This window comes from Nerophis lumbriciformis, linkage group LG17 (assembly GCF_033978685.3).
Source record: "Nerophis lumbriciformis linkage group LG17, RoL_Nlum_v2.1, whole genome shotgun sequence".
NCBI classification, from domain to species: domain Eukaryota; kingdom Metazoa; phylum Chordata; class Actinopteri; order Syngnathiformes; family Syngnathidae; genus Nerophis; species Nerophis lumbriciformis.
This window is the reverse complement of record NC_084564.2, coordinates 3,972,541-4,044,629: the sequence shown is the minus strand read 5'-3', so window position 1 is coordinate 4,044,629 and position 72,089 is coordinate 3,972,541. Positions and strand designations below refer to the sequence as shown.

General features: G+C 41.9%; 2 protein-coding genes across 3 annotated transcripts in view; one reads left to right on the top strand and one right to left on the bottom strand.

Moving 5' to 3' along the window:
• Nucleotides 1-13,372, top strand: part of LOC133614372 (uncharacterized) — a 60,157-nt gene extending 46,785 nt beyond the window's left edge. The window contains exons 2-4 of the mRNA XM_061972273.1: nucleotides 5,291-6,756; nucleotides 9,884-10,357; nucleotides 12,425-13,372. Of these exons, the coding sequence (XP_061828257.1) occupies nucleotides 5,481-6,756; nucleotides 9,884-10,357; nucleotides 12,425-12,447 (1,773 nt within the window). The 5' untranslated portion in view covers nucleotides 5,291-5,480 and the 3' untranslated portion in view covers nucleotides 12,448-13,372. The remainder of the gene's footprint in view (nucleotides 1-5,290; nucleotides 6,757-9,883; nucleotides 10,358-12,424) is intronic.
• Nucleotides 13,373-18,076: 4,704 nt separating this feature from the next.
• On the bottom strand, nucleotides 18,077-67,446 carry LOC133614371 (transmembrane protein 87A). 2 transcript variants are annotated; one of them, XM_061972271.1, is made up of 21 exons: nucleotides 67,197-67,445; nucleotides 66,999-67,071; nucleotides 55,114-55,202; nucleotides 54,892-55,041; nucleotides 51,261-51,308; nucleotides 49,347-49,406; nucleotides 49,208-49,270; nucleotides 49,003-49,144; nucleotides 48,865-48,926; nucleotides 43,829-44,012; nucleotides 43,658-43,757; nucleotides 43,499-43,592; nucleotides 35,213-35,290; nucleotides 34,725-34,833; nucleotides 34,593-34,651; nucleotides 25,883-25,986; nucleotides 25,720-25,802; nucleotides 25,569-25,630; nucleotides 25,237-25,289; nucleotides 25,139-25,169; nucleotides 18,077-18,457 (listed from the first exon to the last, which is right to left on the bottom strand). In XM_061972271.1, the coding sequence occupies exons 1-21, from the start codon at nucleotides 67,329-67,331 to the stop codon at nucleotides 18,416-18,418; spliced, it is 1,821 nt and encodes a 606-aa protein (XP_061828255.1). In that variant the 5' UTR covers nucleotides 67,332-67,445; the 3' UTR covers nucleotides 18,077-18,415. The 2 variants fall into 2 exon arrangements, with proteins under 2 accessions (XP_061828255.1, XP_061828256.1); XM_061972272.1 differs by lacking the exons at nucleotides 34,593-34,651; nucleotides 34,725-34,833; nucleotides 35,213-35,290 and having other exon boundaries at nucleotides 67,197-67,446.
• Between the last annotated feature and the right edge of the window lie 4,643 nt (nucleotides 67,447-72,089).

Below are 72,089 nucleotides of genomic sequence, written 5' to 3'. Positions count from 1 at the left end.
ATATTTATCTGCGATTAATCGAGATTAATTTTGAGTTAACTATGAACAAACTGCAATTAATCGCGATCAAATATTTTAAATGTCTGACAGCCTCAGTAACATTGTTTACTTTCAAGTGGCGCCTGATCGGGTGGATCGGCACTTCCTGTTTGCATCGTCATTGTGATATTTGTGAAGCACAAACAAAATATGTTGATGGTTGTGTGACTTTAAAGTGTGTTTAGATCATACTTGCCAACCTTGAGACCTCCGATTTTGGGAGGTGGGGGGAAATAGGACAGAGGGGGGGCGTGGTTAAGAGGGGAGGAGTATATTGACAGCTAGAATTCACCAAGTCAAGTATTTCATACATACATATATATATATATATATATATATATATATATATATATATATATATATATATATACATATATATATATATATATATATATACAGTATATATATATAAATAAGAGAAATACTTGGATTTCAGTGTTCATTTATTTACACATATACACACACATAACACTCATCTACTCATTGTTGAGTTAAGGGTTGAATTGTCCATCCTTGTTCTATTCTCTGGAGTATATTGACAGCTAGAATTCACCAAGTCAAGTATTTCATACATATATATATATATATATATATATATATATATATATATATATATATATATATATATATATATATATATACACATTTTATATATATATATATATATATATATATATATATATATATATATATCCTGAAAATATGCAAACAAAACTGTGTTTAGATAATTGATACTTCAAACTTGCATAAATAAATATTAAGGAATATAACATAACTTGGCTTCTGAGAGCTTCAAAATGTAATGAATAAAATGCCAAAGTTGTTGATAAACAAGCAATTATTTTAATAATTAAATATGGTCATTTTAAATGAATTATTATGATAATTTAAAATGAATTATTTCAAATATGTTTATTTTAATTCTATGGCTGGATGTAATAAGGAGTCAGAAAAAATACAAATAAAAATACAATTAAATTTTGATGTTTTTAGCAAAATATAGTAAAAATGTATTTAGTTTTTTTGTTTTTTTTTTAAATTAATAAACATATTTATTTTTAGGTAAGATAAACATAATAATACAATTTGTCTCTAGTATGGATGATTTAGTTCTTGTCACCTCCCGTTGTGAAAAAAGGCTGTCCTCACTCAGGTCCGCATGGAACTGGAGGGGGCGTGGCCTCCAGCGCTGGCTGAAAATCGGGATATTTTCGGGAGAATATTTGTCCCGGGAGGTTTTCGGGAGAGGCGCTGAATTTAGGGAGTCTCCCGGAAAATTCGGGAGGGTTGGCAAGTATGGTTTAGATAGACGGGACTCGAACAGGAATCTCTTGCTGCAGACCACCCCGTGCATTGGTTGGATGGTGTGTGTGTGTGTGTGTGTGTGTGTGTGTGAGAGTGAGAGTGTAGAAATGTTCTGCAGTGGCCACAAGTCATCATCCATGTTTGATTTGAAAGAATGTTCAAATATATGTGACTCACTGATGTGTGGGTCCAAAACGCTGGTTCTGGTCCATTCAACCGTCTCAGTCGCGTGTCTGCTGAGTTTTGAGGAGGCGCGTGTATTATCTGGAACGTTAGAACCTTCTTGCCCCAGTGGAGACGCTCTCTTGCAGGCCTGGTCCATTTAACTCGAGTCATAGCTTTTATGAGCGGACGCCGCCGCCGCTCAGTCTTCGATATTCCACACCTCACCTAGAAGGGAACTTGTACAAACATCACAGCCTATCGTAGCAATCCGCAGTGCTACTCAAGGGTTCGTTTGACATGTGTTGCTTCTCTTGTTCTCCAGCGAGCTGCAAAGATGATTGACACGTTAAAATGACGAGACAACGACAAAGCACATTATTTCAAAGTGAGGCTCGCGTGTGGACAAGTGTGGACTTCTGGCGGATAAATTATTCAACTCAAACACTTCATGTCTGCTTTCACTTGGCGAGCACAACATAACCAAAACACTAGAGTAGTACCTCAGTTTTCATTAGTACTCTAAAGAAGGAATTGTACGACAATACAAAACACCATTTTATGGAGAATAATTATAGTTTGACATGCAAAAAACAAAGTGAAGTACGAGGGCTGAAAACCTTCCTCTAATTATAAACCCCTCAGCTTTCAAGCAGAAAGGAAATGTCAGCACAGCCATGGAAAACACTCCATTCTGAAAAATTTAACACTTAATAACCTCTTAAAATTCCATCCATCCATCCATCTTCTTCCGCTTATCCGAGGTCGGGTCGCGGGGGCAGCAGTCTAAGCAGGGAAGCCCAGACTTCCCTCTCCCCAGCCACTTCGTCCAGCTCCTCCCGGGGGATCCCGAGGCGTTCCCAGGCCAGCCGGGAGAGATAGTCTTCCCAGCGTGTCCTGGGTCTTCCCCGTGGCCTCCTACCGGTCGGACGTGCCCGAAACACCTCCCTAGGGAGGCGTTCGGGTGGCATCCTGACCAGATGCCCGAACCACCTCATCTGGCTCCTCTCGATGTGGAGGAGCAGCGGTTTTACTTTGAGCCCCCCCCGAATGACAGAGCTTCTCACCCTATCTCTAAGGGAGAGCACCGCCACTCGGCGGAGGAAACTCATTTCGGCCGCTTGTACCCGTGATCTTGTCCTTTCGGTCATAACCCAAAGCTCATGACCATAGGTGAGGATGGGAACGTAGATCGACCGGTAAATTGAGAGCTTTGCCTTCCGGCTCAGCTCCTTCTTCACCACAACGGATCGATACAGCGTCCGCATTACTGAAGACGCCGCACCGATCCGCCTGTCGATCTCACGATCCACTCTTCCCCCACTCGTGAACAAGACTCCGAGGTACTTGAACTCCTCCACTTGGGGCAAAATCTCCTCCCCAACCCGGAGATGGCACTCCACCCTTTTCCGGGCGAGAACCATGGACTCGGACTTGGAGGTGCTGATTCTCATCCCAGTCGCTTCACACTCGTCTGCGAACCGATCCAGTGAGAGCTGAAGATCCTGGCCAGATGAAGCCATCAGGACCACATCATCTGCAAAAAGCAGAGACCTAATCCTGCAGCCACCAAACCAGATCCCCTCAACGCCTTGACTGCGCCTAGAAATTCTGTCCATAAAAGTTATGAACAGAATCGGTTGCAAAGGGCAGCCTTGGCGGAGTCCAACCCTCACTGGAAACTTAATTGTTTGATGCGAGCATACATATACTGTACAGTACTGTAAACAAAAAAACATAATAAATAAATAAATAAAAACCTGTAAATGAAAAAACATGCACAGTAAATGAAAAAACAGTGTAAACAAAAAATATATATAACTAACAAAAAATTGACTTCTACTCCATGGATTTCACTTAGAGCGGATATTTTTTGGAACGTAACCCCAGCGTTAAACGAGGGAACACTGTATATTGATGTCGTTTTATTGCCCGGCCCTAAGAAATACATTTAAATGAATGAAATGTATCTATTTCACCTTTTTTTTTTTTATATATACTCTTGATGGCCAAGATGGCGATGAGCGGAGAGGGAGAGGCAAAGCTGTGTAGTAACATGTTCTTCTAGATAGCAGAAGTAACACACAGCAGAATGTCAATTGTATTTTATTGGCCGTGGCTCAATAAAAGGTCAGTAAACACTGGTTTAGAGTTCACTGGCTTTTTGTCACAGACATCTGACATTTCGTTACTTTAGTCCACTTTAATTGGGGTATTTTTGCACAAAACTGCCGGAGACATGCTTGTCAACAACCATATTTTTTAGAGGAATAACAAAAATGGACTGTGGAGCAGCTCTACACTCTCGGCAGGGTCCTTGAGGGTGCATGGGAGTTTGCCCAACCAGTCTACATGTGTTTTGTGGACTTGGAGAAGGCATTCGACCGTGTCCCTCGTGAAGTCCTGTGGGGAGTGCTCGGAGAGTACGGGGTATCGGACTGTCTGATTGTGGCAGTCCGCTCCCTGTATGATCAGTGCCAGAGCTTGGTCCGCATTGCCGGCAGTAAGTCGGACACGTTTCCGGTGAGGGTTGGACTCCGCCAAGGCTGCCCTTTGTCACCCATTCTGTTCATAACTTTTATGGACAGAATTTCTAGGCGCAGTCAAGGCGTTGAGGGGATCTGGTTTGGTGGCTGCAGGAATAGGTCTCTGCTTTTTGCAGATGATGTGGTCCTGATGGCTTCATCTGGCCAGGATCTTCAGCTCTCACTGGATCGGTTCGCAGCCGAGTGTGAAGCGACTGGGATGAGAATCAGCACCTCCAAGTCCGAGTCCATGGTTCTCGCCCGGAAAAGGGTGGAGTGCCATCTCCGGGTTGGGGAGGAGATCTTGCCCCAAGTGGAGGAGTTCAAGTACCTCGGAGTCTTGTTCACGAGTGAGGGAAGAGTGGATGGTGAGATCGACAGGCGGATCGGTGCGGCGTCTTCAGTAATGCGGACGCTGTATCGATCCGTTGTGGTGAAGAAGGAGCTGAGCCGGAAGGCAAAGCTCTCAATTTACCGGTCGATCTACGTTCCCATCCTCACCTATGGTCATGAGCTTTGGGTTATGACCGAAAGGACAAGATCACGGGTACAAGCGGCCGAAATGAGTTTCCTCCGCCGGGTGGCGGGGCTCTCCCTTAGAGATAGGGTGAGAAGCTCTGCCATCCGGGAGGAGCTCAAAGTAAAGCCGCTGCTCCTCCACATCGAGAGGAGCCAGATGAGGTGGTTCGGGCATCTGGTCAGGATGCCACCCGAACGACTCCCTAGGGAGGCGTTTAGGGCACGTCCGACCGGTAGGAGGCCGCGGGGAAGACCAAGACACGTTGGGAAGACTATGTCTCCCGGCTGGCCTGGGAACGCCTCGGGGTCCCACAGGAAGAGCTGGACGAAGTGGCTGGGGAGAGGGAAGTCTGGGCTTCCCTGCTTAGGCTGCTGCCCCCGCGACCCGACCTCGGATAAGCGGAGGAAGATGGATGGCTGGATGGATAACAAAAATGTATTAAAAAGACAATATGTGATGTGCATATTCAAAATGGCAGGCGGTTCCCCATCACATCATGTTAGTCTTCACGCCTCTCTCTCTGTCCTTCCTCGCTCGCCCACCTGATGCTGTCTCCGCCAGAGTCCCTCAGAGAGCGTCTGAACGTGCGCTTGGTGACTCACCTTCATTGACGCGCTGACTCATTCATGAAGTGTGTGCACGTTTGTGTGACACACCTGGATAAAAATCACACAAACGAGCTTGTCTCCCCCCGTGAATGCCTTGCTAACCATTTTCCACCTTCTCTGTCACTCCACAGGAGTCGGGAGGATTAGTAGGATGCTGAGTAGCCTCCCTCCACGCCAGTCTTCTCCACGCTGCTTTCCATGAGCTGAGAGCGCCACCTAGCGGGAGGAACCAATCAGCAGAAAGAGAATAAGGAGGGCAGAAGGCCAGGGAAGGATAGAAGGAACAAACTTTTTTGTTGCGGGTTCTTTCTTCTTTCGGGAATGGCGGCGACGGAAGCCGACGCGGCGCCCGCGGTCCAAGAAGACGGGAAGACTGTGGAGAGCAAGCAGCCGGAGGCGGAGCAAGCGACCAATAAGGCGAACTCAGAGAGCGCCAACAGCGAAGTGCCAGATAAAGACGGCGTAGCAGTCAACAGTGAGGTTGTCCCTAACAAAGACACTGTCAATAACGACACCGCGGCAGAGGCAGTGACGGAGGCCGGTGGCGGCGGCGGCGGCGAGGAGGCCGGAGAATCCAGCGGCGAGGCGCCAGCCCCTCAGAGCTCGGAGAACGCAGAGCACAAGACTTCCTTCCTGGACTCCTTCTTGAACAAGAGCGGGCTGGGCAAGGTGATGGCATCCAGAAAAAAGAAGGAGCCCAGCGCTCCCGCAGGCGGTGGGGAGGAGAGTGCCGCAGAGGGGGCGGAGAAAGAGGGAGAGGAGGGGACGGCGGCTGAGGGAGGAGCAGAAGCAGGCTCCGAGGGGGAGGCGGTGGCCAACGGAGAGAAAGAAGAGGAGAAAAAGGAGGAGGAGAAGAAGGAGGATGAGAAGAAAGGCAAAGTGTCTTCAGTAGGGGAGATGATCCGGAGGCCCGTGGCCAAGATCTTCTCTCACCGCAGCACCGCCACTCCAGAACCTCCTAAACGCGCCAAGTCTTTGGATCGCCTGGAGGATCCCCAAGCACTCAACGCCTCCACAGAGGAGGGAGCAGTTGCAGGAGCGGCGGAAGGTGAGGCAGAACAAAAAGCCTCCTCGTCGGCTGGCTCCTCCAAGCACATGAAGCGCTGGCACTCCTTCAAGAAGCTGATGGCCCACAAAACACACAAGAGGAGCAGCGCTGAGGAGGCGGGGGAAGGAGCAGAAGGAGGCGGCGACTCCTCCACGTTGGACTCCAAGGAGTCCGGCCAAAAGAGGTGGAAGCTCAAACGCTCCTGGACCTTCCAGGGAATCAAGAGGGACACCTCCATGGTCGGCATCAGCGCCAAGACCAGGGGCTCCGACAAGCCGGATGATACGGATGAGGAGCCCAAGGCAGACGAGCCCGAGGTGGCGGCCGAGGTGGCAGCCGAGGGGGCGGCCGAGGAGGCCAAAGTCGATGGCGGCGAAGAAAAGGTGGAGGGAAGCGAGGAGGAGAAGGCGGTGGGAGGAGCGACGGTGACGCACCACGCCAACGAGATTTGGACCTCCTTCAAGAAGCGTGTCATCCCCAAGTCCAAGCGTGCCAACACAGAGTGCCCCCCCAGCGGGGAAGACGACGCTACCGCTGCCGTCGCCTCAGGTAAGCTCCTCCCATTTTGTTAACCTGTTCTACAGTAGTCAATCCCGTTTCAGCGGCCATTTTATTCCTTGTAGAAAACGTCTATGTAAAAAGGTCTCTAAGCAGCTTCTTGACTGGTTTGGAGGTCTTTGGTGGCACCTTATCTCTTTAGTCAGAGATAAGGGTCTGACTCCGTCTCCAACCAAATGTCAGAGACGGCGTGATGAGGCAGTGTCCCAAGGAAAAGGCGAGGAAGAAGACCACCATTTCAGCACCTGAGTGCAGATTGTGGAAATTGGATGGTGGAGAAGACGACCAATGCCGATTCCTGAGCTCTGATCCTTTCATCCTTGGACGCCATCACCATGTGACAACTTCATACCTGCCAACTTTTGAAATCAGAAAAACCTAGTAGCCAGGGTCCAGGGGCCGCAGGCCCCGGTAGGTCCAGGACAAAGTCCTGGTGGGGGGTTCAAAATGATTGATTGCATTCAGACAGGTTAAAATGTTGCTAAAACCATCACAACATGACTTTTCAAAACAAAAATATTACAGCAAAAATCATATGGGTTGATTGACATGTTTATTCTGTAAGCTAACTTCAATAGTTTGAAATTATTTTGACAGTTAATGCCAGTTATCCTGTCAACCTTTCACAAGACTTCAATTTGTTAATTGAAAGTATAAACACTTTTTACAGTAAACAAATGGTAAAACAGTACTAAACAATTCCATTAAAAAAAAATTGGTGTCATTATTAACTTTCTGTCCAAGCTTGTATAATCTACTGCCTTGTTCAATTGTAAAAAATATTCTGTGCCTAAAATTCACATTTCTATCACAATTATCATACTGTAAACATGGTAAGCTAACTTCATTAAAATTAATAGTCCTGTCAATAGCATGGAATTACAATTCAAATGTAGTTTTTTTGTAAGCCTTTCAAAAGAATTCAAAATATGAAAAATTAATGAAAATTAATTGAAGCCATCAGACACTTGAAAAGTGGCACATCACATCTCTAATGTAATCATTTGAACTTTTCAACAGAAATAGCACTGCAAAAATATTAAGGACATACTTCTGTATTTTGGTAGTTATGCTGTCAACATTTAACAAGATTTCTTCAACTTGGACTTGAAAGCATAAATAGTATAAACACTTTTAACAGTATAACAGTACTAAACAATTCCAATAGATAACATTGGTGTCATTACCTTTTTGTGGCTAAAATCCAAATTTAGCAACGGCATTAGACTTGTGTTTTTTTTGTCCCAACGTGGTCTTTTACATCGCTAATTCCTCCGTGTCCGATCGAAAAATCTTGTCTGCACAAGGTGCAATTCGCGTAGTTTTCACCCTTTTTGGAACGGATAATTATTCCCGGATAGGCTTTTGAATATTCTTCACGGAATGACTGCAGTTTTCTTTTCGGTTTAAGACTCGTATGCGATTTTTCTCCGGCTGATTCCATGATCGTTCGCTCGTTTGGAAACAATGGCAACTGGTGCCTCGTGCTTGGCAGCGGCGCTATAAATAGCCTCGCGCATGGCATTCGGAATGGCTCGATAGGAAGTTACGGGAAGCAGTGTCGATTGTCATTGTTGTTACGCGATTTCGTGAATAAAACTTTTTTTTAAATATTTTTTTTTAATTAATGAAAAACCGTATTTTTTATCACTGCAACCGTAACCTGGAATAGGTTGATGAAAAGCGTACTAATTACGGGAAAACCGGAGTAGTTGGCAGGTATGCAACTTCACAATCTGGAATTCCATGTCGCTGAAGTGAAAGTACAAAGAACTGAGTAACAAATTTTGCGAACGCTTGCGGGATCCGCCGTTGGCGACTTCATTTTGAGTAGTGGAATGTCGTCCCACAGCAGTGTGTAACCAGCATGAAGAAAATGTTTTCTTGTTACTGAAAAGACTTTGGCAAGCAAGTCAAGAAGCTGTTTAGTCACATTGTTAGACTCAGGAAGTGCTGAGCTTTAAGACACTGGTGGACAGAGAATGGTCACACGATAGAGATGCGCGGTTTGCGGGCACAACCGCGGAGTCCGCGGATTATCCGCGGATCGGGCGGATGAAATTTTAAAAAATTAGATTTTATCCGCGGGTCGGGTCGGGCGGTTGAAATAAAAAAAAATTAGATTTTAAATAGATTCAGGCGGGTGGCAGTTAAACCAATTGGGAAATATATATACATAGTTAAATGTTGTTACCCACATACGAAAAACGAGCAGGCACCTGCAGCATATGCCACAACAGAAGAAAAAAAAGAAAAAGAGATGGACACTTTTACGGAGCGGAGAAGGGACGCCTCGCCGGGGTCCGGGACCGAGGCCCCTTCCCCCGAGAGGGCCCCACCGGGAGCCGTAGCTGAGGCGATCCGCGAGAAGGGCCCGACGCACGTCCAGGGTCACCACCGCGCCCACCGCACCGACACCCCGCCTCGTCCGCCTTCGCCGCGGCCGGCGTCACGCGCAGCAGGTAAGCAGCTTACCTGCCCGCCACTCCCGTGGCCGGGGGCTCGTAACAGGGGTCACTCTGCGCGCTCCGCCCGCGCAGCTTACCTGCCCGCCACCCCTGTTGCCGGGGGCGCGTAACAGGGGTCACTCCGCGCGCAGTGCGCTCACGAAAGGGGTGGGGCTCACCCTGGTTGATATAGACAGCAGGACGGTGGCCATGGACGTAGGAACCCGCCAAGGAGTGTGTAACAACCCACCTGCCGAATCAACTAGCCCTGAAAATGGATGGCGCTGGAGCGTTGGGCCCATACCCGGCCGTCGCCGGCAGCGAGACGCGGCTCCCATATGATTGCGCACTGGTGTGCGTCTGGGTCGTGACAGCGTGGCACGCGAATGTCTGTGCTGCATTGGATCAGTCTCCTTTCTTTAACAGGCAAAAGCTTTATAACCTCACTAATGCCTTGCATCGTCTATATTAGATATATAACAACGGGCGGTTGCGGGCGGGTGCGGTTCTGATCAAATGTTACATCGGGTGGATGGCGGATGGTTGACGACTTTCTGATGCGGTTGCGGATGAAATAATTGCCTATCCGCGCATCTCTATCACACGATCATTCAAATGAAATATTTACATTGTGATTCACTTCATTTTTTTAATTTTTGTTTTCCGAGCAGGCGAGGACGGAGCAGCAGACGAGGGCAAAGACGGAAAGTCGGCCAAGGCCAAGCGGTCCCACTTCGGCCGGGCCGTGTCCCTCAAGAACTTCATCCTGAGAAAAGGCAAGTCCACCAGCGTGGACATGGGCGAAGGCGCCAAGGAAGAGGAAGAGGAGGCCACAGAGGTTGGGGTCGCAGCCGCCACCGAGGAGCCCACCGAAGAGTCCACCAAGGAGACCAACGACAAAGACCAGAAGGGCAGCGACGAGCAGGAGGTAGAGAAAGGCGCGGAGCAGACGCCGAGCGAAGCTCCCGTCGCCAACGGTGAAAACGGCTGCTCCAACGGCTCGGCGGAGGAGAACGGCACGCAGCATGAGGAGGAGGAGGAGGCAGAGGAGAAGCACAGCCCCCTGAAGAAGACCAAGGAAGTGGGAGGGGCCAAGGAAGAGGCCAACTCCAAGGTCATCAACGCCACGGCGCCCGTCAACAGCGGTGAGTTAGATCACGCTCACCTGGACTCAGATGAGCTCGGCGGTGGCCAGGAAGGAAAAGCTAGCGAGAGACTGGCGCTAACAAACATGAGCGGTGAGCTAGGGGAGGAGGTAGAGGAGGAAGAGGAGATGAGGAAGAGAGAGCTTCGAGACGTGGCGGTGGCCATCGTGCACAGCGTGATGTCGGCAGCCGCCCACCAGTTAGAGCGGGAGCTTTGCGGCGCTCTCAACGGCTGCCATGGCCCCGCCTCCACATGCTAGCATGCTAACACGCCAGCACGGGACGTCACACGTGCACGCACACGCACATCAACCGCCAGTTGCGCACGCCGCAGAGCAGGCACGTCGTCGGCTAGCTAAGTCTTTGTAGACCTTAGACCACAAGCCACTTTAGGAAGGGTCTTTGATTCGGCGCTCGTTTACAAGCGTTTTTAAAATAGCCCAGGGGTGTCCAAAGTGTGGCTCTCTAGCAGAGGTGGGTAGAGTAGCCAGAAATTGTACTCAAGTAAGAGTACTGTTACTTTAGAGATTTATTACTCAAGTAAAAGTAAGGAGTAGTCACCCAAATATTTACTTGAGTAAAAGTAAAAAGTATGTTGTAAAAAAACTACTCAAGTACTGAGTAACTGATGAGTAACATACACACACATATCATATATATATATATATATATATATATATATATATATATATATATATATATATATATATATATATATATATATATATATATATACACATTGATATATACAGTATATAATTTATATATTTTTTTTTTGCCGTTTTTGTTTACATGTTAAAGGTGTTTTAATGAATATACATGCATGTTTAACATATAGATTCCTTTCTTTCATGAAGACAAGAATATAAGTTGGTGTATTACCTGATTCTGATGACTTGCGTTGATTGTAATCAGACAGTAGTGATGACAAACGTCCACGTTTTCAAATGGAGGAGAAAAAAAGTTCCTCCTTTCTGTCTAATACCACATGAAAGTGGTTGGTTTTTGGCATCTTATTTGTCCAGCTTCCATATTCGTTTTTATACACTTTACAAGAAATACATTGGCGGCAAACTCCGTAGCTTGCTAGCTTGTTTGCGCAGGCTTTCGGAGACTCTTATTTTGAAAGCGCAGACGCGATGGAGCGGCACTTTTATTGTGAAGACAGGAACTGTGCAGTCAGTCTTTAGGCTTTTGACGGGATGTACGGTTGAAATAAAAATGGTCTTTTTTCCTTCACAGTTTTGATTGATTGATTGAAACTTTTATTAGTAGATTGCACAGTACAGTACATATTCCGAACAATTGACCACTAAATGGTAACACCCCAATAAGTTTTTCAACTTGTTTAAGTCAGGTCATGTGACCGCCTGGCTCTGTTTGATTGGTCCAACGTCACCAGTGACTGCATCTGATTGGTGGAACGGAGTGAACGTCACCAGTGACTGTATTTGTTGAAACGCAGGCACTATGAAGGTCTGTCTGACAGACCAAAACAAACAAAGCGTGCATTAACAGATCGATAAAAATTAGTAGCGAGTAGCGAGCTGAATGTAGATAAAAGTAGCGGAGTAAAAGTAGCGTTTCTTCTCTATAAATATACTCAAGTAAAAGTAAAAGTATGTCGCATTAAAACTACTCTTAGAAGTACAATTTATCCCAAAAGTTACTCAAGTAGATGTAACGGAGTAAATGTAGCGCGTTACTACCCACCTCTGCTCTCTAGTGACCACTGCACATGATGACACAAACAGGAGAACTACAAAACAAATGGGGGAAAAAATAGGCAAAAATGCTTTCGATTTTCAGCATGCAGCTTTTGGTGGGAAAAGTTTGGACACCCCTGATCTAGTCCACTCTAGTCTAGGCTGGTACAGTCTCTTCAGGGTGTCCAGGACAAAACTGAGGACCACTTGCTATGTGACGATGACAATGTCATACTTTTTGAAAAAGCACAATGAGGTTTGCACTAAAGCGCACTTTTTTGCCATGTTTTATAATTATTATCATCATTATTATTATTTTTAATGCTTGTTCTTTTCAATGTCTTCTGTTATCATTCACCAGACAAAAAGGCGGGAAACGTGTGAGGCCACAAAGAGGATTAGAACTGCCCGGGATTCGCTGAGCAAGGAGCTCTGAGACCCCCCCCCCCCTCCCCAACCCTCTTCCAAATCCTCCACCCTAACCACTCCCCCCGCCACACACCACCACCACCACCACACCAGCACCACCACCTCCCTGCTTCCACACCCCCCCCCTCCCAAATAAAGGAGTAATCACGTGTTAACGACTCGCCATGGTGATGTGGAGCAGGCGGCGAGAGTTCATGTGGAAAAAATAAATAAAAAATAAACTCAAAAAGCAATAATTCACCCCCTCCGCCCCCTCCCACCACAATCATTGGCACACACACGCACACACACACACACACACACACCCTGTTTTCTCTGCTTGTTTGTGTGACATTTTTCTTTGTCAACGAGAGACGAAAACAATGAAATGTATACTTAAAAAAAAATAACACCCCCCTGCCCGTCTGTTCATACCGAGCCCTGATTGGTGGATTGAAATAAGATAAAAACAAGAAGAAAAAAAAAAGAGACTGTTAGTTTTATATTGACAGCCATTTTGCTTTGTAGTGCCCCCCCCCCTCACCCTCAGTCCCTCTCCGTCCAAGTAGATATGCGGGTCGAACAGGACTCCAGTACATAGACTGCTCCAGTATATAGACCGCCCCCCGAGGACTGCACCTCCCCAGCAACACTGCAATGTCTCCAGCTGTGTGTTCAATGTTTTAGACTGTTGTGTGGTGGACAAAACTCTTGATTGGTTTTCCTGTCTTATTTTGTAAGAGCACATCCTGTCACTGTCATTAAAAAACGCTCATCGCCATGACGACGACGACAACGATGATGATGATGATGTTTTGTTGGTCCAGTTTTCACGTCTGCTAGCAAATTGTCAAAGAAAAACAAACAATAGTACAATAAAGACTAAAATTTAACAACTAAACTCGTTGTGGCTCATTTTGGTCGGCATGGTGGAGTGCCAGCGGGCATGGGTGTAGGAGGGGTCGTGGGTTGGTGGGGGGTTCTTTGGCTGCGACGCTATTGGGTGCTCATTAATCCGTGTATCGATAATCTCATCCTTTTACGTAAGAGTCACAATTATAGCACATTTCTTTGTATTCGACTAGACGTGAGTCTGTGTGTCTACCTTACAACCTGAAAGCTAACAAACATGTTCGTAATGTAAGTTGTATTTTTATTATTAGCATTTTATAATTATTTTTTTTCAATGTTGTGAAAAAGGCTGAAATATATATGTTTGTGTATATAAATACATTTTAAGTAGCACTGTCAAAAGATTAATCACAGTTTTGAATTTTGACTAATCGAGATTTATTGCATTTAATTGCTTGCCTAATTTAAATGAACTTTAAAAAGACGCCAATATAATCACACAAACAATTTAATGATTGTTTTACTTGAATGCATTTATTGGCTGAAAACTTGCCAACGGTATCGTGTAAAGGGCAATTTGAACAGTAGTATCGCTAATAACAAGTATGTACCAGTAACATTTTTTTGCTGTTTTTAAACCTTCTGTGCTTCGATAAGAGAATTAATTGCTGGATTATATATATGCACATTACCTTGATTTTATCTCGAGTCCTGCAGGGGTTTATTCCGAAGTGACATTTTCATACTTGCCAACCTTGAGACCTGCGATTTCGGGGGGTGAGGGGCGTTGGTGCGGCATGGTCGGGGTGGGGGCGTGGTTAAGAGGGGAGGACTATATTTACAGCTAGAATTCACCAAATCAAGTATTTCACACACACATATATATATATACATATATATATATATATATATATATATATATATATATATATATATATATATATATATGTCTTAATAAGGTTATCCAAAAAATAGTGCTCGATACCGTAGTAGAGCGCAATATATGTATGTGTGGGAAAAAAAGAATGAAGTAGTCTTGTGATTTTTTTCCCCACACATACATATATATATATATATATATATATATATATATATATATATCGAGCACTTTTTTTTGGATAACCTTATTAAGACATATATATATATATATATATATATATATATATATACATACATACATAAATACATACATACATACAGGTAAAAGCCAGTAAATTAGAATATTTTGAAAAACTTGATTTATTTCAGTAATTGCATTCAAAAGGTGTAACTTGTACATTATAATTATTCATTGCACACAGACTGATGCATTCAAATGTTTATTTCATTTAATTTTGATGATTTGAAGTGGCAACAAATGAAAATACAAAATTCCGTGTGTCACAAAATTAGAATATTACTTAAGGCTAATACAAAAAAGGGATTTTTAGAAATGTTGGCCAACTGAAAAGTATGAAAATGAAAAATATGAGCATGTACAATACTCAATACTTGGTTGGAGCTCCTTTTGCCTCAATTACTGCGTTAATGCGGCGTGGCATGGAGTCGATGAGTTTCTGGCACTGCTCAGGTGTTATGAGAGCCCAGGTTGCTCTGATAGTGGCCTTCAACTCTTCTGCGTTTTTGGGTCTGGCATTCTGCATCTTCCTTTTCACAATACCCCACAGATTTTCTATGGGGCTAAGGTCAGGGGAGTTGGCGGGCCAATTTAGAACAGAAATACCATGGTCCGTAAACCAGGCACGGGTAGATTTTGCGCTGTGTGCAGGCGCCAAGTCCTGTTGGAACTTGAAATCTTCATCTCCATAGAGCAGGTCAGCAGCAGGAAGCATGAAGTGCTCTAAAACTTGCTGGTAGACGGCTGCATTGACCCTGGATCTCAGGAAACAGAGTGGACCGACACCAGCTGGACTGTTGCTGAGTGGTCCAAAGTCATGTTTTCTGACGAAAGCATATTTGCATTTCCTTTGGAAATCGAGGTCCCAGAGTCTGGAGGAAGACAGGAGAGGCACAGGATCCACGTTGCCTGAAGTCTAGTGTAAAGTTTCCACCATCAGTGATGGTTTGGGGTGCCATGTCATCTGCTGGTGTCGGTCCACTCTGTTTCCTGAGATCCAGGGTCAACGCAGCCGTCAACCAGCAAGTTTTAGAGCACTTCATGCTTCCTGCTGCTGACCTGCTCTATGGAGATGGAGATTTCAAGTTCCAACAGGACTTGGCGCCTGCACACAGCGCAAAATCTACCCGTGCCTGGTTTACGGACCATGGTATTTCTGTTCTAAATTGGCCCGCCAACTCCCCTGACCTTAGTCCCATAGAAAATCTGTGGGGTATTGTGAAAAGGAAGATGCAGAATGCCAGACCCAAAAACGCAGAAGAGTTGAAGGCCACTATCAGAGCAACCTGGGCTCTCATAACACCTGAGCAGTGCCAGAAACTCATCGACTCCATGCCACGCCGCATTAACGCAGTAATTGAGGCAAAAGGAGCTCCAACCAAGTATTGAGTATTGTACATGCTCATATTTTTCATTTTCATACTTTTCAGTTGGCCAACATTTCTAAAAATCCCTTTTTTGTATTAGCCTTAAGTAATATTCTAATTTTGTGACACACGGAATTTTGGATTTTCATTTGTTGCCACTTCAAATCATCAAAATTAAATGAAATAAACATTTGAATGCATCAGTCTGTGTGCAATGAATAAATATAATGTACAAGTTACACCTTTTGAATGCAATTACTGAAATAAATCAAGTTTTTCAAAATATTCTAATTTACTGGCTTTTACCTGTATATATATATATATATATATATATATAAATAAGAGAAATACTTGAATTTCAGTGTTCATTTATTTACACATATACACACACATAACACTCATCTACTCATTGTTGAGTTAAGGGTTGAATTGTCCATCCTTGTTCTATTCTCTGTCACTATTTTTCTAACCATGCTGAACACCCTCTCTGATGATGCATTCTGCTTCGTCTCCTTGTTGTGTGCGCAGTTGTGCACTGCACTCTCTAAAAGCCCTAGATGTTAATGTCACATATGCATGTACACTAGATGGCAGTATTGTCCTGTTTAAGAGTGTCACAACATTGCTGTTTAGGGCAGACGAACTGCTTTACAGTAGACGAAAACGTGACTGCTGTTGTTGCCGCGCTGGGAGGACGTTAATGAAACTGCCTAACAATAAACCCACATAAGAAACTAAGAACTCGCCCTCCATCATTCTACAGTTATAACGTGATTAAGCAGGCACGCTGTTTATATTGTGGGAAAGCGGACGTGAAAACAGGCTGTCGACACGTCACTCAGGTCCGCCTGAATTTTGGGAGATTTTCGGGAGAAAATTTGTCCCGGGAGGTTTTCGGGAGAAGCGCTGAATTTCGGGAGTCTCCCGGAAAATCCGGGAGGGTTGGCAAGTATGGACATTTTCCAACTAGCATACCAGTCAGCGTCCACTCACTCATCTTTGCACTGACTTATGCATTTGACCTGTTATGAAGGGCCAAAGGGACAACCTTAAATAAAAACCTATTACAATAACTACTTAAATGTGTCATTATTTCCTGTACTAATCAGAATTAGATGATTTCATGAATCTGTGCGGCAGCTTCATGAATACTACAATTATAATTAATTAATGACACATTTATGTAATTATTTAAATATTTCTTAAATTTTTACCCATTTGGGAAATCGGAGGTCTCAAGGTTGGCAAGTATGCTGAAGGCCTAGGTGGGAAACGCACGGCCCGCCACGGATTTCTACGATGTGCAGCAAGCCAAAAAAAAAACAACAAACGGGACCCCGGGCCGCACTTTGGACTCCACCGCTGCAATGGCTCTGCTGACAGGGCGACGTGGTCACGGCGAACGAATATGTGCACTTTAAGACTTTTAAAAGGCACTCAAGAAGAAATGACAGTTAAGAGCACTCACTGATGTCCCGCGACTCGGTGCTGCCCCCTGCAGGCACACTCGCGGCCTTCATCACGCCCATGCGTGTGAAAGTGACGATGGCGGTCCGTGCGGAGTCTCCAGCAAGCAACGACTCTGAAAATGTTCACAAAAACAAGCAATTAGCAGCAAGTAGGACTCGACGTGCTTCTTCACACTTGTTCACCACCCCAAAGTTCTTTTCTCACCTTCTTTGGCGTCCTCGCTCCGCTTCTTCTTTTCTTCTGCAATTTCACAAGCACAGGCACTAACTTGTGCACATTTTGCTAAATGAACGCCGCAAACTCCAAGATCACACAGGCCAAAGGCGTCGCGTAGGACGGAGGACAGTGGTCACCATGATGTACTGACCTATTTACTCAACACACACATACCCTAAATAATGATCTCTGTTCGAAATGTTAAAAAAAAAGGGTTTACCTGTACACATAGATATCAATATTGCATAATAAAATAGGATAAACATAGATGAGATTAGAGAATAAATACAGTATATTTATAGCGTGGTAAAGAGATAGAGAAAATTGCAATAAATAGATGGATGAGATGGATAGAGAATATACATACAAACACATGCGATGGATAATGTATATATGTATAAATAGAAACAGATACACCTAGAAATAAATAAACAGGATATGCAATAGATAAGCAAATTTAGGGCTCTTGCATAAACCATCAATGCCTTCAACTTGAGCACGCTGACGCCCCCTGCTGGTTAGGAGAGTAAAATCCTTGCAAATATTTAGTGAAAAAGTGACAAGCAATAATCACCAGTCAGTCTTAAGGAAGGCATCGTAAACTTTATAAAGAAGACACAGTCAGACTATCAACAGTCCAAACAGAACTCAAAAGACATCCGAAAGAACGTGTAAACACAAGCACGCATTATAGGGAGCAGTGTGGGTGCTGCTGCCATGGCAACAATGTACACAAATGACACTTGTTACAAGTACACAACTGTGTCCACGTGCACAATTAAAAAAAAAAGAAGAAAAAGCCACGGTGAGCGTTTGTCCAATTGTAGCTTATAAAGCTCATAAAGTTGGAACGTCGAAAACACGTCACTGTTTCCTGCTCCCTCTTTCATACCTTGTCCATCCCCCCTCTTCCCAGAGCACCTCACTCCATCTTGGACATCTCAAACTTGGTCGTGATGGTTTCCTGCCCAAGACAAAAATGAGCACTTTTATTCCCAGTGTCGGAGGCAGATATTTACATATATCCGAATTTAAGTTGTACTTCTTTCATTTCTTAGTCATATTTGAAAACAGCTCGTGTTTTCCATTTCTTCTCTTGATGCTCTGTCAGCAAGTAAACTGTGTGTGTTAACCTTGAGTTCTTTGGGATGTATTATGACTAGGGAGACGTTGTGCTTGTATTATGGCTAGGGAGGGGGAAGGAAAGAGGGGTTTTTGGCGTTGGGAAGACAGACCATTTTGGGAGGCGCAATAGAATGTTCTAGGGTTAGACTGGTCTCAAAATGTATATTGGCAAAGCTTTGAAAATATACAACAAAATACCTATTCTGTCTCCGGTGGTTTTTCAACTCAGCTTTAAGTGTCGTAAAGAGCTTGGGAGCGAATTGTGACTTGAATTCCCTGGGAGGAACAACTGGTCCAAAACGCAACACCAGCCATTATAAATAAAACAAAGTTTGTCATACATGATGCATTGGTGACAAGATGGGAGTCCCTCAAACGTCATACAAGCATCATGTGAGTCTTTGGCTGAGTGGGCATCTTAAGGATTTAACTCCACAAGTGTTCCACGTACAGGATATACGACATTGCAAAGAAAAGTGTGATAACCACAGAGCAGAACAGTTGACTTAGTGTGACGCATACTTGCCAACCTTGAGACCTCCGATTTCGGGAGGTGGGGGGCGTGGTCAGGGGTGGGGCGGGGCGTGGTTGGGGGCGTGGTTAAGAGGGGAGGAGTATATTGACAGCTAGAATTCACCAAGTCAAGTATTTCATACATATATATATATATATATATCTACATCCTGAAAATATGCAAACAAAACTGTGTTTAGATAATTGATACTTCAAACTTGCATAAATAAATCTTAAGAAATATAACATAACTTGGCTTCTGAGAGCTTCAAAATGTAATGAATAAAATGCTAAAGTTGTTGATAAACAAGCTATTATTTTAATAATTAAATATGGTCATTTTAAATGAATTATGATCATTTAAAATCAATTATTTCAAATATGTTTATTTTAATGTATAATTCTATGGCTGGATGTAATAAGGAGTCAGAAAAAATACAAATAAAAATACAATTAATGTTGATGTTTTTAGCAAAATATAGTAAAAATGTATTTCGTTTTTGTTTTTTTAATTAATAAATATATTTATTTTAAGGTAAGATAAACATAATAATACAATGTATCTCTAGTCTGGATGATTTAGTTCTTGTCACCCTGTTGTCCTCCCGTCGTGAAAAAAGGCTGTCCTCACTCAGGTCCGCATGGAGCTGGAGGGGGCGTGGCTTCCAGCTCCGGCTGAAAATCGGGAGATTTTCGGGAGAATATTTGTCCCGGGAGGTTTTCGGGAGAGGCGCTGAATTTCGGGAGTCTCCCGGAAAATTCGGGAGGGTTGGCAAGTATGATGTGACGTAGCATCCATCCATCCATTTTCTACCTCTTATTCCCTTCGGGGTCGCTGGAGCCTATCTCAGCTACAATCGAGCGGAAGGCGGGGTACACCCTGGACAAGTCGCCACCTCATCACAGATAGACAGACAACATCCACACTCACGTTCACACACTAGGGCCAATTTAGTGTTGCCAATCAACCTATCCCAGGGGTCGGCAACCCGCGGCTCCGGAGCCGCATGTGGCTCTTTGATCACTCTGATGCGGCTCAGCAGCTTACTTGCTGAACCCCCCAATTTTCCCGTGAGACTTTCGGATTTCAGTGCCTCTAAACTCTCGGGATTAATATTCACCGATTTACACCCTTACAGCTATAATAAGGGCGTGCCATGATGGTACAATATTTGGAGCCCTCTACAATTTATTTTAACAGCGTGCCAGCCTAACACTTGTTATACATTATACATTTTCTGCTTGCACACGTACGTGACAGCAAGGCAAGGCATACTTGGTCAACAGCCAGACAGGTTACACTGACGGTGACCATATAAAACAACTTTAACACTTACAAATAATGCGCCACACTTTGAACCAAAACCAAACAAGAACAAACACCCAGAATCCCATGCAGCCCTGACTCTTCCGGGCTACATTATACACCCCTGCTACACCCGGGGGTGTATAATGTATCCCGGAAGAGTTAGGGCTGCATGGGATTCTGGGTATTTGTCCTGTTGTGTTTATGTTGTGTTACGGTGCAGATGTTCTCTCGAAATGTGTTTGTCATTCTTGTTTGGTGTGGGTTCAAAGTGTGGCGCATTATTAGTAAGAGTGTTGAAGTTTTTTTTATACCGTCACCGTCAGTGTAACCTGTGTGGTTGTTGAGCAAGTATGCCTTGCTGTCACCTACGTGAGCAAGCGGAAGCCCCATACAACGTGTGGCTGATCAGGCACGCTGGTTGTAGTGAGTTCTGTATGCTATACCATCACGGAATGCAAGACGCTGACAAGCGCCATCCAATTAAAACCCGCGTTCCGCACCAGCTGTCAAATTCCATATAAAGGTGGGGGTAGCGTATCTGAGACCCCCGGTTTATACATAGCACAAAGTAAAGAAAACACTTTGTATGCAGTGTTTTTAAGTCATTAAAAATGTCAAAAAATTTCTGCGGCTCCCATTGTTTTCTATAATTTGTGAAACTGGTCAAAATGGCTCTTTGACTGGTAAAGGTTGCCGACCCCTGACCTATCCCCAGGTACATGTCTTTAGAAGGGGGAGGAAGCCGGAGTACCCGGAGGGAACCCACGCAGTCACGGGGAGGACATGCAAATTGTGGATTTTTTTTCCCGATAACAGCCATAATAAAAATAGTTTAAAAGAAACAACAACATCCATCCATCCATTTTTTTTACATTTTGGGGCCGCGGGGGTGCTGGAGCCTATCCCAGCTGCACTCGAGCGAAAGGCGGGGTACGCCCTGGACAAGTCGCCACCTCATCACAGGGCCAACACAGATAGACAGACAACATTCACACTCACATTCACACACTAGGGACCATTTAGTGTTGCCAATCAACCTATCCAACAACAAGCAAATACACTTAGAATGTGTTTTATTTTTTGTAATTTTATGGACGAGTTCTTTCACTGCACCATTTAAGGGTAGTGCTTTTGTTTTTTTTTGTTTTTTACCTTGAAAAAAAAATTTTACCTTGAAAAATTTTTTTTACTTTGAAAATCATTTTTTATCTTGAAAATCATTTTTTACCTTGAAAATCATTTTGAACCTTGAAAATCATTTTTTACCTTGAAAATCATTTTTAACTTTGAAAATCATTTTTTACATTGAAGAAAAATTTTACCTTGAAAATTTTTTTTTACCTTGAAAATCATTTTTTACCTTGAAAATCATTTTTAACCTTGGAAAAAAAAAATTTACCTTGAAAAGTTTTTTTACCTTGAATATAATTTTTTACCTTGAAAATCATTTTTTACCTTGAAAAAAAAATTTTACCTTGAAAAATTTTTTTTACTTTGAAAATCATTTTTTATCTTGAAAATCATTTTTTACCTTGAAAATCATTTTGAACCTTGAAAATCATTTTTTACCTTGAAAATCATTTTTAACTTTGAAAATCATTTTTTACATTGAAGAAAAATTTTACCTTGAAAATTTTTTTTTACCTTGAAAAATTTTTTTTACCTTGAAAATCATTTTTTACCTTGAAAATCATTTTTAACCTTGAAAATCATTTTTAATCTTGAAAAAATTTTTTTACACCTAATGCAGGTATTATATTTCCATTAGTGCCCTAGATCCATAGCGTTACTACTCGTATGGCTTCTTAATTCATCCCTTTAAGCAACGTTTGTAAGTTTTACAATATAACTAAAACTGTGTGATGTCTGTAGGAGAGTTTTCATGCATATTTAGACAAGCTACCTTAATGTAATGACATCTAGCATCGTTAGCATGAGTGAATATGCTAACCCGTTTACCAGTGTATTTGTTAGTATTAACTTACAATGGCATTCTTTTTGTATTGTTTCACAAATCCCTCAGTAAACTCACCAAAACGTCACCGTGAAGTTATTGAGTCTGTTTAGCTGAGTGTTTCTTAACCATAGGGAAGAATATCCGTTTCTCAGCTGCGGTCCATATTGGCTGCAGCGTTACTCAATTGTAATACAATTGTTCACCACTTGTGGCAGTAATGACACTATCAAACAAAGACTATATCAATACTTTCATTTGCACTTTTTCGTCAGTTGTAATGAGTCTCTTCTTACACAGTATATTTGGTTAGTATTTATTTTTCTAAATCAGTCTGACCCAGTTTACGTGTTTAGTAAATAATAATATTTGTGATTAACACAGTTGACAATGTTGCACAATGTAAGTAGGTTAGAAATCAAGAGTAAGATGAATAATTAATTGATGATATCTGTAGTAGAGAAGTTGTGCACCGAGGTCAAAAAGGTTAAGAAACCCTGGTTTAGCTGATTGAAGAGCTAGCCTTGGCGATGACTTCTGTTTTGCTTGATCAACCGTTTTACTGCCGTGTTACAGGCACTGTTTGGAAACAATGAAGGTATGTAAATAAACATTTACAAAATCTTCTATATTGGTATATATATGCGGCTTATAATCAGTTTGGTACGGCGAATATGGAAAAATATTTTTTTTCTTCTAAAGTTTGGTGGGTGTGGCTTATATCCCGGTGTGTTCTTTAGTCTGGAAAATGTGGTAATTTGCCCACCTGTTTCTCCTCCATTACATGTGGCTTATTTCACCATAGCTTTACTACACAGTAGTTAACATATTTTTACACTTGAATGACAGGTAAAAAAGCACTGTCTACAGAATTTTTTTTTTACCTTGAAATATTTTTTTTACCTTGAAAATCATTTTTTACCTTGAAAATCATTTTTTACCTTGAAAATCATTTTTAACCTTGAAAAAAAATTTTTACCTTGAAAAAAAAATTTTATCTTAAAATTTTTTTTTTATCTTGAAAATACATTTTTTTTACCTTGAAAATCATTTTTTACCTTGAAAATCATTTTTAACCTTGAAAAAAAAAATTTACGTTGAAAATTTTTTTTTACCTTGAAAATCATTTTTTACTTGAAAATCATTTTTTTACATTGAAAAAAAAATTTTACCTTGAAAATTTTTTTTTACCTTGAAAATCACTTTTTACCTTGAAAATCATTTTTTACCTTGAAAATCATTTTTTACCTTGAAAAAAAATTTTTACCTTGAAAATCATTTTTTACCTTGGAAATAATTTTTAACCTTGAAAAAAAATTTTTAACCTTGAACATTTTTTTTTACCTTGAAACATTTTTTTTACCTTAAAAAATTTTTTTACCTTAAAAATTTTTTTTACTTAGAAAATCATTTTTTACCTTGAAAATCATTTTTAACCTTGAAAAAAAATTTTTACCTTGAAGTTTTTTTTACCTTGAAAATCATTTTTTACCTTGAAAATCATTTTTTACCTTGAAAAAAAAAATTTACCTTGAAAATTTTTTTTTACTTTGAAAATCATTTTTTACCTTGAAAATCATTTTGAACCTTGAAAATCATTTTTTACCCTGAAAATCATTTTTTACCTTGAAAATCATTTTTAACTTTGAAAATCATTTTTTACATTGAAGAAAAATTTTACCTTGAAAATTTTTTTTTACCTTGAAAACATTTTTTTACCTTGAAAATCATTTTTTACCTTGAAAATCATTTTTTACCTTGAAATTTTTTTTTTACCTTAAAAATTATTTTTTACCTTGAAAATCATTTTTTTTACCTTGAAAATAATTTTTTACCTTGAAAATCATTTTTAACCTTGAACATTTTTTTTTACCTTGAGACCTTTGAGACACTTGTGATTTAGGGCTATATAATTAAAGATTGATTGATTGATTGATTGATTGAAAAACATTTTTTTACCTTAAAAATTTTTTTTACTTAGAAAATCATTTTTTACCTTGAAAATCATTTTTAACCTTGAAAAAAAAATTTACCTTGAAAAGTTTTTTTTACCTTGAAAATCATTTTTTTACCTTGAAAATCATTTTTTACCTTGAAAAAAAAAAGTTTACCTTGAAAAATTTTGTTTACTTTGAAAATCATTTTTTACCTTGAAAAAAAAATTTACCTTGAAAAGTTTTTTTTACCTTGAAAATCATTTTTTACCTTGAAAATCATTTTTTACCTTGAAAAAAAGTGTACCTTGAAAAAAATTTTTTACTTTGAAAATCATTTTTTACCTTGAAAATCATTTTTTACCTTGAAAATCATTTTGAACCTTGAAAATCATTTTTTACCTTGAAAATAATTTTTTACCTTGAAAATCATTTTTAACTTTGAAGAAAAATTTTACTTTGAACATTTTTTTTTACCTTGAAAATTTTTTTTTACCTTGAAAATCATTTTTTACCTTGAAAATCATTTTTTACCTTGAAAATCATTTTTAACCTTGAAAAAAATTTTTTACACCTAATGCAGGTATTATATTTCCATTAGTGCCCTAGATAGTTAAACCTAAGAACAGAAAATGTGTTTTTTTCTGCCGCTATCTACACGTTTCATTTATAAAGCACTACATAAAGAGCTGTGTAACAGTAGAATAGTGTAAACACAACATATGGATCTTTGAGCTATGTGTGCGTGTTCATCTGCAAATAAATGCTGACAAAGATTGTTCTTTCTCGCAGGCGAGTCACGTGACTCACCTCGTCAGAGTCCAACAAGGGGGGCAGGGCGCTGTGGAGAGGAAGACATAGCATGACGGTTACGACAACACACGCCGCCGCATCACGTGGCCACTTACACGTCCGCCATGGATGTTGGGATGTTGTCCTCCACCCATTTAAGGTCCTCATCCTGCAGAGAAGACGCACTGGTCACTTCCTTAGGGACACCATCCAACCAGCTAACGAAAATAACGCAAACTTTTTATTGTCGCTGTCGGATAGCTAGTCCTTTAACATCCATCCATTTTCTACCGCTTGTCCCTTTCGGGGTCACGGGGGGTGCTGGAGCCTATCCCAGCTGCATTCGGGCGGAAGGCGGCGTAGACTCTAAAAAAGTGGCCACCTCAGTCCTTTAACATGTCTTTGTAATATTTTGACCCGCGGTGTAATCCACCAAAAATTTTTTTACCACTTTGTTGGCTTTGGCTGCGCCGTTGGTGTCGTTTTTCATGCCCCGCATCTTCATGCCCTCTGCAGACACACAAAAACAAACGCATCCAAAACATGAAGGACAGGAAGTTTGTTCAGAGTTAACGAGGAAAGAAACAGTAATGGCTGACCAAAAGCTTCAGTCAACATAGGCTCCGCCTCCTCCTCGTTCTCTTCATCACTCACGTCATCCACCAGAGGGCTGAAAGCGTACCTGGGACAGACACACACACATTTGATCTTATAAACTTGAATGAAAATTATTTTTGCAATGGCATCGCCACACTGGCCTACCTCTGATTATTAGCTGATGGTCGCCATAGGAACATGATGACCAATAGGATGGCGGAGAACAGAAAGCGCCAGAAAGCATCATCAATCCAAAGTTCGCGCCAGTCCTACACACACACAACACACATTTAAACAACAAACTTTGTGTAGAGCAGAGGTGTCCAATGTGCGGCCCGCAGCACATTCTAAAAATCCTATTTTAAAAAAAAATTAATAAAGAGCATACAGGTGAAATGTAATAACAAAAAGTCGCAATGTTGACTAATAACACAAAGCTGCCATGCAGGCTGTTTGTCTTTAAAACTGCCATTTGCCAAAAAATAATAATCAAAATCAATGTTGTTATAAATTACTGACCTTTTAAAGGGGAACTGCACATTTTGAAAGACATGATGGACGATGGATGGATTTTTTTTTAATGCATTCTAAATATTAAATAAATTCGATCAAAAGTTTGCTTACAATGGGGCTTATGGGAGCTGTTCAATTCAGCCTATAGAGCCAAACACCTTTATTTAATACATGATGTAAGTCATACTTGCCAACCTTGAGACCTCCGATTTCGGGAGGTGGGGGGTGGGGGCGTGGTGGGGGGTGGGGCGGAGTATATTGACAGCTAGAATTCACCAAGTCAAGTATTTCATACACACACATATATATATATAGATATCTACATCCTGAAAATATGCAAACAAAGCTGTGTTTAGATAATTAATACTTCAAACTTGCATAAATAAATATTAAGGAATATAACATAACTTGGCTTCTGAGAGTTTCAAAATGTAATAAACAAGCAATTATTTTAATAATTAAATATGGTCATTTTAAATGAATTATTATGATAATTTAAAATCAATTATTTGAAATATGTTTATTTTAATGTATAATTCTATGGCTGGATGTAATAAGGAGTCACGAAAAAATACAAATAAAAATACAATTAATTTTGATGTTTTTAGCAAAATATAGTAAAAATGTATTTAGTTTTTTTTTTTTTTTTAATTAATAAATATATTTAATTAATACAATTTATCTCTAGTCTGGATGATTTAGTTCTTGTCACCCTGTTGTCCTCCCGTCATGAAAAAAGGCTGTCCTCACTCAGGTCCAGGTTGGAGCTGGAGGGGGCGTGGCTTCCAGCTCCGGCTGAAAATCGGGAGATTTTCGGGAGAATATTTGTCCCGGGAGCTTTTCGGGACAGGCGCTGAATTTCGGGAGTCTCCCGGAAAATTCGGGAGGGTTGGCAAGTATGATGTAAGTATGTATATATGTAATGTAGTCACGGGCACATTTATAATAACATTAATATTTACGTATTTTGATCATTTTAAGCATACGCATCACTTTTTTTTCTTCATCACTGATTTCTGCTTACTGTACACTTGATGAGAGCCAACAAACATAATAAAACACCACTTACTGTATAATGTCTGCTGTCATTAGAATGTTGACTGCTAGGATGTTCATATATTCCCATTTTGATGAAAAATGTCTCATAAACCTTGCAAAGAAACATGTCATTCTCGCCAGTTCCAGGCCTCAAAAGGTAGTCAAAGTGTCCCAACTTGTTGGATTATATCCTCAGTCATCTACAGGTAAAAGCCAGTAAATTAGAATATTTTGAAAAACTTGATTTATTTCAGTAATTGCATTCAAAAGGTGTAACTTGTACATTATATTTATTCATTGCACACAGACTGATGCATTCAAATGTTTATTTCATTTAATTTTGATGATTTGAAGTGGCAACAAATGAAAATCCAAAATTCCGTGTGTCACAAAATTAGAATATTACTTAAGGCTAATACAAAAAAGGGATTTTTAGAAATGTTGGCCAACTGAAAAGTATGAAAATGAAAAATATGAGCATGTACAATACTCAATACTTGGTTGGAGCTCCTTTTGCCTCAATTACTGCGTTAATGCGGCGTGGCATGGAGTCGATGAGTTTCTGGCACTGCTCAGGTGTTATGAGAGCCCAGGTTGCTCTGATAGTGGCCTTCAACTCTTCTGCGTTTTTGGGTCTGGCATTCTGCATCTTCCTTTTCACAATACCCCACAGATTTTCTATGGGGCTAAGGTCAGGGGAGTTGGCGGGCCAATTTAGAACAGAAATACCATGGTCCGTAAACCAGGCACGGGTAGATTTTGCGCTGTGTGCAGGCGCCAAGTCCTGTTGGAACTTGAAATCTCCATCTCCATAGAGCAGGTCAGCAGCAGGAAGCATGAAGTGCTCTAAAACTTGCTGGTAGACGGCTGCGTTGACCCTGGATCTCAGGAAACAGAGTGGACCGACACCAGCAGATGACATGGCACCCCAAACCATCACTGATGGTGGAAACTTTACACTAGACTTCAGGCAATGTGGATCCTGTGCCTCTCCTGTCTTCCTCCAGACTCTGGGACCTCGATTTCCAAAGGAAATGCAAAATTTGCTTTCGTCAGAAAACATGACTTTGGACCACTCAGCAGCAGTCCAGCTTTTTTTTTCCTTAGCCCAGGTGAGACGCTTTTCGCGCTGTTTCTTGGTCAACAGTGGCTTGACACGAGGTATGCGGCAGTTGAAACCCATGTCTTTCAAGCGTCTCTTGGTGGTGGATCTTGAAGCACTGACTCCAGCAGCTGTCCACTCCTTCTGAATCTCCCCCACATTTTTGAATGGGTTTTTTTTCACAATCTTGACCAGGGCGCGGTGATCCCTATCGCTTGTACACTTTTTCTGACCACAGTTTTTCCTTCCCTTTGCCTCTCCATTAATGTGTTTGGACACAGAGCTCTGAGAACAGCCAGCCTCTTCAGCAATAACCTTTTGTGTCTTTCCCTCCTTGTGCAATGTGTCGATGGTTGCCTTTTGGACAGCTGTCAAATCTGAAGTCTTCCCCATGTTTGTGTAGGCTTCAGAACTGGACTGAGAGACCATTTAAAGCCCTTTGCAGGTGTTTTGAGTTAATCAGCTGATTAGTTTGTGGCACCAGGTGTCTTCAAAATTTAACCCTTACACAATATTCTAATTTTGTGACACGGAATTTTGGATTTTCATTTGTTGCCACTTCAAATCATCAAAATTAAATGAAATAAACATTTGAATGCATCAGTCTGTGTGCAATGAATAAATATAATGCACAAGTTACACCTTTTGAATGCAATTACTGAAATAAATCAAGTTTTTCAAAATATTCTAATTTACTGGCTTTTACCTGTACTTTTCAGGTAAGAGGCATGATTTATGATCTACAATAAACTTATAAGGAGCAGGGAAGACCACTCCATGATGTTAACATATGCACACACAAAAGTGATCACGGCGCAGCTATAAATAGTTTGTGTGCGTTAGCGCTTATAATAACAATATCACTAATACTTGGTTAATATTCAAGTCACGAAATGTAAATGGAGTATTGTTGGCACTTTTTGAATGGTTATTTATCGGATTTCATGGGCGTAATAGTGGAGCGCCCATTGGCTATGCTGTAAGGGGACTTTTATTTACAATTTAGAATGCATTAAAAAAAATCCATCCGTCATCATGTCTTTCATAATGATTGTGAACAATAGGCAAAATTCCAAAAAAGTGAAGTAATTGGAGCCCTTCCACTTTTAAATATTTTTTGGGAAACATATTGCATTGTGTTTTCCATAAAAAAACTATAAAGTTTTCACAAAGAGCCCATCCATCCATCCATTTTCTACCGCTTATTCCCTTTGGGGTCGCGTGGGGCGCTGGAGCCTATCTCAGCTACAATCGGGCGGAAGGCGGTGTACACCCTGGACAAGTCGCCACCTCATCGCCGTTTCACAAAGAGCATTAAACAAAACAAACACAAAAAAGCAATAAAAACTTATAATAGGGACGGCATGGCTCGGTTGGTAGAGCGGCCCTGCTAGCAAACTGAGGGTTTTGGTTTCGATGCCCTGCTTCCACCCTCCTAGTCACGTCCGTTGTGTCCTTGAGCAAGACACTTCACCCTTGCTCCTGATGGGTTGTGGTTAGGGCCTTGCATGGGAGCTCCCGCCATTAGTGTGTGAATGTGTGTATGAATATGTGTGTGTGTGAATGTGGAAATAGTGTTAAAGCACTTTGAGTACCTTGAAGGTAGAAAAGCGCTATATAAGTATAACCCATTTACCAATATAATTGACGGATAGATCTAAGTTAATATTGATGTTTAAGTGTTGAAAGTAAAATAATAAAAAATAATATAGGACTTACGTTTAACACTTTTGTGAGTGGGGCCCTTTTGGGTCCCTGAGAATTTTAGTGGGATTTAAAAAAAATACTGTGTTTGCTCAACAAATAATAATGAATACAAAATAATGTCATAAATTATTGACCTATTTAAGACTCCAATTACTTCACATTTAATATTCCACTTAGATTCTTTTTTTTGCCAAAAAAACAGGGTTTTCTTTAAAGGGGAACATTATCACCAGACCTATGTAAGCGTCAATATATACCTTGATGTTGCAGAAAAAAGACCATATATTTTTTTAACCGATTTCCGAACTCTAAATGGGTGAATTTTGGCGAATTAAACGCCTTTCTAATATTCGCTCTCGGAGCGATGACGTCACATCGGGAAGCAATCCGCCATTTTCTCAAACACCGAGTCAAATCAGCTCTGTTATTTTCCGTTTTTTCGACTGTTTTCCGTACTTTGGAGACATCATGCCTCGTCGGTGTGTTGTCGGAGGGTGTAACAACACCAACAGGGACGGATTCAAGTTGCACCAGTGGCCCAAAGATGCCAAAGTGGCAAGAAATTGGACCTTTGTTCCGCACACTTTACCGACGAAAGCTATGCTACGACAGAGATGGCAAGAATGTGTGGATATCCTGCGACACTCAAAGCAGATGCATTTCCAACCATAAAGTCAAAGAAATCTGCCGCCAGACCCCCCTTGAATCTGCCGGAGTGTGTGAGCAATTCAGGGACAAAGGACCTCGGTAGCACGGCAAGCAATGGCGGCAGTTTGTTCCCGCAGACGAGCGAGCTAAACCCCCTGGATGTCTTGGCTCACATCGTCCCTTATGCAACCGAAGATGATCAAGAGAAGAATATTGACCCTAGCTTCCCTGGCCTGCTGACATGAGGGTATGTCTACAGAATATATTAATTGATGAAAATTGGGCTGTCTGCACTCTCAAAGTGCATGTTGTTGCCAAATGTATTTCATATGCTGTAAACCTAGTTCATAGTTGTTAAGTTTCCTTTAATGCCAAACAAACACATACCAATCGTTGGTTAGAAGGCGATCGCCGAATTCGTCCTTGCTTTCTCCCGTGTCGCTGGCTGTCGTGTCGTTTTCGTCGGTTTCGCTTGCATACGGTTCAAACCGATATGGCTCAATAGCTTCAGTTTCTTCTTCAATTTCGTTTTTGCTACCTGCCTCCACACTACAACCATCTGTTTCAATACATTCGTAGTCTGTTGAATCGCTTAAGCCGCTGAAATCCGAGTCTGAATCCGAGCTAATGTCGCTATAGCTTGCTGTTCTTTCCGCCATGTTTGTTTGTGTTGGCATCAATATGTGACGTCACAGGAAAATGGACGGGTGGTTAAAATCAGGCACTTTGAAGCTTTTTTTAGGGATATTGCGTGATGGGTAAAATTTTGAAAAAAACTTCGAAAAATATAATAAGCCACTGGGAACTGATTTTTAATGGTTTTAACCATTCTGAAATTGTGATAATGTTCCCCTTTAACAAAAATGGCAATAACCATAAACAAAAAAATTAAAACGTTATATCAACAGATAGATCTAACGTTAATCTTGAGATTTAAGCACTGATTTTTTTTAAATATATATATATACACTGTATATGAGACTTATTTTTAACATTTTCATGACAGAGACCCTCCTGGGTCCCCAGGACCAAAAATTATATTGTATTGATTTTGAGAATGAAAAATATCAAAATAGCCCAATCCTGATTTGAAGTTTGGACATCCCTGGTGTAGTGGAACATATAAGGTAGGGATGTCCCGATCCAGGTTTTTGCACTTCCGATCCGATACCGATATTGTTTTTGCATTTCCGATCCGATACCGATACTGACCGATACCGATACTGACCGATACTGGCCTATCCGAGCATGTATTAAAGTTTAAAGTTATTTAGCCTACTTAGTTGTCAGAATCATGTTGAAAAGGGTTTTAGTACTCTTGATAACAACTAGCCAGCTGAATTAGGGGAGTTTGAATAATACACAATGGTTGGTAACAAGAAACTGACCTGTTTATTCAAGGATAAACACAAAATAGACAAAATTATACATGACAAACAGAAATGGCATCATTGAAACTAGGGCTGGGCGATATGGCCTTTTTTTAATATTGCGATATTTTAAGGCCATGTCACGATACACAATATATATCTCGATATTTTGCCTTAGCCTTGAATGAACACTTGATGCATATAATCACAGCAGTATGATGATTCTATGTGTTTTGATTCATTGATTGAGACTTTTATTAGTAGGTTGCACAGTGAAGTACATATTCCGTACAATTGACCACTAAATGGTAACACCCCAATAAGTTTTTCAACTTGTTTAAGTCGGGGTCCACTTAAATTGATTCATGATACAGATATATACTATCAGATATATACTATCATCATAATACAGTCATCACACAAGATAATCACATTGAATTATTTACATTATTTATAATCCAGGGTGTGGAGGGGGGCGCCGGATGTAAGTGTCAAAAAGACAGCCAAAAGAGTTTGATATGAGAATAAATCTAAAGTTAAAATATAGGGTAGAAATGCACCCATTTGCAGGAAATGTAGTCTTGATTTTCAAAATGTTCTTTCAAGGCTTGCATGTCTACATTAAAACATTCTTCTTCATACTGCATTAATATATGCTGCTTTTAAACTTTCATGCAGAGAAGGAAATCACAACTAAAAAAATCACTAATTTTTTCATACGGTGTTGATGTGGACATTTTTGCCTGCCTCGGCATTTTGATGGTGTGGACGTGTGGCACCGAATGGAGATAAGCGTCTCGACAGACGTCACAATATTTCAACAATGATGACGAAAACTGTTGTCTCTGTCGTGTCCGTGTGTCGAAAATTGTTATGCGCTTATTTTTTTATTTGATTTTGTGCGTGGCATAGATTTGCCGTGCGCAGAGGACGCTTGAGCAGGCGCGCACCTTAGCGGCTGCGCTAGCATCACAGCTAACGTTAGCCATGCCGCTACCTCGCTCTCTGCTGGGAGAGGACGTATACGTATGTGACGTATGACGTGACAGTATGTGACGTGTGTAAGAAGGTGCGCTCGCTGTCTGTGAGAGGGAGACACAGGAAAGAGTGAGAAGAGCCTGTCGTGTAATGCCAGCAGCTAAAAGCAACTGCGTGAGAATTGTGGATGTGTTGAAGGTGTGCTGGAAAATGCGGAACGGAAATTACGGAGCAGCAGAAAAGTGGAATGTATTATTTAAATAGGTGCGTTGGAAAACACGGACCGGAGTTTTTTTTAAAACTGGATCTGGATCGGCATTTTCCCATGCCTTGTCGATACGCAATTTTTGGCAAATATCGGCAGCCGATCCGATCCAAATATCGGATCGGGACATCCCTAATATAAGGTACCGTATTTTCCGCACTATTAGCCGCACCTAAAAACCACAAATTTACTCAAAAGCTGACAGTGCGGCTTATAACCCGGTGCGCTTTATATATGGATTAATATTAAGATTCATTTTCATAAAGTTTCGGTCTCGCAACTACGGTAAACAGCCGCCATCTTTTTTCCCCGTAGAAGAGGAAGTGCTTCTTCTTCTACGCAAGCAACCGCCAAGGTAAGCACCCGCCCCCATAGAACAGGAAGCGCTTCTTCTTCTACTGTAAGCAACCACCCGCCCGCGTAGAAGAAGAAGAAGAAGCACGCGGATATTACGTTTCATTTCCTTTGTGTGTTTACATCTGTAAAGACCACAAAATGGCTCCTACTAAGCGACAGGTTTCCGGTTCATGAAAAGACGCAATCTCTCCATCCGCACACGGACTACTATTTCACAGCAACTGCCTAAAGACTTTCAAGAAAAGCTGGCTACTTTCCGTGCATATTGTAAAAACAAGATAGCTGAAAAAAAGATCCGGCCAGAGAACATTATCAACATGGACGAGGTTCCACTGACTTTTGATATTCCTGTGAACCGCACTGTGGATACAACGGGAGCACGTACGGTGAATATTCGCACCACAGGGAATGAGAAGTCATCCTTCACTGTGGTTCTAGCTTGCCATGCTAATGGCCAGAAACTTCCACCCATGGTGATATTCAAAAGGAAGACCTTGCCAAAAGAGACCTTTCCAGCCGGCGTCATCATAAAAGCTAACTCGAAGGGATGGATGGATGAAGAAGAAAAAGAAAAAGATGAGCGAGTGGTTAAGGTAAGTTTACGCGAAGAGGCCGGGTGGCTTTTTTCACGCAGCTCCGTCCATGTTGATATACGACTCCATGCGCGCCCACATCACGCTGGTTTTTAATATATTATTAAAGTTTGACTGACCTATCTGACTGTTTTTTTGACATTCCTTTAGCGTAGTTAGATGCGGCTTATAACACGGGGCGGCTTATAGGTGGACAAAGTTTTGAAATATGCCGTTCATTGAAGGCGCGGCTTATAACCCAGGGCGGCTTATGGTGCGGAAAATACGGTATACTCTTTGTGCCTTTAATATGAAAGAGACTTACAGACTGACATTTGGACATCTTGAAGGTTTTGGTGGTCCAAGCGATGAAGATAACGGACGCTGGAAAAACACATTTGAGCTTTAAAGTAAGTAGCTCTGTCAAAAACATTGCATAGAATGAGACAGGACGTACCGATGACAGCGAAGATGAGTGTGTTGGTGAAGTGTCTGTAGAGCGAGAGCTTGACCACGTTCCTCCTGAGCCGGAGCAGCTTCATGGTCTGAGCCAGACTCACAAAGATGTGAGCGCACACACACACAGAGTCAAGGAAGTCAACAAGTCCACCTGCATGTTGTGTTAGTGTGGAGTCAGTGAAACACCACCTGCTGCTTTGACACACTTCCTAAAAAAGGTCACATGAGCTCAAGTGGCATCAAAGACACAGAAGGAGGGGATATCCACCAGCAGAAGAAAGAGTCGAGCAGAGCCAGGGGCACAGCGGCCAGAAGAAGGACGTCACCTTCAGTCTACAAGAAGGAAGACGAGTCAAGACATTGACAGAAAAGTGGAGGACAAGTTTGGAAGAGGGAAAAAAAGGAAGACGAATCAAACAGAGGAAGACAAGGGAAGCCATTTAAAAACACTGTGGCGCCCCCTGCTGGTAACATGTGAAAGGATATCCACCAGAAAACGCAGGAGTCGGTGAGGGCGAGCACGATGTCGCACAAAAGTATACTGCTGGTGTTGTTGCCTCGATCCTGGGGGAGACACACAGCTTTCCCTCATGACATCACAACCAAACGGATAAGCCCCGCCTCCTCAGCTACGTCTCAGGTCGCCGGGTGTCACGAAATAACGTACAGGACGATTGTCATATGCAGAGGTGGGTAGTAACGCGCTACATTTACTCCGTTACATCTACTTGAGTAACTTTTGGGATAAATTTTACTTCTAAGAGTAGTTTTAATGCAACATACTTTTACTTTTACTTGAGTATGTTTATAGAGAAGAAACGCTACTTTTACTCCGCTACTTTTATCTACATTCAGCTCGCTACTCGCTACTAATTTTTATCGATCTGTTAATGCACGCTTTGTTTGTTTTGGTCTGTCATAGTGCCTGCGTTTCAACAAATACAGTCACTGGTGACGTTCACTCCGTTCCACCAATCAGATGCAGTCACTGGTGACGTTGGACCAATCAAACAGAGCCAGGCGGTCACATGACCTGACTTAAACAAGTTGAAAAACTTATTGGGGTGTTACCATTTAGTGGTCAATTGTACGGAATATATACTGTACTGAGCAATCTACTAATAAAAGTTTCAATCAATCAATCAAAAGTGTGAAGGAAAAAAGACCCTTTTTTATTTCAACCGTACATCCCGTCAAAAGCCTAAAGACTGACTGCACAGTTCCTGTCTTCACAATAAAAGTGCCGCTCCATCGCGCCTGCGCTTTCAAAACAAGAGTCTACAAAAGCCAGCGCAAACAAGCTAGCAAGCTACGGAGTTTGCCGCCAATGTATTTCTTGTAAAGTGTATAAAAACGAATATGGAAGCTGGACAAAGAAGATGCCAAAAACCAACCACTTTCATGTGGTATTAGACAGAAAGGAGGAACTTTTTTTCTCCTCCATTTGAAAACGTGGACGCTATCATCACTACTGTCTGATTACAATCAACACAAGTCATCAGAATCAGGTAATACACCAACTTATATTCTTGTCTTCATGAAAGAAAGGAATCTATATGTTAAACATGCATGTATATTCATTAAAACACCTTTAACATGTAAACAAAAACGGCAAAATAAATACATATAAATTATATACTGTATATATATATATATGTGTGTGTGTGTGTGTGTGTGTGTGTATATATATATATATATATATATATATATATATATATATATATATATATATATATATATATATATATAAATGTGTGTATATATATATATAAATGTGTGTATATATATATATATATATATATATATATATATATATATATATATATATGATATGTGTGTGTATGTTACTCATCAGTTACTCAGTACTTGAGTAGTTTTTTCACAACATACTTTTTACTTTTACTCAAGTAAACATTTGGGTGACTACTCCTTACTTTTACTTGAGTAATACATCTCTAAAGTAACAGTACTCTTACTTGAGTACAATTTCTGGCTACTCTACCCACCTCTGGACATATGTGGAGTCCATTTAAAATGACATAACGGATGACGGTGTTAATTAGGGCTGGACAATTAATCGAATTGTGATTTCGATTATGGCTTCTCACGATAATTGGAAAACACTTAATGGGCCGCGCGACATGCGTGCAAATTCCAGAGCTTGTAACGGTGAAACAGATGAGGAGCGAATGAGTGGGAAAAAAAGAGCATGTGTACTAGAAGTTTGGGATGTCACCATGGTTGCTACTTTTTATTTGACACAGTGCTAGTATGCAAAATCAATAATCACTAAACTTAATTAAAAAAGTAAAGAATATGATTTATGGCGTCACATTAGTGCCAAAAATCCGAGCGCATAAAAACTGTTATCGCGCGCTGATTCTCCACTTCGTGCGCGCGCGAGACACCCTTTTGCGCGCGCGTGGTGCCTTTTTGCGCGCGCGCGGTGCCTTTCTGCGCGCGCGCCGTCTCGGTCTGTGCGCGCTCTGTGTACTCCTGGCATCTCTCCTAACGCTGTCATGTTTCTTTTTGGCACTTTGGGGGCGGGTATGCTTAGACGGCCCCTCCTTTCTGATTGGCTCTGAGCATTTTTCATATGACCAATCATTCTCCAGCGTAGCAACGTTGTAGCCATCTTACCTCGGACATCTAGCCTCAATCATTACATTGATGTCAATGGTACATGTACTAATTAAATTACCATAACTTGCTCGATTTTTGACCAATTTACAAACGGTTTGCCTTGTTACAAATCTTATTACATGTAGATATGACATAGGATGCTGTACCTGTTGAAATTACCTCTTTCGCTTTAAAAAAAAATTACTTAACTGTACAACATAGTTGTGTAGGGTCAGTGTTAGCCAGTTCTCTGATTATTTTAAACTGTTTCAGAATACATTATTAAAAGGCTATTTTTAACATTTTAAAAACAAAATTCAAAGATTTCATTAATTTTATGGCTGAATCAAAAGAAATTCCATAAATTAGAAAACAAATGTTCAAGAAGAAGTGAAAATATAAAATAATGTTATGGTTGGATGTTATTGCTGGTGGACCAGTTCTGGCTGAAAGATGTGATTATGGTGTTTGTTGTCTTATTATTTATTTGGGTCACATTTTGTATTACCCTGCATTGTGTTTATGTGGTATGAAATAACCTTCATCAGCGCGCGACATTTTTTTATCCACTTCTTCCTCCGTAAATCTTGATACATATTGACGATGACCCGCCCTGCTATACTTCTGATTGGCTCTGAGCATTTTTCAGCATTTTCCGCCTGACCAATCACAAAGAAGGGGCCGTCTAAGCATACCCGCCCCCAAAGTGCCAAAAAGAAACATGACAGCGGGAGGAGAGATGCCAGGAGTACACAGAGCGCGCACAGACCGAGACGGCGCGCGCGCAGAAAGGCACCGCGCGCGCGCAAAAAAGGCACCACGCGCGCGCAAAAGGGTGTCTCGCGCGCGCACGAAGTGGAGAATCAGCGCGCGATAACAGTTTTTATGCGCTCGGATTTTTGGCACTAATGTGACGCCATAATGATTTGCGTGTTCACATAACCGTGGACGTAGTCACATAATTGGCCAATTAAACGGAATCCACTGTTAAAAGCAGAATATCACGGAAATTGACTGAAAAGCTGTCATTGTGAACATTGGGAACATTTGTTTGGGAAAATAACGTGTCTGGTAGTGCTCATTCAGCCCCGAAACACGTCCGAAACTAAACAATGTCATACCTGCCAACTTTTGAAATCAGAAAAACCTAGTAGCCAGGGTCCAGGGGCCACAGGCCCCGGTAGGTCCAGGACAAAGTCCTGGTGGGGGGGTTCTTCGCCCCCCGACGCAAAATGATTATTAGCATTCAGACAGGTTAAAATGTTGCTAAAACCATCACTTTTCTATCAGTCACAGTGACTTTTCAAAACAAAAATATTACAGCAAAAATCATATGGGTTGATTGACATGTTTATTCTGTAAGCTAACTTTAATAGTTAAATTTGTTTTCCTCTCATGATAAATTAAATATTTATACCATTCAATCAATGCCTTATGCTTTTTCAATATTATGTGATTATTTCTTTGATAACCACAATATCATACCTTGACATCTTTAAAAGAAATTCAGTGAAAATATGCAGTTCACCATGCAAATGTGTTTTGGTAAACAAAGTTATGATTGTAAATGTATTCAAAATCTTTTGACATTAACTTTATATGTTGAAACTTTCAACAACTTGAAAGAATAAGATTTTTGAGAGTATTTGGTTCAAATTACACAATATAAATAAGACATGTCATTATTGATATTGCAGACATTATTGTAACAAGAAACTTCAGGTCGAAATTTTGGTTTATGAAAGAAATATAAATAAATATAAATATAAAACTTCATGACGACATTTTTCAAATTAATAAAGAGTAATAGTTATATAGTTATATGTTACTTGTTTTGAACATGTTATCGTTATCACAAATAAAAAGATATACTGTACACAGAAATTATTTTTGATTTGATTTATTGTTTATGTAATAAAAGATTTACTTAAAATTGTATGTTTTGTGAGTTTTTTTATGCTACGAACTGTACTTACCGGCGATGTAAACCGAAGGAGACATTTCCGTAATGAAAGCTGCAACACCCTTTTTAGATCCCATCATCACTGCAGCATTATCGGCAGCAAAGCAAACCAAATTCTGCCAAGGAATTTCGTTTGAGTCTATTTCTTCCGCGAGTATTTTGTAAATGTTTTCGCCTGTGGAAGCCGTATTGCATTCCCTCAAAGACAGAAGTACTGACAATACTTTTCCAATGTCGTCATCGAAATATCGAACACAAATGGGGTACAGTTTTACATCGTCATAATCGGTGCTGCCGTCAGTCGACGTGCTAAATGGTTCCGTCTTCATGACATCGGCGATACTTTTTGAGGATTCTGTTCCAAGACACTGAATAATGTTTGATGTTTTGGTTCGACCACATCCATATTTTTGGGCGATTTTCGAGTCGGGAAACATTTTCCGAAATAACTGTCCCATGTGAAAAAAATTTTTAATTAATGAAAAACCGTATTTTTTATCACTGCAACCGTAACCCAGAATAGGTTGATGAAAACCGTACTAATTACGGGAAAACCGGAGTAGTTGGCAGGTATGCAATGTTGACATGGTCACTTGAAACAGCGGCTATACTAAAAAGGTAAAGCTTGCAGGAACAATCCATACACCCACAACACATCTCATCTGCTTATGTTGTTGTGAATGACATCATGGATGTAACATCAATGTACAAACAGTAGTCGCAACTTGAGAGGCGCTTTCTCTCTTTTCTTAGAGCCTCAAGTCGCCTCTTTACTCGCCAAGCTGACAATAGCAAAGCACACTTCCTCCCTTCACAATAATAGCGTGGTACGCCACATCCGGTATGACTGCGTTAAAAAAATGAAGGTTTCAAAAAGTACCTTATTGATACCTTTACAGATGTAATATGCTTTGACCTAAAATACTCGTCAAAATTGTACAAACATGTATTGCACCAATAAATGTGAGGATTTTTGCATATAATTAAATGTTATTAGACAAAAAAAAGCACACACTCTACTGTGGTAAAATAAGTCTAAAAGATAAAAAAAACAAAATTACCGTATTTTCCAGACCACTGCCAATGAATGGTCTTTTTTAAAAATCTTTTTTCATATATTAAGCACACCGGATTAACTAAAGGAGTCATATTATTATTATTTTTTCCTAAATGTAAAACACTTCCTTGTACTCTACATAACATGTAATGGTGGTTCTTTGGTCAAAATGTTGCATAGATTGTGTTTTACAGATCATCTTCAAGCCGCTTTTTGACAGTCGCTTCCGGATGCGCGGTTTTGTGGGCGGTCTTATATATGTGGCTCACCTTCGACAGCGTCTTCTCCCCGTCATCTTTGTTGTAGCGGTGTAGCGTGCAAGGACGGGAGTGGAAGAAGTGTCAAAAGACGGATCTAACTGTTTTAATGACATTCAGACTTTACTTCAATCAATAACGGAGCAGCATCTCCTCATCCGGAAACAACTACACAGGGAATGTGTCCCGTGAAAAACCGTCTGACAGGAACTCTCTAATAACTAAAGTTCCTTGGGTGAATAATGTAAATTCACTACAGTGGTATGTTTTAGCGCTTTCATGGCGAGCTTTTCGAAGTCGTAGTAAAACACTGTCGAGTTTTGAGGAGAAAAAAAAGGATTTTAAGTCCGCAATATACGGTAAAAACAAAACGAAAAAAAAAAAGTTTTGCTTTTCATATTGCTAAATATAAGCAGTAGTAGATGGATAGATTGCAGTGTTTCCCACACATTCATTTATTTGTGGCGGCCCGCAAAGAATTACGTCCGCCACAAATGGATTTTTCGGCTTTTGACTCGCTCGACCGCTCATAAAAGCAATCGGACTCTGTCTGTGAATGTACCTTGTAGTTACAACTGAGGTGCAGTAGGTGGCGGTAGCCTACTATGCATTGTAACTCCGCCAATAGCATTTAATTCACCTGGTGGGCCAGAAGAAGAAGAAGACAAGACGAAGACGGACGGACGGACGGACGGGATCAAAATACGAGGGTAATATAGGTAATAGGTAGATAGGTTATAGCTGCATCGCTCGCGGCTCATCATATATTTAACGTTAATCCGCGATTTCACCGAGCGTTTCACTGACGGTGAGCAGCCTGACGCTGCTTCATTAACACCGCCGCTGTTTGACTCGGGGTCCGGGGCAGACGCACGTAATAACAGTCACCTGTTTTCATACCGACGAGCTAACGTGTCCAGGTTATAACCCTGTTGTCAATAAACACACGTGGAGACGGTGCTTCAGATACTACATTATTACTCAAGCTAAAATGTCCACTGTCCACTGCAGCATGTGAATGCAATGAAAAGAATAAAATCTGAGCCAACCAGCTGTTAAAATGTTGTCCAGGTTAATGTTTTGGCCATTAAAGGCCCTTCATTTCAAGATTTCAACTGTGATCGGGCTTTAAACAGGTGGCTGACCTGTTCAGATGATTGTAACTGCTACTGGTCAAATAATGTGAAATAGCATTTAATTTTACATGTATGCAATGCCATTTAAATGTAATTATTGATAATAATAATAATAATAATAAATACTGTGTAGTGTTGTAAATAGTCAACGGGAAGGATTTTAGTAAGATACAAGCCATGAGCACTACACAGCCAGAAAAACCCTAGGCAGGACAAGTAAAAATATTGGGGCAAGTAGATTTGAGAAGTCGGGCAAGTAATAATAATAATAATAATAATAATAATAATAATAACTGGGATTTATATAGCGCTTTTCTAAGTACCCAAAGTCGCTTTACATGTAGAACCCATCAATCATTCACACCTGGTGGTGGTAAGCTACTTTCATAGCCACAGCTGCCCTGGGGTAGACTGACGGAAGCGTGGCTGCAATTTGCGCCAACGGCCCCTCCGACCACCACCTATCATTCATCATTCAATTCACCGGTGTGAGTGGCACCGGGGGCAAAGGGTGAAGTGTCCCGCCCAAGGACACAACGGCAGCGATTTTTGGATGGTAAGAGGCGGGGAGCGAACCTGCAACCCTCAGGTTTCTGGCACGGTTGCTCTACCCACTACGCCATGCCGCCCCAGTAGAAAAATTAGGGCGGAGGGAACAGGTGAGACTCAGCAAACACTGAAAAATAAAGCAGGGTCAGATCAGAAATGCATTTTTCTCATGAAAAGGGTCCTAATTTATATTCTTATGTGCCTTATAGAGAGGACCACGACAAAACATAGAGCGACTAGCTCCAGTGCGACCTGTTCAGCAGCAGCAGGAGGAGGAGGAGGAGGTTGACTGACTGTGGCAGGATACCTCTGCCTCTTTTTTCACTTTATGTTGCTGGTAAATAATATGGTTGTAGTAGTAGGCTAAAGTTAAATTATTTAGTATGCACTAATTAAAGGGGCAGAGCTTTAAGAGACATTTTAGCTTTTATATTTTATAAGATATATTTTTTGTAAGAACCACAATTAATAAATATATTTCAGTGAATAACTAATTGTTCAAATCTGTATATAAATATGTACATAAAGTGTTGTAATTATAATCCAACTCCGCGTTCTTCTTGGTCATCGCCGCTGCCGCCGCCACCCCCCACCCACACCACCACAAATAGATGCCTGCCCTGTGGGAAACACTGTAGATGGATCTTATTAATTATTATTATTATTTTACTTGTTGTTTATTCGTTACTAATTCATATCCATTTTTTTAAACTATATATAAAGTTACGTTTTAGTGGTACAAGAAATACTCATGTTTTCAAATTAATGAATAATTGTGCAATTAATCGTGATTACAGTACCAATCAAAATAATCCTGAAAAAGGGACGGCGTGGCGCAGTGGAAGAATGGCCGTGCGCGACCCGAGGGTCCCTGGTTCAATCCCCACCTAGTACCAACCTCGTCATGTCCGTTGTGTCCTGAGCAAGACACTTCACCCTTGCTCCTGATGGGTGCTGGTTAGCGCCTTGCATGGCAGCTCCCTCCATCAGTGTGTGAATGTGTGTGTGAATGGGTAAATGTGGAAGTAGTGTCAAAGCGCTTTGAGTACCTTGAAGGTAGAAAAGCGCTATACAAGTACAACCCATTTATATTTATTTATTTATAATTATTTGACAAATCATCCAGCCCTATAAATACATATTTATGTTGTAAAAACTGACAAATAAATGTACTTTGCGTTGACTTACGGCATTGACTCGTAGGACGCCCTCGACAACAGAGAACATCAAGTAGAGCAGACCGACACCAACCACACGGTGAAGCAGCGCACCCAGTCTGGGCCTAACACACACACACAATCATGGTCATTTCAAGTGGACTATCAGGTGCGTTAACGCCGGACGTACTTGACTATGCCGTAACCCAGACTGGCGATGATCACCAACACGCGGGCCAGTGTCCTCTTGACGGCGGAGAGCACCTCAGCAAACACTACCGCCCCCCGGACTGCAGGAGGAGGAACAACAGCTGCCAGTCAGCCCTTCTGAGCCGCGCCATGTTGGCGTGCACGCACCTACCAGACACGCCGTCGTATCGGATGCTCTGAAACTCGGCGTAGAAGACGGCTTTCTCCAACATTCCCAGGAAGATGACTCCTCCGATCCAGAACTGGATCCTCAGGAGGTCCCTCCAGTAGCACGCAGACAGGATCAGCCACAAGAGCGCCAGCAGAACGTAGACGATGCACATGATCATGTAGAACTGGAACAACAAGAGCGTCCACAAACAACTTCCTTTACACCACAGGTGTCCAAAGTGCAGCCTGCAGTTAATATTTCTTTATAGCGGCCATTGCTCAAAAAATAATAATGAATCAAAATCAATGTTGCTATGAATTATCTTACTATTATTGAAGGCTCTAACTCAGTGGTTCTTAACCTGGGTTCGATCAAACCCTAGGGCATACCTGCCAACTTTTGAAATCAGAAAAACCTAGTAGCCAGGGTCCAGGGGCCGCAGGCCCCGGTAGGTCCAGGACAAAGTCCTGGTGGGGAGTTCAGGGGGGCTTCTTCGACCCCCGACGCAAAATGATTATTAGCATTCAGACAGGTTAAAATGTTGCTAAAACCATCACCTTTCTATCAAGTCACAGTGACTTTTCAAAACAAAAATATTACAGCAAAAATCATATGGGTTGATTGACATGTTTATTCTGTAAGCTAACTTCAATAGTTTGAAATTATTTTGACAGTTAATGCCAGTTATCCTGTCAACCTTTCACAAGACTTCAATTTGTTAATTGAAAGTATAAACAGTATAAACACTTTTTACAGTAAACAAATGGTAAAACAGTACTAAACAATTCCATTTAAAAAAAAATGTGTCATTATTAACTTTCTGTCCAAGCTTGTATAATCTACTGCCTTGTTCAATTGTATAAAATATTCTGTGCCTAAAATTCACATTTCTATCACAATTATCATACTGTAAACATGGTAAGCTAACTTCATTAAAATTAATAGTCCTGTCAATAGCATGGAATTACAATTCAAATGTAGTTTTTTTGTAAGCCTTTCAAAAGAATTCAAAATATGAAAAATTAATGAAAATTAATTTAAGCCATCAGACACTTGAAAAGTGGCACATCACATCTCTAATGTAATCATTTTAACTTTTCAACAGAAATAGCACTGCAAAAATATTAAGGACATACTTCTGTATTTTGGTAGTTATGCTGTCAACATTTAACAAGATTTCTTCAACTTGGACTTGAAAGCATAAATAGTATAAACACTTTTAACAGTATAACAGTACTAAACAATTCCAATAGATAACATTGGTGTCATTACCTTTTTGTTTGCTCAATTATTGCCTCCGTAAATAAAACTTCGGCATTTATCACATCAAAAGAATCTGTTTGGGCGACGAAAAACGTTGAAAGTTTTCCACTTGTGTCGCTAGCAACGGCATTAGACTTGTGTTTTTTTGTCCCAACGTGGTCTTTTACATCGCTAATTCCTCCGTGTCCGATCGAAAAATCTTGTCTGCACAAGGTGCAATTCGCGTAGTTTTCACCCTTTTTGGAACGGATAATTATTCCCGGATAGGCTTTTGAATATTCTTCACGGAATGACTGCAGTTTTCTTTTCGGTTTAAGACTCGTTTGCGATTTTTCTCCGGCTGATTCCATGATTGTTCGCTCGTTTGGAAACAATGGCAACTGGTGCCTCGTGCTTGGCAGCGGTGCTATAAATAACCTCGTGCATGGCATTCGGAATGGCTCGATAGGAAGTTACGGGAAGCAGTGTCGATTGTCATTGTTGTTACGCGATTTCGTGAATAAAACTTTTTTTTAAATATTTTTTTTAAGTAATGAAAAACCGTATTTTTTATCACTGCAACCGTAACCCGGAATAGGTTGATGAAAACCGTACTAATTACGGGAAAACCGGAGTAGTTGGCAGGTATGTGTTCCCCATACTAAAGTGCTACCAAAAACAAATAACTTTGTCTTGAATTTGAAAAAAAACAAAAACATTTTATTTTTCACTAAAGAAGGTTTCGGTGAAAGCGCATATGAAACTGGTGGGGTTCGGTACCTCCAACAAGGTTAAGAACCACTGCTCTAACTATTTCACATCAAATCTTCCACTTCAAAATATTTTTTGGGGGGAAATGTTGTGGATTTTCTGTGATTGCCAAACAATATTTAAAAGTTTTCAATGACAAAAAAGGGTATAAATAAAACAAACAAACAAAAACAAAAATGATAAAACCGTATAATCAACACACAGATCCAAAGTGGATCTGAAAGTTTATGGGTTGAAAGTAAAAAAATAAAATAAAAACAGGGGCCCTTTTGGATCCTTGAACATTGCGATTTAAAATAAATAAAAAAAACTTCCATTGCGCAAAAATTAATAATGAATCAAAATCATTGTTACAAATGAATTATTGACCTATTTAAGGCTCCAATTACTTCACATAAAATATTCCACTTAAATATTTCATATTTTGTGTTTATGCCATAAACAAACATGGTTTTCTTTAACAAAAAGGGCATAAACCAAAAAAAAATTAAAAAATAAAACTTTATACAGACATTTAGAACTGAAGTGATTTAAGCGTTGAAATAATATAAATATTATGAGTTACTTTTAACATTTTTATGTCTGAGACTCTTGCGGGTCACCGGGGACCAAACTTGACAGGAGCCCATCCATCCATCCATCCATCTTCTCCGCTTATCCGAGGTCGGGTCGCGGGGGCAGCAGCCTAAGCAGGGAAGCCCAGACTTCCCTCTCCCCAGCCACTTCGTCCAGCTCTTCCTGTGGGACCCCGAGGCGTTCCCAGGCCAGCCGGGAGACATAGTCTTCTCAACGTGTCCTGGGTCTTCCCCGTGGCCTCCTACCGGTCGGACATGCCCGAAACACCTCCCGAGGGAGGCGTTCGGGTGGCATCCCGACCAGATGCCCGAACCACCTCAACTGGCTCCTCTCGATGTGGAGGAGCAGTGGCTTTACTTTGAGCTCCCCCCGGATGACAGAGCTTCTCACCCTATCTCTAAGGGAGAGCCCCGCCACCCGGCGGAGGAAACTCATTTCGGCCGCTTGTACCCGTGATCTTGTCCTTTCGGTCATGACCCAAAGCTCATGACCATAGGCGAGGATGGGAACGTAGATCGACCGGTAAATCGAGAGCTTTGCCTTCTGGCTCAGCTCCTTCTTCACCACAACAGATCGATACAGCGTCCGCATTACTGAAGATGCCGCACCGATCCGCCTGTCGATCTCACGATCCACTCTTCCCTCACTCGTGAACAAGACTCCGAGGTACTTGAACTCCTCCACTTGGGGCAAGATCTCCTCCCCAACCCGGAGATGGCACTCCACCCTTTACCGGGCGAGAACCATGGACTCGTAAACATTTTTTTTTAAAATGTATATATTGTATTGGTTTTGAAAATGGAAAATCTCAAAATGGACACTACATGCTTTGATTTTTCAGTGTGTGGCCCTCAGCAATAAAGGTTTGGGCATCTCTGCTTTACACGGTCAATCACTTCGTAGCTTTTGTTAGACTTTTTCTTCTTGTAAACGACAATACAGTCGTACCTCAACTTAAGAGTGTTTTGGCATAAGTATGGCGTCACATTAGTGCCAAAAATCCGAGCGCATAAAAACTGTTATCGCGCGCTGATTCTCCACTTCGTGCGCGCGCGCGACACCCTTTTGCGCGCGCGCGCGGTGCCTTTCTGTGCGCGCGCGGTGCCTTTTTGCGCGCGCGCGGTGCCTTTCTGCGCGCGCGCGGTGCCTTTCTGCGCGCGCGCTGTGTACTCCTGGCATCTCTCCTCGCGCTGTCATGTTTCTTTTTGGCACTTTGGGGGCGGGTATGCTTAGACGGCCCCTTCTTTCTGATTGGCTGTGAGCATTTTTCATATGACCAATCATTCTCCAGCGTAGCAACGTTTTACCTCGGACATCTAGCCTCAATCATTACATTGATGTCAATGGTACATGTACTAATTAAATTACCATAACTTGCTCGATTTTCGACCAATTTACAAACGGTTTGCCTTGTTACAAATCTTATTACCGGTACATGTAGATATGACATAGGATGCTGTACCTGTTGAAATTACCTCTTTCGCTTTAAACAAAAAAGACTTAATTGTGCAACATAGTTGTGTAAGGTCAGTGTTAGTCAGTTCTCTGATTATTTTAAACTGTTTCAGAATACATTATTAAAAGCTATTTTTAACATTTTATAAACAAAATTCAAAGATTATTTCATTAATTTTATTCCTGAATCAAAAGAAATTCCATAAATTAGAAAACAAATGTTCAAGAAGAAGTGAAAATATAAAATAATGTTATGGTTGGATGTTATTGCTGGTGGACCAGTTCTGGCTGAAAGATGTGATTATGGTGTTTGTTGTCTTATTATTTATTTGGGTCACATTTTGTATTACCCTGTATTGTGTTTATGTGGTATGAAATAACCTTCATCAGCGCGCGACATTTTTTTATCCACTTCTTCCTCCGTAAATCTTGATACATATTGACGATGACCCGCCCTGCTATACTTCTGATAGGCTCTGAGCATTTTTCAGCATTTTTCGCCTGACCAATCAGAAAGAAGGGGCCGTCTAAGCATACCCGCCCCCAAAGTGCCAAAAAGAAACATGACAGCGCGAGGAGAGATCAATCAATCAATCAATGTTTATTTATATAGCCCTAAATAACAAGTGTCTGCCAGGAGTACACAGAGAGCGCGCAGAAAGGCTTGCGCGCGCGCAAAAAGGCACCGCGCGCGCACAGAAAGGCACTGCGCGCGCGCAAAAAGGCACCACACGCGCGCACGAAGTGGAGAATCAGCGCGCGATAACAGTTTTTATGCGCTCGGATTTTTGGCACTAATGTGACGCCATACATAAGAGCTGTCTCTAAGCTAATCGTTATGCCTTAAATTGCAAGCAAAAACTAAACACAATGGGAACAACGAGAAACCTTGGAAGGGACCGCAGAGACACAAGTGTTCTGAGTTAAGCGCTGGGCCACAGAAGCAATTGAGCTCATAAGTTGAGGTGCCACCATAAATCAAGTGTTCTTACCAGCATGAGCGGCCATTCAGAGGCAGAGATGAAGTCAAGAGGGCCTCTCATGCTCACATGAACTGTAAAAAAAAGAAATAAATTTAAAAAAATTAAATTTCTTGAAACCCCGAAGGAGGGTCGTGGACGTGTACTGACGCTGGAGACCCCAGGGGGGTGTGGGGTGGGCCGGGTCAGGCGCTCGGTTGTTCTCTTTGATCTCCCTGATGTTGACGACAAACATGTACGGTCCGTCCTCCCAACTCTCAGCCACCGCATCAAAGTGAGGGTGCGCCGCGGCCTGCGCGCACAAGGCATGAGGGTGAGGTGAGATGATAAGATTGAATGAGGATGAGGCGCTGACCTGTTTAGGAGGAACAGCAGCGTCTCCTGCAGGGGGCTTTGTCTCCTTGTCAGCTGCTGCAGACTGCGGGAGGAGCACATGACCTTTTCAGACACCTCAGCACGGAATGACAAGATCACGCCTCGTTGGACATGCTCACCTTTGGTTTTGGCGGCTCTGCCTCTCTCTGCTTCCTGCCCGCGGTCGCCATTGTGACTGGCTGAAAAAGATCACATAACGGCTGAGTGGCGACACTCATGACTTTGTGGAGCTGTACACGATACGGTGAGATGTATCATTTTAAATCGATAATTCTGTCATTATTTACTTTCATTAGGCTCCAGCTCACCTGTGACCCTAAAAAGGCCACATGGTATAGAAAAGGAATGCATATCATTATTTACAGCATGGGTGTCCAAATGTTTTGCATTGAAGGCCGCATACTGAAAAATACAAGCATGCAGAGGCCAATTTGATATTTTTCATTTTCAAACCCAATACTAATATGTGTGTGTGTGTATATATATATATATATATATATATATATATATATATATATATATATATATATATATATATATATATACACACACCGGTATATACTAGGGGTGTGGGAAAAAAATCGATTCGTATTCGAATCGCGATTCTCACGTTGTGCGATTCAGAATCTATTCTCATTTTGAAAAAATCGATTATTATTTTTTTATTTTTTTTAATTAATCAATCCAACAAAACAATACACAGCAATACCATAACAATGCAATCCAATTCCAAAACCAAACCCGACCCAGCAACACTCAGAAGTGCAATAAACAGAGCAATTGAGAGGAGACACAAAACAAACCAAATGTAGTGAAACAAAAATGAATATTATCAACAACAATATCAATATTAGTTACAATTTCAACATAGCAGTGATTAAAAATCCCTCATTGACATTATCATTAGACATTTATAATAATAAAAAAGAACAATAGTGTCACAGTGGCTTACACTTGCATCGCATCTCAAAAGCTCAAAAATGTCCAATATTTTCACAAAGATAAAATAAGTCATATTTTTGATTTTTAGTTCATTTAATAGTTCAAACAAATGTACATTATTGCAATCAGTTGATAAAACATTGTCCTTTGCAATTATAAAAGCTTTTTACAAAAATCTACTACTCTGCTTGCATGTCAGCAGACTGGGGTAGATCCTGCTGAAATCCTATGTATTGAATGAATAGACAATCCTTTTGAATCGGGAAAATATCGTTTTTGAATCGACAATCGTGTTGAATTGAAAAAAAAAAAAAAAAAAAAAGATTTTGAATCGAATTGTGACTCCAAGAACCAATATTGAATCGAATCGTGGGACACCCAAAGATTCACAACCCTAATATACACACACACACACACACGTATATATATATATATATATATATATATATATATATATATTTTTTTTTTTTTTTAAACCTTTGGGGATCCCCTCAAGTTTTGTACCGGGGACCTGGGAAGGGTCTCAGCAATTTTGTTCATGTTTATTAGTGTAGTTATCAAAATTAAGGATTTTTGTGATTTCTGATCGTTTGTGAGGGCACCTAAGGGACTTCTGTGTGTGTGTGTGTGTGTGTGTGTGTGTGTGTGTGTGTGTGTGTGTGTGTGTGTGTGTGTGTGTGTGTGTGTGTGTGTGTGTGTGTGTGTGTGTGTGTGTGCACTTCAGCCTGTTGTTTTGGCTTGTTAATTCATCACCTCCTTATGTTTGTTTGCTATACAGTACTGTATAGCACTTCATATTGGGATTTAAGTGTAGAAACTTTCACTAAATTATGGACTTCTGTTAAGGCGGGAACCCATTATTCAAAATGACATTGTTTCTTATGGAGAAATTTGCTTCACAATACAAACTTTTTGATTTACGCAACCTGTTCAAGAACCAATTAAGTTCGTAAATCGAAGTTGCACCATATGGCTGAAGCAATTATTTCCAAACGAGAGGTGGAACGAATTGTGTTCCACTTTAGAGGTTGCGGACCTACATATTGTGTGTGACTTGTTGCACTAAGGTGGACGTGTTGTGCGAGTCTTACTTGCATTTCAGTCAGTCGTCTTTTTGTCTCAAACACATCCAGGCCCAACTGTGAAGAGAAAAATCACAACATATTAACTACTAACCACATTGTCTACTGAATATTTGTATGACTATGTTGGTGTAATCCCCCGTGATGAGAGTCAAGAGTCCGCAACCTGCGTTTTTTTCCCCCGTGTTGCAGCTCCAGCTAGTTCATGCTTGTGTGTGCTGTCGTCACGACGCTGTCCCTTGAGGCACCATCATTTCAAAGTTCTGCATCAACCATTGAATTCTAAGGGCTGTGTTTACTGGTGAGAAACCATGACACTTAACTGGTCAAGATTTAGCTCGTTAGCTTACTTTGTTGCTAATAAACAATGGTAACTAGAGAGGGGTCGAGCGTTTTAGGAACTGGTGCTGTGTTACACCACCTTATTGCAAACAAAAAAGGCATTTTTGCAAAGGTTGTGCCTCATGATTGAATCGCATCAACACAGGACAAGCAGTGAAAGCCAACCAATTAGTGATTTTTTTAGTTGTGATTTCCTACTCTGCATGAAAGTTTAAAAGTAGCATATATTAATGCAGTATGAAGAAGAATGTTTTAATGTAGACATGCAAGCCTTGAAAGAACATTTTGAAAATCAAGACTACATTTCCTGCAAATGGGTGCATTTCTACCCTATATTTTAACTTTAGATTTATTCTCATATCAAACTCTTTTGGCTGTCTTTTTGACACTTACATCAGGCGCCCCCCTCCACACCCTGGATTATAAATAATGTAAATAATTCAATGTGATTATCTTGTGTGATGACTGTATTATGATGATAGTATATATCTGATAGTATATATCTGTATCATGAATCAATTTAAGTGGACCCCGACTTAAACAAGTGTAAAACTTATTCGGGTGTTACCATTTAGTGGTCAATTGTACGGAATATGTACTTCACTGTGCAACCTACTAATAAAAGTCTCAATCAATCAATCAAAACACATAGAATCATCATACTGCTGTGATTATATGCATCAAGTGTTCATTCAAGGCTAAGGCAAAATATCCACATATATATTGTGTATCGCAATATGGCCTTAAAATATCGCAATATTAAAAAAAGGCCATATCGCCCAGCCCTAGTTCAATGATGCCATTTCTGTTTGTCATGTATAATTTTGTCTATTTTGTGTTTATCATTGAATAAACAGGTCAGTTTCTTGTTACCAACCATTGTGTATTATTCAAACTCCCCTAAATCAGCTGGCTAGTTGCTATCAAGAGTACTAAAACCCTTTTCAACATGATTCTGACAACTAAGTACCGGTAGGCTAAATAACTTTAAACTTTAATACATGCTCGGATAGGCCATATAATATCAAAATAGTATCAATCTCGAGATTCTCAAGCCATTTTGTGAGTTAATGAGGAAACCAGTCACGTGATCGTGTGACGTGGCGCTAGGAACCACAGAACCCCTCCGCATCAACAACAATGCTAATCAAGCAGACTTTGGGAGAGCCAACAATTACTTTTAGAAAAAAAACATTTTTGAGCCCGAACACAAAGAGGATGAGCAATACGTTTTAGAAGCCGAGTGATGGATGCAGTTTCAATTGTGACACTACAGCATCTGCAGCATTGCTAAGTGCTAAACATACAAACTAACCATAACAAACCAAAATAAAACAAACACTAACTGTAATATTTCCACTCTTACTAGGATGCCGACCGACGTGACGCTCACATAATCCCGTTTGGATGAAGATTCAATCGCAATCCTCCCAAATGGTTAAAAAAAAGTTCTTGCGGGAAGCGTTTTTTGGGGTCTATTTCGCCAGTGGACCAGCCTGTCGGTCCATGGTCACATTTGTCTACTCGCAGGTGAGAGATGCATGAATTATAATCCAGAAGTTACTTTTAGCAAGTTTGAGACTAAGCAGAAGCAGCCGCCAGCCCAGTGTATGCTAGAATTAGCTCACTGCCATCAATGTGCCGCTAAAATAGGCCGTCTGCGTTAGCGCTTATAATAACAACATCTCTCATATTTGGTTAATTTTCAGGTCATGAAATGTAAATGGAGTATTGTTGGCGGTTTCTATATGTTTGGTAGAGAGAGTATAATGAGCACAACAGAAGACCCTCGATCTGTTGACTCAAAGCTATTTATTTACGATTTAGAGCGCGCAAAAAAAGCGAAACATACATGTTCTTGTCATACATAAGCAGAGGTGGGTAGTAACGCGCTATATTTACTCCGTTACATCTACTTGAGTAACTTTTGGGATAAATTGTACTTCTAAGAGTAGTTTTAATGCAACATACTTTTACTTTTACTTGAGTATATTTATAGAGAAGAAACTCTACTTTTACTCCGCTACTTTATCTACATTCAGCTCGCTACTCGCTACTAATTTTTATTGATCTGTTAATGCACGCTTTGTTTGTTTTGGTCTGTCAGACAGACCTTCATAGTGCCTGCGTTTCAACAAATACAGTCACTGGTGACGTTCACTACGTTCCACCAATCAGATGCAGTCACTGGTGACGTTGGACCAATCAAACAGAGCCAGGGGTCACATGACCTGACTTAAACAAGTGGAAAACGTATTGGGGTGTTACCATTTAGTGGTCAATCGTACGGAATATGTACTGTACTGTGCAATCTACTAATAAAAGTTTCAATCAATCAATCAATCAATCAATCAAAAGCGTGAAGGAATAAAGACCCTTTTTTATTTCAACCGTACATCCCGTCAAAAGCCTAAAGACTGACTGCACAGTTCCTGTCTTCACAATAAAAGTGCCGCTCCATCGCGCCTGCGCTTTCAAAATAAGAGTCTCCGAAAGCCAGCGCAAACAAGCTAGCAAGCTAGCAAGCGACGGAGTTTGCCGCCAATGTATTTCTTGTAAAGTGTATAAAAACGAATATGGAAGCTGGACAAATAAGAAGCCAAAAACCAACCACTTTCATGTGGTATTAGACAGAAAGGAGGAACTTTTTTTCTCCTCCATTTGAAAACGTGGACGTTATCAGCACTACTGTCTGATTCCAATCAATGCAAGTCATCAGAATCAGGTAATACACCAACTTATATTCTTGTCTTCATGAAAGAAAGGAATCTATATGTGTTAAACATGCATGTATATTCATTAAAACACCTTTAACATGTAAACAAAAACGGCAAAATAAATAAATATAAATTATATACTGTATATATCAATGTATGTATATATATATATATATATGTGTGTGTGTATATATATATATATATATATGTATATATATGTGTGTGTGTGTGTGTGTGTGTGTGTGTGTGTGTGTGTGTGTGTGTGTATATGTTACTCATCAGTTACTCAGTACTTGAGTAGTTTTTTCACAACATACTTTTTACTTTTACTCAAGTAAATATTTGGGTGACTACTCCTTACTTTTACTTGAGTAATAAATCTCTAAAGTAACAGTACTCTTACTTGAGTACAATTTCTGGCTACTCTACCCACCTCTGTACATAAGGATAAAGAATAATAAACAGCACATCTCCTTTACTTCCAGAATGACTGATCTGATAACATAAGCATATGAAGTCAACTTCTTTTTCCAGTCTACTGCTACTTTAAGGTGTCATGGGTGTGAGGTTTACCAACATACACTTGCACAGCCACAATGGTTGGCTTCTGTTACGCTGGGGTCGAGGCGTGGCTGGCATTTGATGAGAGGGTACTGGTGGAACATGTAGAAACCGCTTCCTCCTTTGGGGTTGACTTCTGTTGACCCGACGTATCTTTCTGCTTGTGCACCCTGAACACAAGACGCACCCACATTAAAAGGCAAGAAGCACATTCCATTGTCTCTACATTTTAGGTGATTTACATCCAGACTGAAGACTTCATCGTAGCAGTGGGAGTTCCTGAGGTACCATGAGATGTTCAAGTGGACCGCAGAAGAAGATTCACAGCCCACTGCAGCCATTGACACACACACACACAAACAAATTATTGTATTTGTTACCTTCTTGAGACCTCCGAAAAATGCCTACCTCTTTAGGACCACCCTTTCTAGATATGTAAATATTTGCATTTACAAAATTAATAATATATACATACTATGCAAATATAGAAAAGCTTGCTGTGAAAAATGAGTTGGAATTTCACAAGAAGAAGGTCCCAATTTCACAAGTAAAACTTAGAATTTTGGCATTTTTATAATAAAAGTCGTCATTTTACTCAACGCAAGTCAAATTTTTACAAGAAAAACTGAACATTTGTGCAATATCATCAATCAATCAATGTTTATTTATATAGCCCTAAATCACAAGTGTCTCAAAGGGCTGCACAAGCCACAACGACATCCTCGGTACAAAGCCCACATAAGGGCAAGGAAAAACTCACCCCAGTGGGACGTCGATGTGAATGACTATGAGAAACCTTGGAGAGGACCGCATATGTGGGTAACCCCCCCCCCCCTCTAGGGGAGACCGAAAGCAATGGATGTCGAGTGGGTCTGACATAATATTGTGAGAGTCCAGTCCATAGTGGATCCAACATAATAGTAAGAGTCCAGTCCATAGTGGGGCCAGCAGGACACCATCCCGAGCGGAGATGGGTCAGCAGCGCAGAGATGTTCCCAGCCGATGCACAGGCGAGCGGTCCACCCCGGGTCCCGACTCTGGACAGCCAGCACTTCATCCATGGCCACCGGACCTGTGCCCCCCCCCCCCCCCTTCCACAAGGAAAAGGGGAGCAGAGGAGAAAAGAAAAGAAACGGCAGATCAACTGGTCTAAAAGGGGGGTCTATTTAAAGGCTAGAGTATACAAATGAGTTTTAAGATGGGACTTAAATGCTTCTACTGAGGTAGCATCTCTAATTGTTACCGGGAGGGCATTCCATAGTACTGGAGCCCCAATAGAAAACGCTCTATAGCCCGCAGACTTTTTTTGGGCTCTGGGAATCACTAATAAGCCGGAGTTCTTTGAAGGCAGATTTCTTGCCGGGACATATGGTACAATGCAATCGACAAGATAGGACGGAGCTAGACCGTGTAGTATTTTATACGTAAGTAGTAAAACCTTAAAGTCACATCTTAAGTGCACAGGAAGCCAGTGCAGTTGAGCCAGTATAGGCGTAATATGATCAAACTTTCTTGTTCTTGTCAAAAGTCTAGCAGCCGCATTTTGTACCAACTGTAATCTTTTAATGCTAGACATAGGGAGACCCGAAAATAACACGTTACAGTAGTCGAGACGAGACGTAACGAACGCATGAATAATGATCTCAGCGTCGCTAGTGGATAAAATAGAACGAATTTTAGCGATATTACGGAGATGAAAGAAGGCCGTTTTAGTAACACTCTTAATGTGTGATTCAAAGGAGAGAGTTGTTTTAGTAACGCTCTTAATGTGTGACTCAAAGGAGAGAGTTGGGTCGAAAATAATACCCAGATTCTTTACTGATTCGCCTTGTGTAATTGTTTGGTTGTCAAATGTTAAGGTGGTATTATTAAATAAATGTCGGTGTTTAGCAGGACCGATAATCAGCATTTCCGTTTTCTTGGCGTTGAGTTGCAAGAAGTTAGCGGACATCCATTGTTTAATTTCATTAAGACACGCCTCCAGCTGACTACAATCCAGCGTGTTGGTCAGCTTTAGGGGCATGTAGAGTTGGGTGTCATCAGCATAACAATGAAAGCTAACACCGTATTTGCGTACGATAATACGAATATCATGATAAAAGTTGGAATTTTACTCAATAACAGTGGCAATTTTACAAGAAAAGCTTAACATTTTGGCAATTTTATGAAGGGAGTCTTAATTTTACTCGACAAAAGTCACAATTTTATAAGAAAACTTTCAAATGTTGGCAATATCATAATAATAATCGGAATTTTACATGTCAAAACTGGGAGAAAAGTCATAATTTTACTCAAAAAATGTCACTATTTTACAAGAACAACAAAAAAAATGGCAATATTGTGATAAAAGTCAGAATTTTATATGACAAATGTCACCATAATTTCATATAAAAAAGTGATCATTTTACGAGACAATATTGCAATATTCAGGTGGCCTTAGAAGACTATTTCATCGATTCTTGTTTAAAACTCGAGCTGTCCTATCTAGTCATGAGAAAGAACAGATGAAGCCTCTAATGAATCCTTATACAACTGGACTGTCCAGGTTGTCTTAGAAGACTATTTCATCGGTTCTTTTTGAAAAACCCGAGCTGTCCTATTCAGTCATGAGAAAGAACCGATGAAGCCTCTAATTAATTGATCACTACTGGATTGTCCAGTTTGTCTTAGAAGACTATTTCATCGGTTCTTGTTTAAAACTGGAGCTGTCCTATCTAGTCATGAGAAAGAACCGATGAAGCCTCTAATGAATCGTTCACAACTGGACTGTCCAGGTTATCTTAGAAGACTATTTAATCAGTTCTTGTTTAAAACTCGAGCTGTCCTATCTAGTCATGAGAAAGAACCGATGAAGCCTCTAATTAATCGTTCATAACTGGACTGTCCAGGTTGTCCTAGAAGACTATTTCATCGGTTCTTGCCGAAAGACTCGAGCTGTCCTATCTAGTCATGAGAAAGAACAGATGACGCCTCTAATGAATCATTCACAACTGGACTGTCCAGGTTGTCTTAGAATACTATTTCATCGGTTCTTGTTTAAAACTCGAGCTGTCCTATCTAGTCATGAGAAAGAACCGATGAAGCTTCTATTGAATTGTTCACAACTGGACTGTCCAGGTGGTCTTAGAAGACTATTTCATCGGTTCTTGTTTAAAATTCGAGCTGTCCTATCTAGTCATGAGAAAGAACCGATGAAGCCTCTGATGACTTGATCACTTATGGACCGTTTAGGTTGTCTTATAAGATGTTTAAGGGACGGCGTGGCACAGTGGGAGAGTGGCCGTGCGCAACCCAAGGGTCCCTGGTTCAATCCCCACCTAGTACCAACCTCGTCATGTCCGTTGTGTCCTGAGCAAGACACTTCACCCTTGCTCCTGATGGGTGCTGGTTAGCGCCTTGCATGGCAGCTCCCTCCATCAGTGTGTGAATGTGTGTGTGAATGGGTAAATGTGGAAGTAGTGTCAAAGCGCTTTGAGTACCTTGAAGGTAGAAAAGCGCTATACAAATACAACCCATTTATCATTTATCATTTATTACAGAAATAGAAAGAATATGAGAAATTGTTCCCGTTTTTATAAAAAAACAGTCGACACATTGTGAGAAAAAGACTGATTTTAGTTTGGTTTTTTTGTTAAATTTTTGGTTTGTAACATTTTTTAATCTTTCTTATTTACTTCAAGTTATCACATGATGTCTATATACATATTTATTAGGGATGTCCGATAATATCGGACTGCCAATATTGTCGGCCGATAAATGCTTTAAAATGTAATATTCCAAATTATCGATATCGGTTTTAAAAAGTAAAATGTATGACTTTTTAAAACAGTACAGAGCGCCAATAAACTTTAAAGGCACTTCCTTTGCGTGCCGGCCCAATCACATAATATCTACGGCTTTTCACACACACAAGTGAATGCAAGCATACTTGGTCAACAGCCATACAGGTTACACTGAGGGTGGCCGTATAAACAACTTTAACACTGTTACAAATATGCGCCACACTGTGAACCCACACCGAACAAGAATGACAAACACCTTTCGGGAGAACATCCGCACCGAAACACAACATAAACACAACAGAACAAATACCCAGAAACCCTTGGGGTGGCCGTATAAACAACTTTAACACTGTTACAAATATGCGCCACACTGTGAACCCACACCAAACAAGAATGACAAACACCTTTCGGGAGAACATCCGCACCGTAACACAACATAAACACAACAGAACAAATACCCAGAAACCCTTGGGGTGGCCGTATAAACAACTTTAACACTTTTTTCTTATAAAAACAGGAACAATTTCTCATATTCTTTCTGTTTCTGTAATATTGCAATATTTTCTCGTACAATTATTACTTTTTTATGTGAAATTATTACTTTGTAATGCAAAATGGTGACATTTGTCATATAAAATTCAGACTTTTATCACAATATTGCCTTTTTTTTGTTGTTCTTGTAAAATAGTGACATTTTTTGAGTAAAATTATGACTTTTGTCATAATTTTGCCAAGTAAAATTCTGATTATTATTATAATATTGCCAAAAATTTTAAAGTTTTCTCATAAAATTGTGACTTTTGTCGAGTAAAATTACGGGGGACGGCGTGGCGAAGTTGGGAGAGTGGCCGTGCCAGCAATCTGAGGGTTACTGGTTCAATCCCCACCTTCTGCCATCCTCGTCACGTCTGTTGTGTCTTTGAGTCACTAGAGAAAAGCGCTATATAAATATAATTCACTTCACTTCACTTCCTTGAGGAAGACACTTCACCCTTGGTTAGCGCCGTGCAGCTCCCGCCATCAGTGTGTAAAAGTGTGTGTGAATGGGTGAATGTGGAAATAGTGTCAAAGCGCTTTGAGTTCCTTAAAAAGATAGAAAAGCGCTATACAAGTACAACCCATTTACCGTTTTTTAAAATTAAGACTCTTTTCATAAATTGCCAAAATGTTTAGCTCTTCTTGTAAAATTGCCACTGTTATGGAGTAAAATTCCACAAATGTTCAGTTTTTCTTGTAAAAATTTGACTTGCGTTGAGTAAAATGACATGTCCCAAATTCCGAGCTGCTGTTTTGAGGCATGTTAAAAAAAATGCACTTTGTGACTTCAATAATAAATATGGCAGTGCCATGTTGGCATTTTTTTCCCATGACTTGAGTCAATTTATTTTGGAAAACCTTGTTACATTGTTTAATGCATCCAGCGGGGCATCACAACACAATCAGGCATAATAATGTGTTAATTCCACGACTGTATATATCGTATCGGTAATTAAGAGTTGGACAATATCGGAATATCGGCAAAAAAGCCATTATCGGACATCTCTAATATTTATTTATTATTTTTAATAATTTGGGCCAAAGGGGGCGAATTTCAATATCTTACTTACACACACACACACACACACACACACACACACAAACATGTTATTACATATGTAGCCCAGAAGGGGAGCACTTCAAAAAACATTTACACACACTTGTTATTTCATATGTTGACAGTCAATTTCTCCCGGAAAAGGGTGGAGTGCCATGTCCGGGTTGGGGAGGAGATCTTGCCCCAAGTGGAGGAGTTCAAGTACCTCGGAGTCTTGTTCACGAGTGAGGGAAGAGTGGATGGTGAGATCGACAGGCGGATCGGTGCGGCGTCTTCAGTAATGCGGACGCTGTATCGATCCGTTGTGGTGAAGAAGGAGCTGAGCCGGAAGGCAAAGCTCTCAATTTACCGGTCGATCTACGTTCCCATCCTCACCTATGGTCACGAGCTTTGGGTTATGACCGAAAGGACAAGATCACGGGTACAAGCGGCCCAAATGAGTTTCCTCCGCCGGGTGGCGGGGCTCTCCCTTAGAGATAGGGTGAGAAGCTCTGTCATTCGGGGGGAGCTCAAAGTAAAGCCGCTGCTCCTCCACACCGAGAAGAGCCAGATGAGGTGGTTCGGGCATCTGGTCAGGATGCCACCCGAGCGCCTCCCTCGGGAGGTGTTTAGGGCACGTCCGACCGGTAGGAGGCCACGGGGAAGACCCGGGACACGTTGGGAAGACTATGTCTCCCGGCTGGCCTGGGAACGCCTCGGGATCCCCCGGGAGGAGCTGGACGAAGTGGCTGGGGAGAGGGAAGTCTGGGCTTCCCTGCTTAGGCTGCTGCCCCCGCGACCCGACCCGGATAAGCGGAAGAAGATGGATGGATGGATGGATGGATGGACAGTCAATTTTTGGGACCACCCTAATTTTGATGGATTTCACCACCCGGTAGAGATGCGCGGTTTGCGGGCACAACCGCGGAGTCCGCGGATTATCCGCGGATCGGGCGGATGAAATTAAAAAAAAATTGATTTTATCCGCGGGTCGGGTCGGGCGGTTAAAATTAAAAAAAATTAGATTTTAAATAGATTCAGGCGGGTGGCAGTTAAACCAATTGGGAAATATATATACATAGTTAAATGTTGTTACCCACATACGAAAAACGAGCAGGCACCTGCAGCATATGCCACAACAGAAGAAAAAAAAAGAAAAAGAGATGGACACTTTTACGGAGCGGAGAAGGGATGCCTCGCCGGGGTCCGGGACCGAGGCCCCTTCCCCCGAGAGGGCCCCACCGGGAGCCGTAGCTGAGGCGATCCGCGAGAAGGGCCCGACGCACGTCCAGGGTCACCACCGCGCCCACCGCACCGACACCCCGCCTCGTCCGCCTTCGCCGCGGCCGGCGTCACGCGCAGCAGGTAAGCAGCTTACCTGCCCGCCACCCGCGTTGCCGGGGGCTCGTAACAGGGGTCACTCCGCGCGCAGTGCGCTCACGAAAGGGGTGGGGCTCACCCTGGTTGATATAGACAGCAGGACGGTGGCCATGGAGGTCGGAACCCGCTAAGGAGTGTGTAACAACCCACCTGCCGAATCAACTAGCCCTGAAAATGGATGGCGCTGGAGCGTCGGGCCCATATACCCGGCCGTCGCCGGCAACGAGACGCGCTTGGAGGTGCGCTCAGCGCGGCTCCCATACGATTGCGCACTGGTGTGCGTCTGGGTCGTGACAGCGTGGCACGCGAATGTCTGTGCTGCATTGGATCAGTCTCCTTTCTTTAACAGGCAAAAGCTTTATAACCTCACTAATGCCTTGCATCGTCTATATTAGATACCGTATTTTCCGCACTATAAGCCGCACCTAAAAACCACAAATTTTCACAAAAGCTGACAGTGCGGCTTATAACCCGGTGCGCCTTATATATGGATTAATATAAATATTTATTTTCATAAAGTTTCGGTCTCGCAACTACGGTAAACAGCCGCCATCTTTTTTCCCCGTAGAAGAGGAAGCGCTTCTTCTTCTATGGTAAGCAACCGCCAGGGTAAGCACCCGCACCCATAGAAGAGGAAGCGCTTCTTCTTCTACTGTAAGCAACCACCCGCCCCATAGAAGAAGAAGCCCCCGGATATTGCGTTTCATTTCATTTGTGTGTTTACATCTGTAAAGACCACAAAATGGCTCCTACTAAGCGACACGCGTATAACGCAGAATTTAAACTTAAGGCAATATTTAACCAAAGAACTCCAACCGCTCGATATTGGTGTCAACATGGCATTTAAAGCACGACTGCGAACGGCGTGGGAACAATGGATGACCGAAGGCGAACACACCTTCACTAAGACAGGGAGACAGCGCCGGACGACATACGCCAACATCTGCCAGTGGATCGTAAATGCCTGGGCGGATATTTCGGTCACAACTGTGGTCCGAGCTTTCCGGAAGGCAGGATTCACAGAACTGCGACGAGACGGAGCCGGCCATTTTGGATCCCGTATTCGCCCAACTTTTTAATTCGGACACCGAAGAAGAAGAATTCGAGGGATTTATGAATGAAGAATAACTTCAAAAAGTGAGCGTTATGTTTATTTTGTGTGTTGTGACATTAACGTTCGAGTAACATTAAGTTATTGATGCTTATTGATTGCACATTTGCACATTACCGTACATTTTGGGAGTGAACAGAGTTGTTAGAACGCTGGTTTTTAATATATTTTAATACATTTTTGAGTCATACCAAAGACTATAAAAATGGGACCCATTACCTTCCTGCTTGGCACTCAGCATCAAGGGTTGGAATTGGGGGTTAAATCACCAAAAATGATTCCCGGGCGCGGCCACCGCTGCTGCCCACTGCTCCCCTCACCTCCCAGGGGGTGATCAAGGGTGATGGGTCAAATGCAGAGAATAATCTCGCCACACCTAGTGTGTGTGTGACAATCATTGGTACTTTAACTTTAACTTTTATATTATTAAAGTTTGACTGACCTATCTGACTGTTTTTTTGACATTCCCTTTAGCGCAGTTAGATGCGGCTTATAACACCGGGCGGCTTATAGGTGGACAAAGTTTTGAAATATGCCGTTCATTGAAGGCGCGGCTTATAACCCAGGGCGCCTTATGGTGCGGAAAATACGGTATATAACAACGGGCGGGTGCGGTTCTGATCAAATGTTAGATCGGGTGGATGGCGGATGGTTGACGACTTTCTGATGCGGTTGCGGATGAAATAATTGCCTATCCGCGCATCTCTAATGGACAGTCAATTTTTGGGACCACCCTACCGTATTTTCCGCACTATAAGGCGCACCTAAAAACCACAAATTTTCTCAAAAGCTAACAGTGCGCCTTATAACCCGGTGCGCTTTATTACGATTCATTTTCATAAAGTTTCGATCTCGCAACTTCGGTAAACAGCCGCCATCTTTTTTCCCGGTAGAACAGGAAGCGCTTCTTCTTCTACGCAAGCAACCGCCAAGGTAAGCACCCGCCCCCATAGAACAGGAAGCGCTTCTTCTTCTACTGTAAGCTACCGCCCGCCCCCGGAAGAAGAAGAAAAAACGCGCGGATATCACCGTACGTTTCATTTCCTGTTTACATCTGTAAAGACCACAAAAAGGCTCCTACTAAGCGAAAAGGATCCGGTTCATAAAAAGACGCAATCTCTCCATCCGCACACGGATTACTACCGTATTTCACAGCAACTGATATTCCTGTGAACCGCACTGTGGAACGGGAGCACGTACGGTGAATATTCGCACCACAGGGAATGAGAAGTCATCCTTCACTGTGGTTCTAGCTTGCCATGCTAACTTCCACCCATGGTGATATTCAAAAGGAAGACCTTGCCAAAAGAGACCTTTCCAGCCGGCGTCATCATAAAAGCTAACTCGAAGGGATGGATGGATGAAGAAAAGATGAGCGAGTGGTTAAGGGAAGTTTACGCGAAGAGGCCGGGTGGCTTTTTTCACACAGCTCCGAAGGCGAACACACCTTCACTAAGACGGGCAGACAGCACCGGACGACATACGCCAACATTTGCCAGTGGATCGTAAATGCCTGGGCAGATATTTCGGTCACAACTGTGGTCCGAGCTTTCCGGAAGGCAGGATTCACAGAACAACAGCGACACTGACTCCCGATGACTTCGACGAGACGGAACCGGCCATTTTGGATACCACGCTTGCGCAACTTTTCAATTCGGACACCGAAGACGAAGAATTCGAAGGATTTACGAATGAAGAATAACTTCAGAAGGTGAGCGCTATGTTTATTTTGTGTGTTGTGACATTAACGTTCGAGCAACATTATGTTACTATTGCTCTACACCATTTTGAATTTTACTATGTTTGTGATTGCACATTTGCGTACATTTTGGGACAGAGTTGTTAGAACGCTGGTTTTCAATATATTATTAAAGTTTGACTGAACTATCTGACTGTTTTTTTGACATTCACTTTAGCGCAGCGTTTTTTTGACATTCACTTTAGCGCAGCGTAGGCGCGGCTTATAGTCCGGGGCGGCTTATTGGTGGACAAAATTATGAAATATGTAATTCATAGAAGGTGCGGCTAATAATCCGGTGCGCCTTATAGTGCGGAAAATACGGTATTGATGCTTATTGATTGCACATTTGCACATTACCGTACATTTTGGGAGTGAACAGAGTTGTTAGAACGCTGGTTTTTAATATATTTTAATACATTTTCGAGTCATACCAAAGACTATAAAAATGGGACCCATTACCTTCCTGCTTGGCACTCAGCATCAAGGGTTGGAATTGGGGGTTAAATCACCAAAAATGATTCCCGGGCGCGGCCACCGCTGCTGCCCACTGCTCCCCTCACCTCCCAGGGGGTGATCAAGGGTGATGGGTCAAATGCAGAGAATAATCTCGCCACACCTAGTGTGTGTGTGACAATCATTGGTACTTTTAACTTTAACTTTTATATTATTAAAGTTTGACTGACCTATCTGACTGTTTTTTTGACATTCCCTTTAGCGCAGTTAGATGCGGCTTATAACACGGGGCGGCTTATAGGTGGACAAAGTTTTGAAATATGCCGTTCATTGAAGGCGCGGCTTATAACCCAGGGCGGCTTATGGTGCGGAAAATACGGTATATAACAACGGGCGGGTGCGGTTCTGATCAAATGTTAGATCGGGTGGATGGCGGATGGTTGACGACTTTCTGATGCGGTTGCGGATGAAATAATTGCCTATCCGCGCATCTCTAATGGACAGTCAATTTTTGGGACCACCCTACCGTATTTTCCGCACTATAAGGCGCACCTAAAAACCACAAATTTTCTCAAAAGCTAACAGTGCGCCTTATAACCCGGTGCGCTTTATTACGATTCATTTTCATAAAGTTTCGATCTCGCAACTTCGGTAAACAGCCGCCATCTTTTTTCCCGGTAGAACAGGAAGCGCTTCTTCTTCTACGCAAGCAACCGCCAAGGTAAGCACCCGCCCCCATAGAACAGGAAGCGCTTCTTCTTCTACTGTAAGCTACCGCCCGCCCCCGGAAGAAGAAGAAAAAACGCGCGGATATCACCGTACGTTTCATTTCCTGTTTACATCTGTAAAGACCACAAAATGGCTCCTACTAAGCGAAAAGGATCCGGTTCATAAAAAGACGCAATCTCTCCATCCGCACACGGATTACTACCGTATTTCACAGCAACTGATATTCCTGTGAACCGCACTGTGGAACGGGAGCACGTACGGTGAATATTCGCACCACAGGGAATGAGAAGTCATCCTTCACTGTGGTTCTAGCTTGCCATGCTAACTTCCACCCATGGTGATATTCAAAAGGAAGACCTTGCCAAAAGAGACCTTTCCAGCCGGCGTCATCATAAAAGCTAACTCGAAGGGATGGATGAAGAAAAGATGAGCGAGTGGTTAAGGGAAGTTTACGCGAAGAGGCCGGGTGGCTTTTTTCACACAGCTCCGAAGGCGAACACACCTTCACTAAGACGGGCAGACAGCGCCGGACGACATACGCCAACATTTGCCAGTGGATCGTAAATGCCTGGGCAGATATTTCGGTCACAACTGTGGTCCGAGCTTTCCGGAAGGCAGGATTCACAGAACAACAGCGACACTGACTCCCGATGACTTCGACGAGACGGAACCGGCCATTTTGGATACCACGCTTGCGCAACTTTTCAATTCGGACACCGAAGACGAAGAATTCGAAGGATTTACGAATGAAGAATAACTTCAGAAGGTGAGCGCTATGTTTATTTTGTGTGTTGTGACATTAACGTTCGAGCAACATTATGTTACTATTGCTCTACACCATTTTGAATTTTACTATGTTTGTGATTGCACATTTGCGTACATTTTGGGACAGAGTTGTTAGAACGCTGGTTTTCAATATATTATTAAAGTTTGACTGAACTATCTGACTGTTTTTTTGACATTCACTTTAGCGCAGCGTTTTTTTGACATTCACTTTAGCGCAGCGTAGGCGCGGCTTATAGTCCGGGGCGGCTTATTGGTGGACAAAATTATGAAATATGTAATTCATAGAAGGTGCGGCTAATAATCCGGTGCGCCTTATAGTGCGGAAAATACGGTAATTTTGATGGATTTCACCACCCGGGGTGCAAATGAGACATTCTCAATGAGATGCAATGTTATTGGGACCATGATTTATGTCATCACTTGTTCACACCTCCTCATATGGAAGCTACTTTTCCTCGTTGACGTCTCAAGAAGGACACACACACACACACACACACACACACACACACACACACACACATTAACACGGTGAAGGTGAGGGCGGACCACATGAGATAAATGGGGAAACTTACATTTAAGATGGATGACGCTGTTGTTGAAGAGGGTTTTGGCAAACACAAAATAGTTGTGTGTCCTCAAAGTGTTCTAGAAGACAACAGAAAGTGAACGTAGTCTTTGTATTTCGGGAAGCACAATTCTAATGGAGTGTTATTCACATGTCGCCATTGTAAAAAAAAAAGAGAAAAAAAAGAAAGAAAAAAGGAACTCACACTGTCGAGGTCCAGGGCCCATTTCCCCGGCTCGGACAAGGCGCTGGTCGGTCCATTTCGTCCCGCCAATATCAGCAAAAGAAGCGTCCACGCCGCCGCCACCCCAGTCCACTTCGGACGCCCAGAGTCCGCCATTAGCGCACAGAGTTTAAAATTAAATAAGCCACCGCGTCAAGTGGCTTGTTGGAGCTCTTCACTTCCTGCTTCCGGGTGCGTCGACGAGGGAGGCGCGAAGCATTGTGGGAAAGGACGTTCGGCGCTTTGTGACTTTTTGATATCACGCTTCAAACACGCGAGTCTCATGCTGAAATGACGAATCAAAAAACACTGGAGTGATGAATTTACCGTCAATGTTGTTGTCGTTGGCCACAGCGGCCAGTAGAGGACGAGCTTTCATCAACGATATATGCTGCAGTTCTTTTTTTGCGGCCACGAGAGGGCGCAAACACTAGCGCTTTCATGAGTCACTGCAAATCAAAGTAAATACAAGTTGTTATTTTTGTTTTTTTTATTGAACAACAAACATACATTTATAATTCACACAAAAGTCAAGGCTGTTTACAAGAAGGGCGTGAGCAGACTCTTTTTCCTGAGGAAGCTTAGGTCCTTTAATGTGTGCAGCAAGCCATACTTGCCAACCCTCCCGAATTTTCCGGGAGACTCCCGAAATTCAGCGCCTCTCCCGAAAACCTCCCGGGACAAATATTCTCCCGAAAATCTCCCGATTTTCAGCCCGCGCTGGAAGCCACGCCCTCTCCAGCTCCATGCGGACCTGAGTGAGGACAGCCTTTTTTCATGACGGGAGGACAACAGGGTGACAAGAACTAAATCATCCAGACTAGAGATACATTGTATTATTATGTTTATCTCACCTAAAAATAAATATTTTTTTTTTTTTTTTTTTTTTTTAAACTAAATACATTTTTACTATATTTTGCTAAAAACATCAAAAGTAATTGTATTTTTTCGTGACTCCTTATTACATCCAGCCATAGAATTATACATTAAAATAAGCATATTTGAAATAATTGATTTTAAATTATCATAATAATTCATTTAAAATGACCATATTTAATTATTAAAATAATTGCTTGTTTATCAACAACTTTAGCATTTTATTCATTACATTTTGAAACTCTCAGAAGCCAAGTTATGATATATTCCTTAATATTTATTTATGCAAGTTTGAAGTATCAATTATCTAAACACAGTTTTGTTTGCATATTTTCAGGATGTAGATATCTATATATATATATATATATATATTTATATATATATATATATATATATATATATATATATATATATACTTGACTTGGTGAATTCTAGCTGTCAATATACTCCTCCCTCTTAACCACGCCCCCAACCACGCCCCGCCCCACCCCCGACCACGCCCCCACCCCCCACCTCCCGAAATCGGAGGTCTCAAGGTTGGCAGGTATGCCAACAGCTTGCTGCCATACTTGCCAACCTTGAGACCTCCGATTTCGGGAGGTGGGGGGTGGGGGCGTGGTTAAGAGGGAGGAGTATATTGACAGCTAGAATTCACCAAGTCAAGTATTTCATACATATATATATACATATTAGAGATGCGCGGATAGGCAATTATTTCATCCGCAACCGCATCAGAAAGTCGTCAACCATCCGCAATCCACCCGATCTAACATTTGATCAGAACCGCACCCGCCCGTTGTTATATATCTAATATAGACGATACAAGGCATTAGTGAGGTTATAAAGCTTTTGCCTGTTAAAGAAAGGAGACTGATCCAATGCAGCACAGACATTCGCGTGCCACGCTGTCACGACCCAGACGCACACCAGTGCGCAATCATATGGGAGTCGCGCTGAGCGCACCTCCAAGCGCGTCTCGCTGCCAGCGACGGCCGGGTATATGGGCCCGACGCTCCAGCGCCATCCATTTTCAGGGCTAGTTGATTCGGCAGGTGGGTTGTTGCACACTCCTTAGCGGGTTCCGACTTCCATGGCCACCGTCCTAGCTGCTGTCTATATCAACCAGGGTGAGCCCCACCCCTTTCGTGAGCGCACTGCGCGCGGAGTGACCCCTGTTACGCGCCCCCGGCAACGCGGGTGGCGTTCAGGTAAGCTGCGCGGGTGGAGCGCGCGGAGTGACCCCTGTTACGAGCCCCCGGCCACGGGGGTGGCGGGCAGGTAAGCTGCTTACCTGCTGCGCGTGACGCCGGCCGCGGCGAAGGCGGACGAGGCGGGGTGTCGGTGCGGTGGGCGCGGTGGTGACCCTGGACGTGCGTCGGGCCCTTCTCGCGGATCACCTCAGCTACGGTGGGGCCCTCTCGGGGGAAGGGGCCTCGGTCCCGGACCCCGGCGAGGCGTCCCTTCTCCGCTCCGTAAAAGTGTCCATCTCTTTTTTTTTTTCTTCTTCTGTTGTGGCATATGCTGCAGGTGCCTGCTCGTTTTTCATATGTGGGTAACAACATTTAACTATGTATATATATTTCCGAATTGGTTTAACTGCCACCTGCCTGAATCTATTTAAAATCGAATTCTTTTTTATTTCGCCCGACCCGACCCGACCCGCGGATAAAATCTAATTTTTTAAAATTTCATCCGCCCGATCGGCGGATAATCCGCGGACTCCGCGGTTGTGCCCGCAAACCGCGCATCTCTAATATATATATATTAGAGATGCGCGGATAGGCAATTATTTCATCCGCAACCGCATGACAAAAGTCGTCAACCACCCGCCATCCACCCAAATTAACATTTAATCAACACCGCACCCGCCCGTTGTTATATATCTAATATAGACGATGCAAGGCATTAGTGAGGTTATAAAGCTTTTGCCTGTTAAAGAAAGGAGACTGATCCAATGCAGCAATCATCTGGGAGCCGTGCTGAGCGCACCTCCAAGCGCGTGGAGGTGCGATGTCCCTCGCACCCGGGCTCGCGCCAGAGGCTTCAGCGTGCACCGCGGCGCCCATCCTACTCGTCGCGGCCTAGCCCTCGCTGCTCTCGCTGCCGGCGACGGCAGAGTATGGGCCCGACGCTCCAGCGCCATCCATTTTCAGGGCTAGTTGATTCGGCAGGTGGGTTGTTACACACTCCTTAGCGGGTTCCGACTTCCATGGCCACCGTCCTGCTGTCTATATCAACCAACACCTTTTCTGGGGTCTGATGAGCGTCGGCATCGGGCGCCTTAACCCGGCGTTCGGTTCATCCCGCAGCGCCAGTTCTGCTTGCCCCACCCCTTTCGTGAGCGCACTGCGCGCGGAGTGACCCCTGTTACGCGCCCCCGGCAACGCGGGTGGCGGGCAGGTAAGCTGCGCGGGCGGAGCGCGCGGAGTGACCCCTGTTACGAGCCCCCGGCCGCGGCGAAGGCGGACGAGGCGGGGTGTCGTGCGGTGGGCGCGGTGGTGACCCTGGACGTGCGTCGGGCCCTTCTCGCGGATCGCCTCAGCTACGGCTCCCGGTGGGGCCCTCTCGGGGGAAGGGGCCTTGGTCCCGGACCCCGGCGAGGCGTCCCTTCTCCGCTCCGTAAAAGTGTCCATCTCTTTTTTTTTTCTTCTTCTGTTGTGGCATATGCTGCAGGTGCCTGCTCGTTTTTCGTATGTGGGTAACAACATTTAACTATGTATATATATTTCCCAATTGGTTTAACTGCCACCCGCCTGAATCTATTTAAAATCTAATTTTTTTTTATTTCAACCGCCCGACCCGACCCGCGGATAAAATCTAATTTTTTTAAATTTCATGCGCCCGATCCGCGGACTCCGCGGTTGTGCCCGCAAACCGCGCATCTCTAATATATATATATATCCATCCATCCATTTTCTACCGCTTATTCCCTTTTGGGGTCGCGGGGGGTGCTGGAGCCTATCTCAGCTACAATCGGGCGGAAGGCGGGGTACACCCTGGACAAGTCGCCACCTCATCGCAGGGCCAACACAGATAGACAGACAACATTCACACTCACATCCACACACTAGGGCCAATTTAGTGTTGCCAATCAACCTATCCCCAGGTGCATGTCTTTGGAAGTGGGAGGAAGCCGGAGTACCCGGAGGGAACCCACGCAGTCACGGGGAGGACATGCAAACTCCACACAGAAAGATCCCGAGCCCGGGATTGAACCCAAGACTACTCAGGACCTTCGTATTGTGAGGCAGATGCACTAACCCCTCTGCCACCGTGAAGCCCATATATATATATATATATATATATATATATATATATATATATATATATATATGTATATATATCTACATCCTGAAAATATGCAAACAAAACTGTGTTTAGATAATTGATACTTCAAACTTGCATAAATAAATATTAAGGAATATATCATAACTTGGCTTCTGAGAGTTTCAAAATGTAATGAATAAAATGCTAAAGTTGTTGATAAACAAGCAATTATTTTAATAATTAAATATGGTCATTTTAAATGAATTATTATGATAATTTAAAATCAATTATTTCAAATATATTTATTTTAATGTATAATTCTATGGCTGGATGTAATAAGGAGTCACGAAAAAATACAATTACTTTTGATGTTTTTAGCAAAATATAGTAAATTTATTTATTTATTTTATTTTTTTAATTAATAAATGTATTTATTTTTAGGTGAAATAAACATAATAATACAATTGATCTCTAGTCTGGATGATTTAGTTCTTGTCACCCTGTTGTCCTCCCGTCATGAAAAAAGGCTGTCCTCACTCAGGTCCGCATGGAGCTGGAGGGGGCGTGGCTTCCAGCTCCGGCTGAAAATCGGGAGATTTTCGGGAGAATATTTGTCCCGGGAGGTTTTCGGGAGAGGCGCTGAATTTCGGGAGTCTCCCGGAAAATTCGGGAGGGTTGGCAAGTATGGGCTGTTGGAGATATTTTATCAGTCTGTTGTGGCCAGTGCCCTGT

Bases quoted from the DNA above. Each gene is read 5' to 3' on its own strand.
- LOC133614371 (XM_061972271.1), bottom strand. From the start codon at position 67,331: ATGGCGGACTCTGGGCGTCCGAAGTGGACTGGGGTGGCGGCGGCGTGG. The intron at 43,758-43,828 runs GTAGGTGCGTGC...CTCCTCCTGCAG, and splicing joins CCGATACGACGGCGTGTCTG to TCCGGGGGGCGGTAGTGTTT. The intron at 34,652-34,724 runs GTACGTCCTGTC...GTGTTTTTCCAG, and splicing joins ACTCATCTTCGCTGTCATCG to CGTCCGTTATCTTCATCGCT.